Source organism: Rosa rugosa, chromosome 5 (genome assembly GCF_958449725.1).
Source record: "Rosa rugosa chromosome 5, drRosRugo1.1, whole genome shotgun sequence".
In the NCBI taxonomy this organism is placed as follows: domain Eukaryota; kingdom Viridiplantae; phylum Streptophyta; class Magnoliopsida; order Rosales; family Rosaceae; genus Rosa; species Rosa rugosa.
The window spans coordinates 41,673,602-41,745,339 of NC_084824.1; the positions used below are offsets into that span (position 1 = coordinate 41,673,602).

Here is a 71,738-nt window from a genome sequence, read left to right on the forward strand (position 1 = left end):
ATTGCATTTGCTACATAAAAGTAAATAATGCTGCTTCATAGTGCCAGGTTCCAGCATATCAAAATGAAAGCAAACTTTCTAGCTGATGCTATTGCAAACATATGACACAACTCCACTGTTAAAGTTTGGAGGAATTCTCTTCCCCTATTTGCTTTGGATCCAGGTGACGATGGCGATGCGGGAACCTTTGTTGAGGGCAGCATGGATGCTGAGACTTGTTCATGTTTCGGTTTTGGGTTACAGGGCAGTCTTTGTCCTCTGGGTGGTGCTGCTAGATGAAGGTTTTGTTTTCTTGAAGTAGGATGGTGGTGACGTCTCCAATGGGTTGTGGGCGCACATCTGTTAGGCCTTGGGTTGGGTTGTCCTTTAGGGCTCCTATTTGTTAGTTTTTTTACTTTCTTACTATTTCCTATTGTTTTTAGGTAGCTAGGCACTCTTTTGTGCAACTATGAGTTTTACCTTTAAGCTTGCTTATTTACTATGTTATTTCAGTGTGTAGGTTTGCTTAAATAAGTGAGCATGAAACCGTCAAATGAGTAGACCTAATATATGTATCGCTGTACTACGTACTACCACAAACTCTTTATCTATCCAAAGTCGGTAGATGGAGGATTTGTAATGACATATTCTGGCTTGAGTTATTTATGTATCAACATGATATTCATTCAAAAAACATTTACTCTTGGGTATAAAATTTTCTTATAATAATAATAAAAAAATATGATCTCATGTATTTAGTAAGACTATTGAAAATTAATGAGATGTTCGGTAGTTCTCGACAAAATAACCTCTTAGAATTTAGTAAAGGTTTACCGAACAAATCTATAATGACAAGATCATCAAAAGTATCTGGCAAAACCCGCCTAGGGTTTCGTATAGATGAGAGGGGAAGATGTGAGATTAGTTGACCATATTTAAAATAAAAAAAAACAAAAAAACAAAACAAAACCAAAAAAATAAAAAAAAAGAGAAGTGAATAGGAAAGATGCACGTAATTTACTCATGTGTTGCTAATTTTTCTTTGGGTGCGGCTATTGCCACCCTAATAATTTTTTTTTTTGAGAATGACCACCCTAACAATTTCTTTCTTCACCCTATGTATAAAATTTGACCCAATAATTTCCTAATTTAGCCTTTTGAAGGAAAAAAAACAACAAAAGCCTATATAATCTTCAAATTAAACTTTTAAAAGGACAAAAAATGGAAAGCTTCTACAACCTATTTACATTAGCAGCAGCAGATTGCAGATCCCTACCATTAATCCAACCTCAACATGCAATTTTTTACGGTTTTTTTTTTTTGGTGCGGCTATTGCCACCCTACCATTTTCTTAGTTCATCCTACTAATATTTAAATTATTGAAAGACTATATTACCCAAGTACAAAATGATTAATAAGTACACTAATTTTCCAAATTCAAATATGAAGGAAACTAAATACATTAATTAAATACAAAGCTATTTAATTTCTCATTGGATAACATTAATCTTCATATTCTCTACCCAAATAATCTAAATTTAATACTATTTTATTTTGTCTTCTTTAGGGTTTAGGGTTTAGGGTACTCATTGTAAATTCGTTATTCAATTAACTAAAATATTAGTGTTAATTTTATCAAAATCTATGCAATATCTTTTGCAAACATCGTAAGTAAAAGATTAAAACACGAAAAAAAAAATCCCTTTTCATTGCTCACAGTTGTTAGCTTACGAATATTTTAACATGGATTGAACTAGACAAACATTGAAACTAAAAAAAAAAAAAAATTAGAAAAATGGAAGTAAATCAGATTACGAATTTGTTAGAAACTTTGATATATTTTACTTTTTTTATTGGTATAAATTAATTTTAGAGATTTTCATTACAAAAAAAAAATCTTTTTTTATTGGATATGTTATATACGAATATTTCTGGAAAAAGAAATGGATTAGATAAATAAATTTCATATTGAAATCAAAACGTAGGGTGTAATAAGCAAGTAGGATAAACAGAGAAAATGGTAGGGTGGCAATAGCCGCACCCCTTTTTTTACCTTCTTGCAACATTCGAATTACAATAATTGGATCAAAAAATATTCTTGATTACTCATTCAAATCAATACTATTGGACATACACATCTCCATATTAATCAGTTAGTAATTAGACCTTGTTCTTATTAAATTTGTATTGCTTACCATGGGTACCGAGAATTGCAAGAGGAAGACGATGAGAAAGGGATTCAGCGTGAGAGATTCTTAGGTAGGGCAGGCGTGCCACGTGGCAGTACGCACAGCTAATCAGTGGTTATGCAAGGGGGTGCTGTGGGTATTTCATTTTAATTAAACATGAGTAGTTTCCGAATACAATTAAAAAATAGAGAAGTATAATTGGCTGGGCGTACCACGTGACAGGTACGTTTGCCCTATCTAAGTATTTCTCGGAGGTACGATATGGTTGCTGAGTTGTAATTTTTTGTATGGATAAACTTGTTTTCATCTTTCCATCTTTTCAATTTTTGTAATTTATTATTGGATTTATTATTTCATTTAATTCAAGGAGAAAAGTGGAAATACTAGGTCAGAATTCAAATATAGGGTGTAAAAAGAGTTTGGTAGGGTGGCAATAGCTGAATAGCCACACCCTTTTTCTTTTGTTTCCACAAACGAGTCACAGAAGCATTCATCTGGTAATGATACCACAAGAATGATCCATTTATCACAAGAATGATAAAATGGCTCGCATACCACAATGTATAATGGTTGATTGGTCATCATTAGAGAAATGGTTAATTATACATTTATAACATGTTTGAAAGTCTAATCATTCAAAACTGTGCAAATGGTGCTTATCATGCAATCCAAAGCTTGCTACCAATATGGATACTGAGGTCGGAAAAAAAGGAAGGGAGAAAAGTCACACTTTATTGTCAAAATAGGAGCCAATTGGTTTTTACACTGCTGTACACACTTCCATTCCTCAAAGTATCAATACAACCTAATTGCATTTGCAAGCCCCCTAATTGTTCTACTCAAATCAGATTTTGAACCCTCAAAAAAAAAAAACAAAAATCAATTTTGTGAATAAAAAATGAGAAGGAAAGGCAAAACTGCAAGCTCACAACAAACCTGTGACCAAAGAATAATACCAAGCAGCTAACTTACGGAAAAATGCAAACCTAGACATTCAAACCAGCTCAACAAGGCCAAAAAAAGGGGGAAAACTGACGAGAAAAAAATGTGTTTCTGTCCAATCATGAAAATAAGCTTCTTGGGAGCAGAAGCAGCTAAAAATGCACTGATGCTGTCCCTTTCACTCCTCAGAAATTGAGTGTACCGCCACTGCAGGAAGAATAAGTAAAGCACTGTAATTAGAATGCTTCCCCCGTTGCTAGTGTAAGATAATCAAATTGATATTTTCACAAGAGCTGTACAGTTTTGGTGGGCAAGCATTCCAATACATGCAACATAAACTGCAGGAAGCTGAAGAAAATGCGGAGCATGAGAAGATTCAAAACAGTTGAACGGCCATTTTAAGCTTGTTCTGTTTCCACTTGGGCAACTTATAAAAAGCATCCTTTGCCATCCCAAGATGCTCCCTGAACTCCTCTGATGACAAGTAAATCTGCTTGTGCCATATAAGGACGGAATTCAAGATACAAACTTAAAATGTTACAATCATTACAATAAATTTCAATTTATTACCTCTCGCTTCGTCACATCAATTTCTGCAACAGGTTCCGCTGACGTTGTTTTAAGGCGTTCATATGGGTAAATGGGAACACCTTCATCTTCTGCTTCACCCTCTTTCACATCTTCCTCTATCGTGAGGGATTCCATTTTGCTGCTCATAAAAGTGTCCTTGCTATTTGTCTCTGGTTTTGGTTTCGGAGCCCCTGCACTCACTTCATCCATTAAAAATGTGCTTCAAACTACGCATCCTTAAACAACTGAATGCAAGAATTTCTAAATTAACTTCAAGGAGCTTAACCCATTTACCTTTAGGTGATCTTGGTATATTATTTGTTATTTCAAAGCTAGCAGTGAGTGCTGCTATAGCTGATGACTTTGAAGCCAATTTTGATGAATCTGGGGTTACAGATTTTGGATACAGTTGGGATTTTCTGACCATTGGGGGTGGAGTTGAAAGGTTCCTCGCATTAGCACTCTCAAATGTAGCAGCCAGTGCATTGAAAGCTGGAGACCTGCCCCTCACACGCACTCGGTCAGGACTGAAAGACATGCTTCTGGAACGCTGTGATTTTTCTGGCACACTAGACCTCCCACCATAAGATACAGGTGTTCTTCGTTTGGGTTTCTAATCAGGCATTAAATATTTAATCAGAGATTAAATGCTAATCACCAATCTTGCAATAAGATGCAAGAATTGCAAGGGCAGAGTCGAACAAAATAGTTTCAGACTTGCATTCAATACAGAGAGAGTGGGTACAGAACAATTAAAGATACAAAAAATCAATACAGACATGGACTTACTTAAACTGCTCCTAAATCATATACTGGATCCAGAACAATACCACATCTCATCTAGTGTTTAGTTCACAGACAATTTCAGATAAAACTAGATGTTCGAGCCAAAATTTTGGACTCTAGAAAAGAGCATAAAACATAAACCCCTAGATAGATAGACAATATTCTCCCAAAAATATACAACAATGAGGTGTGTATGTGGAACGATCACAAGTCCTTGGAGCTCTAGGAAAACAAAATCTACTACAAACTTTAGGAATGTGCAAAGAACCAGAAACCCATAGATATTCACATCATTTTCCGTATAAAGATCTCACAAAGAAATTATGGATATATTATATGTTAAGAGTGTTTTGGGACAATTATGGGCACATAGACTTTTTGGGACACATGTAGGTATCTTCACAAAATTTTAAACTGGACTGTCATTGAGTTATCAAAATTTGAACCAATATCAGCAACATTATAAAATCAAGTAATTTCAGGTAAGAGTATGTACTTATGATCAGGATATTATGCAATCAAAATTGACAAAAAGAATGCTTACATCAACAGTTGGAGCACGCCCATGTTTCACTATAGTAAGTTTTCGTTGGAATGAATTTCCATGCATCTGAGCCAAAAATAAAAAAAGACCAATCAGAATTTCGGAAAGATCTCATGTTGCGTCAACAATATGATAGTCGCTCACCTTAGATTTTGCCGAGTCCCAAGTGAAGAAGCGTGTGAAGAAAGGTGGCTCACTTCCTTCCATGACAATATATATTGGAGCTTGACGAGATAAGTTTTCCATAAGAAAATCACGCTCAAGAAATTTCTGTCAGAACAAAAATTTGCCAAGAAACAGTGATATTAGGAAAAGTAAGAGATAGGACCAGTTCAGAACCAATATTACAAACTGAGGTCAGATTAAGTTTCTGTAGAAAGTTGAAAAATTGCTAAGAAAGAGATAATTATAAAAGAGTAAACAAATCTTGCAAGCAGATAAAGGAAAAATATATACATAACTAAAAAAATTTACTATTTCCAAGTGGTGCACATTAAAATGAAAGCCATATAATGTTTTGGTACTAAAATACTAGCCAATGAACCAAAGTACAGACATTGCTTATAGTTCAATACTCATACCTCCCCAATAGTTAAAGCATGCATTTTATCCTTGGAGTTGACTTCTTGGCCAACCCAAACAAAGATATCAGTGTGACAATCCAAGATGAACATATCTTCAGTCATCAAATCATCCTGGGTGAAATTGTATATCTCCACTACCTGCACCAATAACTTCCATTAAAACTGCATGCAAAAATACATCTGAAGTATGATCGCATAGGTTAATGCAAGAAAGCCTCAATATCCCATGTAACTTTTAAGCTGAATGGACATGCAGACATGGATACAGCAGTCAACTACCATATGTAGACATAGACAAAGATAACATACACGTCAAGTCTCAGAAAGAAAGATATTAGGACTAACCAACATGTATGTATATTTTTCAAAGATTGGAATACCTAACATATGAAGTTTGCCAACTTTGAAGGAATGCTAGTATGAAGCATCAAGTTGAAAAGGAAAAAGGAAGATGATGGCTTTTATAAGTAAATGACACTAAATAATCTGAAGAATCCAAATTAGTGTCCAAAATAGGTGCACATACTTTCATGTTCTCAGGTGTTAGAAAAACTGCTTTTTGTAGAAGAATCATAAATCATAATGTTTATGGGGCATGACACAAGATAATCCAACACAAGAAACAATAGTAGAAAAAGACTTCACATAATGCCTGCCTGCATTATTATTTTTTAAAGTACAAAACTGAAAAATAATTTCTTTTTTCAAAGCCTGACATTCATATCAAGGATTAGAAATGATAGAACAAATAATGTACCTTTAAATTCTCTGAAGATCGACGTGCAATGTTGTCATATCAAAACAACAGAAAGAAGAAAAGTTAAAACACCTCATGGTGTAAACTAGATTGAATAAATAAAATTAGAAGATATGAAAACTTCACCACCCAGAAAATTTCATACCATTTGAGAAGATGCAAGAAAATAGGCGAGGATCACTTTCTGCATCTCTTACAATTTTTTGGCTGGGATACTCGGCCTTTCCTCCTAGCAAATCCCAAAACTGTTCAGATTCGGTATTTTCCTTTTGTGGTTTCGACTGAAGATTTGGCTGTAGACAATTGGCAATGACAAATTATGCAGATTAATAAGGAGATTGCATTGTGAAAAGTTAATAAGGACATCTTCATACAGAGAAAATGAACAAAAGAACTGAAAGTACCCTCCACTACGACATATGTACATTTGTGGAAATGCAGGAGCGCACAATGATGCATAATGAAAATCTTACTAGCCTTTTTCCCATTACAGATATGTACAAGCAAATAACTACCATAAAAGGCGGCAATCTATAGCTTGTTTTATTAACTAAGAGAAAACATTGAACTTGTCACACCTTTATTAGATCCAGCTGCCTCTCAACAAGTTCCTGATCATCTGTGGTTGCAAGGCTTCCAGACCATGTAAAGACAGTTGAGCCACTGTGTAATATATGACAGTACGAGGAATTCAAAGATGATGCAACCTAGTGGAAGGGGATAAAGGAATTAGATCAGAATAAATAGGGATGAATAACTTTATATACAGGACAGGTATTTGCAGTTATGCACACACTCAGACACACACGCACTGTAGTCTACAGGTATCATATGCCAACTAGACCAGGAAAATAAAAAATAGAAGACTTACTGCTTCAACTTGAATTGCTTGCATATTATCAGGTCCAGATCCCTGGACACGAAATAAAGCAACACCATCTTCTTGATATGTCTCATCTGGAACTTCCTTCTCCGCAACATACTTTTTATACCCATCACTTAGACCACCCTGAGAGATTTCACATAGATCCGCTCTAGAGGTTAATTAAAAAGAGGAAAATGTGTATAAATGTTGAATATGAAAATTAATTTCTTTAATGATCTTTCAATATTATCCTAGACAGTATGATATAACTCACAAACCTTCAGAACAATTAAGCTTTGGAAGATTGAATAGAACTGAATTGGTTCATTTCCTTCATAGATACGTGCCTAAAAATTAGTACAAAAAATACCATCAGTAAGTGAGAAAAGAAATAAGGACGATTATTACTACACAAAAGCAACAGCATTAACAGTTCAAGAACTACCTGGGCTGGCAGAAACTTCAATGACTCAACCATCTTGCTTGCAAGTGAAATAGCTGATGCTCTTTCTTCCTATTTTCAGTTGTAATTCATATTTAGTAACCCGTCAACCAGACATGCAATCTAGAGTGCATTTGCATAAATAAACATACATCTTTCTAACTCTTGTACACACAAATGCATCTTGAAAAAAAGAGAAGGTGAACTTTCTAAAAAGTTGTTATTTTGTTGAGTTGATGTCCTATAAAGCTATAAGCAAGCTGTGCATCATAATGATTTAAATAATTTACAATTACATTATAAGCCCATGACCGTAGACAATCACATTGCCAGCATGCTAAGATTTGAAGTACTCTGATTCAGCATGAAAAACTATGATCTTTGTTTCAGAAATTCTTAATTTCCACCATTTGCAAGAAGGTAAACAAGGAGATGAATAAATATAATTACTAAACAAACAGTTCCGGGGTTAATATCCTTTCACTCAGGACAGAGCTTAACAGCAATAAAGGATTCCTGTAGATATACTTTTGTAGTTAAATTATAGTTTTTGTTGGATCTGTGAGTTGAATATAGTATACCAAAGAAAGCTATGCACTTACACAGCTTTAAAAACTTGGATTTTACTTTTTTGGTCAGCCTCTTTTGAGTTGTATGAGGGACTCCGCTATACATACTGTATTTATGCATATCTACGATTATTTTTTTAAAACTTATTAAAACTGTTTCCTACTTCAAATGTCCATAATGCTAAAGGTACTAATTGAGAGAAAGAAAAACACAATAATATGATCATGATGCCAAAAAGATAACATTCTTGGCAAATTATTACCTCAATACTCTGCTTTCCAAACCATGTTCCTATAAGGTGTTCTTCTTTATCTTCTCCTGGATATGAGTACTGGAAGATATAGCAATCTCCACTATAAATTTTTGACTGATCAGAAGCAGGAAGAAGAATCTTTTCCTGGCCATTCACTCGCCAAACCTGCCAAAAGAAAGACCAACCTTTCATTAGCAAATATAACCAGCGAGTTGTCTTGAGGTTATATTCATAATTCTAGCACAAAAATGTGTATTAGTTCGAGTGAAATCTTTCCAGAAAGAGTTTAAATTGAATAACAAGTACTTACTATGCTAAGTAAGAAAGGTTACAAAGGGGATTATATAATTAAAAAGTCAACTATTGGTCAATTCAGGCTCCTAAGTAAACAAGTCAATCATCAGATTATCATAGAAATAGATATACAGTACCAGCAGATTTCCTGTGCAATCGATGTATGGTTGAGGTTCTTCTTTTACAGGATCAGCTTTCAACAGACCCTTCACATTAACCCCTTGACGCTTTAGAAGTGCTATAAAAACAACCAAAACAGAAATAAGATTTTGCTTTTGTTTTTGATGTTTCATAGCAAATTAGCAATATATCATTGAAAAAAAAAATCAGAAGTAAAACAATCCACTGACTGACCTGCAACCTTGCCCCTACCATCCTCTGACACAGCTACTTCAACTGTTTGAGGCCATGAATCGAATTTGGACTTGAACATTACCGTCTCGAATCCCTCAATAACACGAATCATATGGGATTTAGACCGATCAGGACCACGTAGCAACTCCTATATAATGAGATCAAGGTAATATGAGGTCTCTTGAGAATTCAAATCATTATGCAATACAAATATTGGATAAAATAAAATAAAAAATAACAAAGTAGAAAACGGCAAGGATTTGTACTTCTGCAGCTCCACTTGCACTCCTCCTTTCATCAAGCGATGTGTTTCTCCCCATCCAAACAAACAACTCCAGCCCACAATCTAGAAGATAGCACTTATTTGTTTCTAGTAATTCCCTTGTCAAAGAATCAGCCTCAACTGGTTCTGCCTTCTCTTTCTCAACGCTTAAAAGGCAAATATCATTCTGTTAGTACTACAATATAATTGGATTTTAAAATTCAACTGGTTCTTCCAACTTCACTAAATTAACTGAAGTACTCATTACATTATCTCAATTCCTTTGGGCAAACCAAAAAAAAAAAAAGAACAGATTCCTTGTAATGGATCAAAAAGTTGGAACAAAATAACAGAGGCATACAAACATATGTACATTTGTAAATACTCTGAAGTGACATACTGATCTTTTTAAAAAGAATGATAAGGGACTTCAAATGAAAAAGGAAATTACTTATCAGGGCAGGGATGAGGTTATTTTGAGAATATACCTAATTAAAAAGGATAAGTTGAGATGGAAAATTACCGAAGTAGCTTAGTACTATGAGAATCAAAAATTTTGTCCTCATCATTCGCTGTTTTCTTCGGAAGTGGAGCAAAACCACCAAATAAAGCCCAGAATTCTCCAGTATCAGCATCAGCCATCAACTTTCCATCCTCTAAATGAAAGCCAAGTAGACTGACTCAGAGAGAGAAAAATGAAAGTCGATGATCATCATCTAACTTCCCACCAACTCATTTGACTTACCAATGGAAGCTATGTCACATTTCCCGTCGTGATACATGTCTTTAATGTACTGGACAACTTCTAAAGCCTTTGCCCTTTCTTGAATGGATGAGTTGGAACCATTAAACTGAAAAATTTTAGACTTGGTATCCAGAACAAAAATGTCGTCGTGGTTGAGTGAAGATCGAGCAAAAGAAACCTGTAATGGAAACAAAACAAACTTACTTCAAAGGAAAAGAAAACTAAATGGTGTATGCCTGCTTTATGGCATATGCATACTTGCACACATATTATGCACATAATTGTATCTACATGTGTTATATACAAAAATACACACACATACATATACAATATCTGAATATGTACGTAATATTATACACACAGATGTGTATAATATATGAACATTTGCATAATCATTCATATATTATACAGATCAATGAGATTTATCCATCCTGAGCAGAGAATTTATTGACATAAGCTTGCCTCTTTGACATGGACGACATGTTTTCCTTTGCAAACAAACAACCGCGTTGTATGTTCTTCAGCCTCAGCATGTTTAAACCCAGAAGCAATTCCACCTTCTTGAGGTATGATACACGGTTTGAAATAAGATAGAAATTTAGCAGTTTCATGACCCTGTACTTCACGATACTGAACAGCACGTCCTCCAAGAGCTGCATCTAATTCAACTGTCTTAATGGCTGCAGTGCCTGCTTCATCCTGTTTCAAATGATTACTAAATCAGAAAGATATGCGAGGAATTTCTTTTTGATAGCAATATCCCAGAAACTAAAAATCAGAGGATAACTTGAACAAGGAAAACAGTACAGTTTACCTGAGAAGTATCTTTACCAAGCCAATAATGGATATCATGTCGCAAGGCACCACTTTTTGAGGCTGTTGTCTGGGTAGAAAAGGTAAGCGATTCAAATTAATGAAATTTCAAAATACCAACTGCTTAAATACAAGCAAAATATATGAGAAATATTATTCAAAAGAACAAAGAAAAACATTGACATTGACTTATATTCCATACATAACCTTGCTGTTGTGTGATGCGTATCACAACAAAAGCAAGCCAAGCAGCAGAAATGAGTTAGATCAGATATATTTGCTTACTTTCAAGATCACATAAGAGTCCCCCATAAAAAACTTTCCATGAGAGGATTGTGGGACAATAACAGGACGAAAGTTTTCAATGCGCCATATTTCGAGTCCGCTATTCATTGTCAAGGTGAAACATAACACAAACATTCCTAAGAAGAAGATTAAAACTAAAGTCCATATAAATCCAAATGAAAAAGAACAGAAATGGAAGCAAAATGGACATCAGCAGCAGCACTATGGTAATAGTTGCTGTATTTATGTTCAGTTACCCTAATAAACTGCAAAATGCATTGATCAGAAAGAAATCCAAACTACAATGGTAAGAACTGCAACGGTTCTGAACATTTCATAAGATAAAGGATACGCCTTTTGTCCAGCTCCGTGGAAAGCTGGATCCAAATCTCTCATGGAAACAGCCATTTTGTTTCTGCAGCTTTATCTATTGAGTTATCCACAATTTTGGCTAGATGTTTGGAGTCAAATGAGCCTGAAACAATGTGCAAACTACAATGTGAGTGTTATAACCATAACATAGAGTCAATTAGAACCTCACAGAAGAGCAAAAAAGTCCCATTTTATGTTTCTTGCATGAAATATACGATATGAAGCTTACTTCACCATAACAATCGAACCTCATAAACCCTATGCAACTCACTAATAGAGCTACCTCTTAAGCTTTAGACCTTTTGCTCAACATGCATTACATAATGTCGAGAAAATTCAGTATTTTTATTTCAAAAGTTGAAACAAAGGCCACTGATTCACAGGACAATGCATTTACCACAGATACACTTGGCCATTGATGAAGCACTAAACAGGACAATGGCAGTAGGAAAGATAATTAAAACACAAAACCATGCCCGGAACTCAGGAAACCATTTCAGAAATGGCAAACACAGATGAGTAGTGGCAAGCAGAGAGAGTCAAAGATGTAATTCCCAGCTAACAATTTAACACATGTGGAGCGCACATGGAGTATCACACAAGCACATCAGTCCTAATAATCAAATGGTTCACGAGTTAACAACAATTAAAGTTTAAATAACCTCAGAAACCCAAAATTCTAATAACCATGGCACATAAATCACGAGTTCCAAGTTTCGAAATTCGGGACCACACAATTATAAATTCAAGCACTAAAATTCATGGAAGAAAAAAAAATCATAGTCAAACAAAAGCAAACATCAAATGCTCAGCTGAAATCAAGCAACAAAACACGGCCACGTCTCTTAGATCAGTGAACACACCAATCCGATCAAACCCACATCATCAAGAACAGAGCAAAACACACAAAGACCAAAACTTTACAGCTACCGATCACTAACAAGCCTGTAAAAAATGGGTTCATCGCATTGAATTCAGCAAAATGAAACCTCAAACTCACAAACCCAATGACTGAAAAATTAACAAAAAAAAAAAATTGGAAGAAACCCAGTAAGGAAAGTTTGAATCTTTAGCAAACCTGGTAGTCGATGGCGCAGAAAATCGCAATCAGAGTCCAAAATGAGCAGAACCCAGATCCAATCTAACGCAGAGGAATTACAGAGATGAATAATTCAATGCATTTTTTCTCAGGAAAAAAAAAATATAGATAAAGTGAATGTGGGGATAAAGCTGAAAAGAAAACAGAGTAAAAGTGGGGGCTATTGAGAAAGAAGAATAGGAGAAGAAGAAGAAGAAATGGGGTTAGAGAGAGAGAGAGAGAGGGAGGGAGGGAAGGTTGGAGGGAATGATGAGTTGCCAGGCGTGCTTATCACTAACGGCAACAAAAGAGAACACACTCTCTCCCCACAAGCACAGATGAACTGTAAATTCCTCTTATTCAATTACATAATTATTCAACATTATTATATTTAATTATTGTGCTTTTGCCTTTCTTTTTTTTTTCCTTTCTTTTTTTTTTGTTGGTTTGTTTTCTCCAAGTTAAACTTGTTTGGAGGGAAAGGTGACACTTTGGGTGAAAATCAGCTGGAGTAAAAAGGAGAAAGGTGAAAGCTTTACTGCAAAAGTCAGGCACTTGATCATTGGTTAATGGTTGGTGGCATTTATATCTGATGGGAATTAAAATCTACCAATTGGGATTGAATGTTTGTTTGATGGCAGATGTAAATGTAAGAACAGCAGAATACATGGTAATTAATAAGAAAGAATTGACTGAGATAAAAGGAAATGAAAAGCAAGTACCTTTGAATATGAAGAACTCAGGCTATAATAATAAAACAGGTAGGATTTGCTGCTTCTTCTTCTTCTATTACCATGTGCTGTGTGTTTTTTGTTTGTATGGTGTGTGACAAAAGTATCTTAGTTTTGATCAATCCTTTTCTGGGTTTGATTGAGATGTTTGTTTTTCTTTTTGTTTATTTTGTTATGGAAAAAATCAAAAATTATGGGAAAAAATGAAAATTGTTTTTATGAAAAAGATAAAAAAGGGGAGAAAGAATGTTAAGGGTGGTCCGAGAAAGACTTGATGGTTATTGGTGATGGAGAGAGCTGACTTCCGCTTTGTGAGGATTGGATTGGAAAAAAATGGAGAGAGAGAAAGAGAAAAGGTCGGTCACCGGCCATCATTCATGCTTTGCCCGTAATGCCTATAAGGTGGGGCTTCATGTTAGGGACAGCCTCTTATTTTCTGCTCTCCTTATTCATCACCCTATGAGGTCTTTCTTTTTCATATCTTCTTTTATCTCATTTATCTATTAGATCGTAGATACAAAAAAATTAAATCCATACATGTAACCAAAAAAAAAATACATCCATACAAGATTTATTGTTAGACAGTAAATTTATTGCATGAGTGAAGTCTAATAAGATGAAGTATGGCGATCTTGATTATGACTTGTTTTGATGAAAGCTTTTTTCTTTTTCAGCATTTGATTTTGGGCATGTTTGGAATTGATTCCGCTAGAAGTGTTTTTGAATTGGTAAAACAGTTAAGTATAAATATATAAAAAGGGAAGACTCACCCATTTAGCCTAGAATTTATCTTTCTATCCTGCACACAATTAACAAATTACAGAATGTCATTGTCCCTTTCTCTCTCCATCACGCTCAAACTGCTGTGAGCTTCTATCCGGCATCGGAGCTCAAGCTCTGGCTTCCCAGCTCTAGTCGCCATTACCGACCTCCTCTGCTCCAGTCACCACACCAGTTTGAACTCTGGCTTATCTCACTCCCACTCTCACCAGCCTCACCGTCGGCGACCTCAACGACGTGATCTCTCTCTCTCTCTCTCTCTGTGCACCCTGCAAAGTCGCCGAAATCCAAAACGAAGGCCTCGGCGAGCACTGCCTCCGCGACCTCAACGACGTGATCTCTCTCTCTCTCTCTTCTCCCTCTCTCTCCACCCTGCAAAGTCGCCGAGATCCAAAACGAAAGGAGAAGCTCGAGGTTGTGGCGGAGGAGAAGATGAGGGTGGCGGTCTAGCTCTTAACGTGGGTGGAGCATTTTTTGGGTGCCCAAATCATTTTTTTTTTTTAGGTAAAATATGGGCAGAAGGCCTAAAATGAAAGAAAAAAAATGTTTTTATTAGGGGGCAATAGATGTTTTGAATTGATGTAATCTCCTCGTTTTTTTTCCTTAATCAAAGTTTTATTTGTCTAAATTTTGGGAGATTAGTTCTCATTCCGAAGACTGAAATTCTATTGGGGGGCAATAGACGTTTTGAATTGATGTAATCTCCTCGTTTTTTTTTCTTTAATCAAAGTTTATTTGTCTAAATTTAGGGAGATTAGTTTTCATTTCGACGACCGAAAGTTCTATTGGGGATAATAGATGTCTATTGGGGGGCAATAGATGTTTATTGGCCCTCTATTGAAAGGCAATACATGTCTATTTGGGGGCAATAAACCTTTCCAGCAACCTATGGGACCTCCAGTGAGGTTTTCAAAGAAGTCCGGATTCCGGCGGCCAGTGATGGGAATCCGGCAAAACTTGGCTGGAATCCATCGACCGGTTACTGGATTCCGGCAGTCGGTGACCGGACTCCCGCGAAGTCTCTTATGGCCTCTCTCTCTCTCTCTCTCTCTCTCTCTCTCTCTCTCTCTCTCTCTCTCTCTCTCTCTCTCTCTCTCTCTCTCTCTCTCTCTCTCTCTCTCTCTCTCTCTCTCTCTCTCTCTCTCTCTCTCTCTCTCTCTCTCTATGTAACAAAGGGGTGAGGATAAAATCATCTTTAAAAAAAAACTTAATGGGGTATTAGGGAAGACCATCTTAGAGTGTTTTGGGTAAGGGGGAATTAAAAAAACATAATGGGGTAAGTGTGAAAAAAAATCCCTAGAAATGGGGTAAATGGACAAAAACCCATATAAAAAATTATAAAAATTGTAAAAATTAAAATGTGTCTTGGGTGAGTTTTAGAAGTACTAAACAAGTGCTTCCTCGTGCAAAAGTGTTTTTTCTAAATTTGATAAATATGTTTAAGCCTTTCAGAAGAAATCTCAAATAAAAAAGTTTAAAATGCTCTTCCTGAATGAATTGAAGCACTCAATTCAATAGCTTTCAAAGAAAATATGATGTGCTTTTTAAAATAAGTAAGTATGAGGATCTGAACTCCATATTGGCTTCAAATCCCAATTTGCAGATTACTCACACTAGAAGAGATGCCAACAAGGTTGCACACCTAATGGCTGCGCATGCTAGTTCTCTAGTACATGAATGTTTTTATTTTTCTCCTCCTTCCTTCTTATTAGCTGCTATTGCAGCTGAACGTTATCATATGTAATTTTCCAAATTCTCAATAAAGGCTGACCTCTTTTACCTAAAAAAAAAAAAAAAAAAAAGTAAGTACAAATTGGACGCAACTTTTTGCTTCTACAAAAAATACTTTACATTTTTTTTTGTGTTGCTAATAAAATCACTTTTGATAAAAGTACTAACTGCTATTGAATGGGGGCAACACACACACACACACATTTTAGTAAAACTTGTGTTTATATATTCATTCACGAAATTTTAATTCAAGTATTTGTATACACTTCCCAAATACTCTATGTCATACACTTCTATTTATTTTGTTTTAATTAGTTAATGACCGTAATATCCCTCATTTATTAAAGTTTATTTTCAAATAACCTATGATGGAAGGGTATAATGTTTGCTTTCACACCTACTTTAGTTGACAAAATAAGTTCTCTTCAATATGGTATAGAAGATTGGACATAACAATATTATTCTGTTTGTAAACTATTTTGTAATATCTGAAAGAAATTTAGTTTATGGAAAGTTTTGCCATGCATTATTGTATCAACATACTAAAATGTGAAAGACAATCTGAACCGTGCATTTGTACAAGGGGTTCTAATGGTTGTAAAGAAACTTAGGAATGTAATACACGACGAGACTAGCTACCTGTTGTGTAGGTAGAGTACCGTCAAGACTATAACAGACTCACGTCACGGTCATATTTCAAATCTTCTCCTCTTTCATTAGAACCGCCACAATCCTTATTCCACTTCTTTCAAATCCGAACTAAGCATATTAGGTCACAATCCTTATTCCACCTCTTCAATTTCTTACTATCCGCTTCCATATCTTTGCAATCTTTTCGGTAAGGTCAGCTTTTTACTCTCATCTTCATATCATTGCAATCTCACTGTCCTATATTTCTTCCACTTTCATACTCTCAATCATCTCCTTCTCTCAATCTCAAAAAGATGAATGGTGATGGTTTCAAGTGAGTCATCCGAAGAAGTGCATGAAAGGCAAGTCAATGAACCACCAAGTTTTGTAGAGTAAAGTTCGGACTGCAAAAATATAAATTCATCAGATAAAGAAGGAGAAGGCACAATTGCGATGGCGGTATAGCTTATGGTCATGTCGATGATGATATAAACTACAAAGATCTGATCACCGACCATTTTATGGATATAAAATTCAAATCTATTGATGAAGCAGAGATATTTTATTCAAATTACTTGCTTGCACTGGGCTTTGCCTATAGACTGGATAGTTTTGAGACTTGACCAAGGTGATCGCTTCATAAGGAGGCAGTTTTTATGCTCAAAGGAATAGGTGAGAGCAAAGAAGTGGTTTCGAATGAAGGATAAAATCCATAGTCCAAAAAGAATCACTCTGGAGCATTGCAAGGCCAGATTCCGAATGAACTATTAAAAAAAGTATGAGCTTAAGTTGTAAAAGCATTCGTAAAAGAACACACACTCACTCACATCTACAAAGGAGTCCCCATTTCTGCGATCACATTGAGAAGTGAAGGAAGCAGATGTCGCTTGTGTCAAGTTCATACGTCAAGTGTGAATCAGGATATGTCATGCTTACATATACATGGTAGATTAGGTAGGTGGATATGTAAATGTAGGACTCACAGTGAAAGATCTCTACAATAAGCTGGACAAGAAACGACGAAGCATTGTGTTTGAGAGTGATTATGAATGCTAGAAAAGCATAGGACCCAAAGTTCTTCTCTAGGTTCAATGTGGATGAGGAAAATAGGTTAGCAAACTTATTGTGAATGGGTACACATTCTCTCATTGTTTATATGCGCTTTGGCAATGTCCTGATAATTTACTCTACTTACAAAACAAACGTCTATGGGAAGCCCCTGGTGTTGTTCATTTGATGCAACAATCACAGAGGAAGTACTGTATTTGCAACTGGGTTTATGGATTTGGGGATGGTTTGCTCTTCCATTCGATTTGGATGTTTGAAATTTGCTAATTAAAAATATATGGGTGTCTTCAAATTGATTTGGGCGTTTAAAATTTATTATTGAGTTTATAACCATTAATTAAATCTTTGTTTGTACAGTGAAATAAGATGATAATGGTTTGTTTTAAATGAATTTAACACCTTTTTTTTTCTTTTTTTTGCTGTTGTTGGTCCTATGTAGTGAAAGTTTGGAATTAGGCTCATTAGGCAAGCATTGGAAATAGGTGATTGGCTTAGCTGTGACTTAAGCAAATTGAGGTAAGCACTAATAATCATCATAGAGTTAGTTTTTCTATAATTTTTGTGAATTTTTTTTTTCTGGAAGCATGTGAATTATTGAAATTTTTTGTTATGGTTTACCATGTTCCATTGTATTATAAAATTGAATGTTTTTCATGGAGTTAAGCTCATGAGCTATTGAAATTTTCTGTTATATTTATGTTTGTCATGGAGTAGCCACATTAGGCTGTTAAATTAACCAAGTGTATGTTGATTTATTAATGTTGCTTATATGTTTTTGTGTATATCTATTAATCTATATATGGTGAACTAGTTAGATAAGGCTATGTACATATATAGTTCAAGCTTTCTGATCCTGGGTGATAATATAGTTCCTAATTGTTTTATGTGTGTGTGTGTGTGTGTATATAAGATGGGTAAATCATGGATGCTCGCCAATAGAAGATCATTGAAGTTTGAGATAGGACTTCAAGATTTCTTAAGTTCGCTTTGGTAAATGCAAGTGACAAATCAAAAATATGTTGTCCTTATTTGAAGTGTTGTAACAACGATGAATTTTCTAGTAGAGTGATCAAGGATCATATATACTTTAGTGGTATTGATGTTAGATATAAGCAATGAAAATGGCATGGAGAACCTTCTGCCATGAATGCCGATAGATTAAGTGAATCAAAAACAGTAGATATGGTTGCTGATTTAGGAATAGAGGATGAGGATGAGGATGAGGAGATTTCAAGTGACTCGAATGATTTTTTGAGGTTTGTGGATGATGGAGATACGCCTTTGTATCCTAGTTGTACAAAGACTATAAAGTTGAACGGTATGATACAAACGTTCCACATGCTAAGCATGATTGGCATGGTGTTGCCTAATGGGAATGGGGTACGTGAGGCTAAAAAAACACTTGCTACATCGGGGATAGAGTGTGAAAGGATTCATGTTTGTCCAAATGATTGCATCTTATATAGAAGGCAGTATGCAAAAGTAATAAGTTGTCCAAACTGTGGTGAATCATGGTGGAAACTGGGAAGGAATAAAATTGAGAAGGAAGGTGTGCCTAGAAAGACGGCAAGACAAGAATGGTTACTTTAAAGCGTGCACCTGAGGTGAAGAAGACAACAGAGAAAATTGTAAGTCTTTTTGGTATGTACTTATTTTCCTGATTTGGGGGGGGTGTGTGTGTATTTGTCTTACATTTTGAATTATTAAATAAGTGAGTTTATATACATATATTTGTATCAACAAAAGTTAAAGAAAAAGAAGTTTGACAGAGAGATTACCACATAAGGTTCAAATGATGCTCACCTTGGCATTGGGGGACCCCGAGCATCCTGACAGGTTACGAGGTGTTGGTGGTTTCGCCAAACCAGCTTCGTACTTTAACCTGCCAAAACGCAGAATGAAAAGTATTAAAGAGATTGGGAGGAAGAGTGTGAAGATGATACTGGAGGAGGAGGAGAAGAAAAGTAAGCTTGTTAAGAAAAGAGTTGCATGGGAACATGAGATAAATAGTCGGTCGAAGTGGTTCACAGAGGTTAGAATAAACATGAGACTCACTTGAACACCATAGCCAGTCATATGCTAGTTATATGCATGCAGTATCAACCATGCATATTGGGCCTAAAGGCTAGGTAGCAAGGTTATTATAGCCTGAACACACACAATACGGTGAATAGTTTTTGAATTTGTCATTTAATGGGAAACCCACCAAAATTTCACTTGATGTCTAGTGATTTTTCAAGAAAGGTAAGGTCAAACCCTAGATTTTAAGAGCTTGAGACAAATTGAAAACGGGTCTCTCCATATTATAGTAAAAATAATAATAATAATAATAATAATAATAACTTCAGAGGGAATAAGATGACATCCCCCAAGAAGTTGCTAAGATATTCCATAGTGTGGACCACACACAAGGGCATTTATACCCCAGACTCTGGCATACGTCACCAGCATTATTGGTGACACTATGTACAAAAGACTCTCACGTGTTCATCCAAGATAGCTGCTCAATCGACGCCTTGCCATCCCAACAAAGCTTTGCTTTCTTGACATCTTGAACTTGTGTTTTGTAGCCTCTATTGAGGGAGATTTTCGAGCTAAGTTTTGTCAGGTTGGTGGTGCTAGTATTATCAAAAGGAATTTCTCGATCCATCTTATGTTTCTCGATTCATCTCTATCTTACACCATGCCACCACCCTTGACACCATCACACGTACCTATTGCTTCCTTTATCCCAAAGACCACTTCATTGCCCTTGTTGTCACCGCAATAAGGTCTGCATCTCTTTTTCTTTGGCTACAAACACCACAGATACCTAGCATTCACCAAAGCTTTTGAGATCCATGTAAGCCCTAGGGTTTTAGGACTAAACTCGAGACAACCTCAATAGCAAGGGCGTGACAAAGCTATAATGGAGACTCCTATTATTATTTAGGACGCTTTCTCAGCGCTTATTGTAATATGAAGTTTATGCACCATGTCACTAAATGTATTGTACAGTTTCATTAATTAATCTTGAAGGTAGCAACACTGACCCTTATTTAAAGAGAAAAAAACAATCAACTTTTGAAATTAGCGCAAGTGGTGATGTGGTCAAAAAATGGGTCATGATTAAGCAAGGTTGGGATTCGGTTCTCCCCCAATATAAACTATTTAACATTTCAAAAAAAAAAAAACTATTTAAAGGCTCTCATCTAAAGCGAGATCGTATAGAATTAAATTAATTCCACGAAATATACTTGTAGTCTTGACCTAGCGCTCTGCTAGGGTTTCGGAATCCTCTTCCCAAGGGCGGCGGTTTCTCGTATGCTCGTTGTTGCTCGTCAATGGCGGTTATGGCAGACTTGGGTCTGCTTATTCTCTTCTTCATTGCGCTGGGTGGCGCTGAGACGGTGTTGATTTCATGGGGTGGGGGCGCTGTTGTTTCCGCGTCCAAACTAGTTGGTGAAGTGAAAGATGCGGCCTCTTTTGCAGGGATGGCATCTAGGTGGCGGATGAGCGGTGATCTGATCTTGGGTTGGGATGTCGGTGACCTTGCTGTGGTGGATGACGATGATCTGCTGGTTTGCTTGACCTCGGGGTCTGCTATCTCTAATGGAGATCTGAGGCTGCCGGAGATGAGTCCGACTCTGTTTCCCTCGGGCTCGGACTCTCTGTTGGTGGGGCGGATGACTTCTTTCTACTCATCAGAAGTAGCTGCTTTTGCTGGTGGTAACCCGGTGGCCGGGATGTTGGCTGCGAGCTCTAACATCGGTGTATGCGCAGATTGTGACGAAGCTCGATGGCAGGAAAGGGATGAGATCGGGTCTTTGGCGTTTTGCTCGTCGTCTGAACTGGTTCGCCTGGAATCGGGCCCCACCAATGAAGGTGGCAGAACGGGCGCCGTCCTCCGGCGGGTGGTGGTCGGTAGTGGGGGCAGGGCTGTCTTCTCACTTCGAGTTTGCCCTAGGTGGATTGACTGGGCTTGGCATTGGAATTGGGCTGAGAGAGTTTTGCTTTGGGCTTGGACAGCTGTACTGTTTCCCATTTTCATTTTCAGTTTGGGCCTTCATCTTTTTGTTCTGAAAGATGATTGGCCTGATTATTTCTTGCTTTGAGTGGGAAAGATCGCAAAGAAAAGAGAGACCCTGTTGAGCCTCGTTTTTCGGGGTGTTATTTTTAATTCCTCAGGGCTCTTTTTTTCTTTGTTTGGGCTTAATACTAGAAGGTGGGTGTGCTAGGAGATTACTAGTTTTGTTTGCTCTGTTTAGGGGTGGCTTTGTAGTAGTTTCTACGGAACAGTTCTTTCTGTCGCCCCCATAGGGGGGGATCGTTTTTGTACTGCTTGCTGAGCTGCATAATGGATGACCTTTACCCGCAAAAAAAAAAAAATTAATTCCACGAAAAAAGAGTTGAGCATAAATGAGTTCAAATTTTTAGTCCATCGTTCTAAAGACTCTAAGCTTGATTACCATAAAACAAATTTTTTAAAAATGATGGTAAAATTTCAACATTGGTTTAGACGGGTTACATGCAGGTGGAAGAAATTTTATAGGAAGCTTGGTCATGATTTAGGTAATACTATTCATAGATTTGCTCACCTAAGAGACAGTTTTAAGGAGTTGTGAGGGGTACAAATGCATCTCAACCACATGTATTAAATATAAAAGCAGAAATTATAACAACTTTAAACGCACAGTTTTTTTTCAGCCGTCAGATTCACTTGTCCCTCGCAGTCCCTTAAAAACTGTTTATTAGGTGAGCAGACTTTATACTATTCTTTTTTTTTTTTTTTTGAAAGGGACTTTATACTATTCATATATAAGGAAACAACTGGTATTTTGTTAATTTTTCTTGGACGAAAATAAAAAACAAATCATCTTAATAATAACTTTCCAAAATCGTGATCAATCCTTATCCTATAAAGCCCAATCAAAACCACATTAGCTTGAGTACTTTTTGAATATTAGAAAGAGGTAGCGATCGCCGATCGAGATTCGAGAAGCTGTCAAATAGACTAAGGTACATGTTTTTTGTTTTTGATTTGTTTTAGTGTGAATGATGTATGCCTATTCTGGATTGAATATACTTGCGTTCTAATTTGGTTGTCGCTGTATTTTGATTTTCAATTGTAGTAGATTAGGGTTTGTTAGTAGAGAAACAATTTTTTCACAGTACAAATCTTTACCCAGCAGTAATTTGTGACCTATCTTACTCTAATTTCCTTGATTTTCTGTAATATATTTGACAATTTGAACAGATACGACTTTTAGAAGTATGGATCCTCAAAGAAACATACAACAGCTATCGTCTAGTAAGAGTGATCGTAAAAAGGTCCGGGATCGAAAGAAGAATTTAATCAAGAAAGCCGAGGAGCTTTCGAAACTTTGTGGTGTTGATGTATGCTTGATCCTCTACCAACGTCAAAGCACTATAGTAGAGACTTGGCCCCAAGATCCTGCGGAAGTCAAACGCATTATCGATGGGTACAAGGCAAACCCGGGAATCAGAGATGCAAGCATTCCTTCATCGGAGACAAAGGGTTTGGAAGAAACCAAGGCTGGAAAGTCCCATGGTGGTCGTGAGACTGTTGTTAATTCCGACGAGGAGAGGGAGATGTTGTACCCGACATGGGATGATCGATTAGGTTACTGTTCTGAGGACGAATTGATTAGACTGGTGGCTTCCTTGGATTCAAAGCTAGAAGCTTCAACAAATTGATTCACTATCGATGAAAAGCAGTAGCGGTTTCGTCACCCCAAAAAACAAAAACAGCAAAACTGGTGCACTTGATCATCATCACATGGTGAATTCGAACTTTAACTTGTTCCAAGATCATCCAGAAACTACAGTAGTATTCCAACCATGCAATTCAGGAGGTCGATCCTTATGTTCAATATCCGATGAAGCCGATTGGATTTCAGGTTGAGACTCAGTGGTCAAAGAAATTTAGGGCATGGGTTTAACCCTTGGGATACTACTTCATGCATGTTTAATATGTTCTCCATCATTTACCTTCTACTTACAATTTATACTGTGATATATTTTGTTCAGAGTAATTAGGGTTTGTTTCCCCAACACTATCATTTCAAAACTGTTTTTCTTTTTCTTGAGATTTATTGATCGTTTTATGACATATGATAATAATTGATTCAAGTACTTTCGCCTGAGATTAGAGAATCCGTGTCCAAGTAGAAATAGCTAGGTAACTAGAAATTCGTGTTCAAGCAGGAACAAGCTAGCCAGCAGAAAAGTTTTAAGAGATTTTTTCCTAGCACAGACCAAATGGTACTCCTGCTTCAGTATAGCTTTTTCCCCCTCTCTATATATGCCCAAGGCAGCTGGTAGCTTGACTCATATAAGTATTAATTGCAGCAGGTTCAGTACATTGGGGAATTGCCTTTAAATGTATCCTCATTACGTAGCGAGCGTTTCAGTCTTGAGGTCAATCAATTGCTCGCGAATATGTTCAGGTGTTCCAAAAGCATGTCTGGTAAGTGCATCGCTTGGTGGAATCTCGGCACAGCTGAACGGTACATGACTTTTCCATCTCGAGGTGTGAAAATGATGACATAATGGAAGCTCCAACTTAATAATGCGGATACTACTAGAGGTGTGCATTTTTACTCAATGCGCATGATTATTGAGCTTCTTGACGCCATGATTCTTCTACATGAGAAACCAATACATGAAGCGATTGTGGCAAAACTACTTGATATAGTTCGACACTCCGCTGGCATCGAGGAGGCAGTGAATTGCTGTTTCGTTTTAAAGAAAAAAAAGAACAAGAGTAAAAAGTAAAAAGTAAAAAGTATAAAGAGTAATAATATTTGTCTTTATAGTTGAAATAATCTGTAATGACATCATAAGCATATCAACTAGAGGTAGAGGTTTGGGAGATGGTTCTGGTTCTGGATTGAGCATTACTCTTGATGATTTCTATTTGTCTGCATGCACTCAGCAATTTCTTGTGATATCAATTCATGTGGTGGGTGGTACATAATTCAAATTTGTGTTCAATCACTCCAACCTGCTGATGATAAGTTAAATGCTACATTCATTTGTTAAGGATGAATGGAGTTTGTTCCCCTGTTTTGTGCGCTTCTATCTGTCCACCACCTGAAGATGTGTTTTCTCCCAGCTGCTTGACTTCGATTTTTTTAGTTTTGTGTGTGAAGATGCTTCCGCTTGTTTTGGACTCAAAAGAACCTATACTATAAAGTACAGCTACTACGTTGATTCTTCACTGCTAGTCTATGACTCCGTCCTAGGTGGTAATTCAGGACTTGTGGCTCTGTTAAATGCTCTAACTTTTGTATGCTCCCATAGGAGTCACTCACTACTAGAATAATGTCACCAGATATCACCTCAATTAATTAAATCGGTTGGGCCGTTGGGATGACACGCAATGTAAAAATATGTGCTCACAGTGATTTCAGAAATAACCGATTTGTATTGTTATAATTAACTTTGGTTCTTAAATTGACCGGCGTATAAACTTTTATTAAAATTTTACAGGTAGAGATTGAGAGCTAGCTAGCTAGCAATAATGGACGGACATATTAACCCTTTGGCAGTGACTCATCTGCTTCAACACACACTGAGAAGCTTGTGCAGTCAAGAAAATTCACGTGGAATTATGCCGTCTTTTGAAGGATCCTCCCGAGAAACTACCTAGTACCTTACCACCCTAGTAATTAATTTTACTTCTTCTTCTTCTTCTTCCTCCAGTACAGGCACACACAGCTACGACACAGTGTAATTTGAAAACTAATTAACTATTGTTTTATTTGTAACAGATTGGAAGGTCATGGAGCTCATGACAGGTCAAGAGGGAACAGAAGGAATTGGTATGTTTTTATTAATTGTTACGAGTTTGATTTCATACTAGACTATAAGTAGTACGTTAAGTAGTTAAGTACTATATATGATTATACAGAAATTGATCATATCCATAAAACATGGCAGGATATTGGTTTTGGAAGATGGTTTCTGCAACTTTGGAGCCTCAGCCTCACCAGCTTATGATCAGATCAACTCATCCACTGCTGACTGTCCAGGTGGCCCTTCTTCAGTTTATGGTGGTGATTTCGACATCAGCAGTACTACCATGGACTGCAACCTGAGCTTTCTTCAAGATATCTACAACTATGGAGAAGGTTAAGCCATCTATATGAGATGAAGTTGATGATGAAGAAGTAGTAGTTAATATTTTTATTTTTTTTCTGGGTTTTTGAATATATAGAAACTGAGCTTGATTTATTTTGGTGGTTGGGATAAGCAGATTGATAGGGAAAGTGGCAGCCGATCATAGTCGTAAGTGGGATATACAAAGAACCAAATTATCAGCATCAAGAAATCAACAATTCTATCGGCATGGCACAACGTTCTATACATTTATTATATGAAACTATACAGTAATCTATTAGTTAAGTTTGTGATTTTATGCTACATGTATATGCTCATAGGTTAAATTACTTTACTGGTTTTAGAATTTCATATATGTCTTGTTAGGTTTTTAATTAATTTTTACTTCTTTTGCTTCAGCACCCTAGGACAGTAGGACATGGGAAGCCCAGTTTCACAAAATTAAATTCAGAAAAAGAAAATTTAAACTTATTTCTTTGATTTAATTAGTTAATTCAGACATATTCTATCATTGCAGACCATAACTCTGATAGCAATTAGAGAAGGTGTAGTTCAGTTGGGAGCAATTAACAAGGTGGTTGAAGACCTGAGCTATGTTGTTGTGCTCAGAAAGAAGCTAAGCTACATTAAGAACATCCCTGGAGTTGTTCCGCCTCACCCATCATCTCCATCATTGCCCAGCTTCAAGCTTGACCCTCATGTCTATACATGGAACAATTTCCAAGGCATGGGTACTAATGCTACAAATTTTCTTGTCCCACCGCATCCAAGTACCACTCATGAGTCATGACCAATATTATGAGCAGCATTTCAACATGAACCATCATCAAGTGCCAGTGTTGAAAAACGTAACACCCTCCATGAGTGGCCTTGAAGCTTTCCTCTCCAAGCTTCCCTCTGTGGTGTCGTCACCACCTAATACTACTCATGATCATCACCAGTTTCCAGAATTGTCTCATCATCATCATGGAGGACTGTGGAGCAGAAAGTTGTGGCCAAGGAGGAAACTGATGTACAAGAAGAAAGAGGAATATGGGGCGCCGGATCAAATTAAAGAAGGTTTGGGTTAACGTGGGGGAGAGCAGCACCTCTTTACCCAACGTTTGTTAGTCTGATTTGTCGACCATGATATGTTTCAATCAGACAGTGAAAAATTGTAGTGACTTTTAAAATGTTCGGTGCTACTACAATATAACCCCTTCATGCTGATCTTTTGGTACCAACTAATCTTGTTGGGTTTCCTGCACTAAATGGTACAATGATCTTCGGGTATTATGTTTCCGATAAATGAAACCCTACAATAACTGTACAGCTTAATACTGTGATTGACACTAGTCTTACAGGGAAATTCTGTCTAGTGAATGCTGTTCCATACTATAATTTTCAATGCAGTTGGAACATATCCTTCCAAGAGAAAAAGATCATATCAGTAGCTTGCCGAACTCTAAGCCATCAGACCAAAGCTAGAATACTCAAAATACATTTTGATTACGACAAAAAATTAATGATCACACAAGCGTAGTACACAAGTCACAAGATGGCAAAAGCTATAACTACATTTGAATCTGCAAAACGTAAATTACACTATAATCCATTTTAGTACTAGGATATCAGAGGGGAATTAATATAGTTTCAGTGAGATCACAAAAGCCCTCATGTGTTTGTTCATCTGATAGAAGTCTACAATTACTTTGAGCAGTCTTCAAAAGAAATTCTAATGAAAAGCTTCAACTTCCTCCTTAAAGTGTTTGAGTAGGCTATCCATGCTCATTACGTTGGAATCTGCCTTATCTCTAACCCGTACGCTCACCTGAAACAATCAAGGAGTAACTTCTCACTTTTAACAGTAATTCATCATAACACAAGAAAGGACCATGAACGTAATGGTTTCATGTCCATTATTATTTTCTTATTTCATCATACCAAAGAAAAATCACACCAAACCATGCCCCACATACAAAGCTTATTCCCGATAAGTAAAAGACATTATTGTTGAAGGACAACTAAAATAACAAAATGACATAATGTTTGTGGCCAGTCTACGGAAATTATGGTGAAATACAACATTAAAGAATTAAAGATGAATAACCTGTCCAGTTTTGACTTCCTCCTCACCAACAACTAGAATGTAGTTGTACTGTGCCATCTGAGCTTCTCGTACCTGCAGGAACAAAAACAACCAACCCAAGGGATGAAAAGATCGGTTAAATAATTAAAGACTTCAGTTCATTAAATAATTTGACACTGGTGAAGCAATACAGAGGATATGACTGGGTTCGTTCATCATATTCATGGAAAGCAGAAAGAATCCAATAGACACCAGCATTAATTGTTAACATTATCTTATTGTCAACATTAATTTGCCTCATAAGCCACACACACAGAGCTTGCATAATGTAACCCATATGCCCAATGGACCTCCAATAAACCAAAAAATTAAAACTACAACTTGAAAAATGGAAAATTTGATGCAATAGGACAAAGTCATGAATGCAAACCTTTTTCTGTATTGTCCTATCACTTGTGTCAACATCAACAAAATAACCAGCCTGAAAGATCTTGTCCCGGACCTACAAAAATAAAACAGTCAATTTAATCCAGGATAGTAAGATTCAAAGAATCCCTAAGTAACTCTAGTGTAAGCATTTTTTATTTAAATAAATTTAAGAAAGAAAAACATACTTCAATTGCAATTACTATCAATCCCAACAACCAGGTTAATTTTCCTATTGATGATACTGGAAATACTAGATTAACCTAGGTTTCACCAAACCAGATCAGTTGTTGGCTCAGCTCTGATTCAGGCAGAACCAAAACTGTTAACCAACTTCCCACAGGAGATAGTAACCTGCTCTCGCTTGGTAAACAATTAGCTCAGCCATGAGAGCCTACTCAACAAATTTAGCGTTTGGCTTGCAAAATGAGAAAGCCAACATAGAAAGGCTCATACAATAGACAGACAATGGATGCAGGAAGAAGAAAACAAAGAATTATTGACTTAATTCAAGACACTCAGAAGTCAGAACAAAAGAACAGATCTCAAAGAGCACCATTATTAAGATTAACTACATTGGGAATAAAGAACATGTCAGCACTCCACAAGCATAAAATGTGCAACATTTAATAGCATTAATGCACATGAAATCTATAATTCCTTGAAAGAGGACCAGCAAAATATTAATGAAACTTTGTAGTAGTCAACCAATAAAGGCCAAAAAAAAAATATTTCAAACTACCTGCTGAGCATAGGGCTGGGATTTGTCCGAGACAGGGCAAACAATTGCCTGACGTGGACTAAGCCAGAACGGCCATTTCCCCTTGTAGTGCTCCAACAGTATTGCAAACATACGCTCAACAGAACCCAAAATGGCTCTGTGTATCATAACAGGTGCCTCCCTTTTGCCTTCTTCACCCTCTGCTGAGTAATACAGCTCAAAGCGAGCAGGTAGCTGAAAATCAAGCTGCAACCACAGTATTTTTCCCCAAGATAGTTACACTTACAAAACGAGAAAACGAAACAAGAGATCGTTGGACAGAAAAAGTGATAACAACATACCTGTAATGTTGCACACTGAAACTTCCTGTTCAATGCATCAGATACACTGATATCTATCTTTGGTCCGTAAAATGCACCATCCCCTTCATTTATCTGTAACATGACTGAAAATGTAAAATTCCGCACACAAACAACCATTCAGAGGCACCTATGAGAGTGCTTTCAAAAATGCATAGATAATGGACCTAAACAACACACCATCAGCCCCAAAATTTTGGCCAGTCTTATGATAAAATTTTTGTCATCCATCAAGCTAAACTTTCCAGCAAAACTATTACATAAATTTATATGCTATACATCAATCTTATGATCATACTATATTAGGTACCTTTCACCAAAAAATAAACACTAGACGAGGTACCAAGTAAAGCATTTGCTAGATGCCTAGAGGCAACTAGAGCATTATTAGAAGTACCTGCCAGGGTTTGCCAAACTCATTTAATGCTTCTGTAAGATCTGCCTCAGCTTTCTCCCATGTTTCTATCTCTCCAAGGTACTTTTCTGGCCTCTACAACACGAACACCAAAACTATTATTGCACAACACAATTAAGTTGAATTCCCCATCCTTAAAGAGAAAGTTATGGAATTGACAAAAAGGAGGCATTATCAGGGACAGCTTACTGTTGATAGCTTCAGATCAAAAGTGAAGCCAAATATATCGTAGGTATATTGGATGAAGTCTAAGACGCCCTTAACTTCATCTTTTATCTGAAAAATAAAGAGCCACACATGAGTCTTACACTCTAAACAAAACCAAAAATATATTTAAGAGTGATGTGGAAAACAAATTAAGTTTAACTCACTTGTGACTCCCTGCAAAAGATATGAGCATCATCCTGAAGCATATGTCAACAAAACTTGGTCAGATGATCTACAAATTTACCACCGGATGAATAAAAGAAAAGAAAGAAGTAAAAATATAAGTCCTAAATAAGTATTTCCATTAGAAAGTGCTGAGACGTACTCGCCAAATACACAAGAATATACCTGCTGGAATCTCCTGACACGAGTTAATCCAGTGAGTGCACCACTGGCCTCATTCCGGTGCAAAACCCCAAAGTCAGCCAGTCGAAGAGGAAGCTCTTCGTAATTAAAAAAAAAAATCATAAATAAACAATAATAAATGGTTATGACGAACATGAATAAGTAATAATTTCACTATCTGTCAAGAAAAAGGAAAAATCAAAACAAAGAAAGATATCCTACCTCTATAAGAACGAACTCTGTGCTGAAACATTAAACAATGCCCCGGACAATTCATTGGCTTCAATCCAAACTCCTGTTTCTCAACCTGCAGTGGAAACACAATATTATCAATTCTTCAATACAAAATTAAATCAAGTTAAACTCAGTCCGTTCATTTGCATAGAATAACTACTGAATTAAGTGATCAATCATCCCAATTGGATTTCCTACTACAAGTTCCAATATTGCTTATATGTCAAGCAATAAAGACTGTTCCTTCATGCATCAGCCAGCAATACAAAGTTCCCAAGAAAACATATCCATGCACACAAATAAAATTAAAAATCTGTATTTTCATGTAATTCATTTTTTTGTAATCCATTTCCTTGATCCTGCCAGATAGATTACATTTACAAGGTGCTTCAACATAATTATTTAGAAGTTATATGAAATTCACCTCAAAGACAAACATATTCTCCTTGTAATTTGCAGCATGACCAGATGTTTCCCAAAGTTGCATATTGTACATGTTTGGCGATATAACCTACCAAAGAAAAGTAAAACTAAGTACAAATCATTTAAGATCAATAGGACAATGTAACAACTGAAAATTTATCAACCTCTTGGTATCCTCTCTCTCTGTATTGATTTTTTATAAACTCCATGAGCTTGTTATAAATCCGGGTGCCATTGGGCAGGAAGAACCAACTTCCTGGACTGAACTTGATAAAGAATAATAATCAAATAAAAATTATGGACAATCTTGGTCAATTAAAACAATGAAGAAATACAAAACTAAAACATACCTAAGTGGGTGATTAAAGAACAGCTCCTGCTTTGTACCTAATAATCTATGATCATATTTTTTTGCTTCTTCCAGACGCTTGAGATATAACTGCAAAAAGAAAGTCCACATTAGGAAGAATGACATGCTTCAAGTCCAATGACCACAATATTGCATTGGCATAGCTTTTACTGCTTTTCTATCCCAACTGACAACTACAAAATAATTTTTCAACCAACTGTTGCCAGCAGCATTCATTGTTCAATATGGATTATGATTTTGATTACAGTTTAAACTCATGTTAAAAATGACATGATATGTCTTCAACAGCATGTCATCATTTAACTTTAAGCAGCTTCAATGATTTGTTTTATTTGTAGACACACCAGGTTTAAAATGACATGATAGAATCAATAAATTTCAGCCTATCAGGTACCAACTATACTACAGTTTTTGGTTACAACACAAAAGCTTTTTCCTCCACACGTGAAACCTTTTTCAAAAGGAAGAAATACAATCTGTAAGCTATGCTCAATTTAAATTTTATCATGTAGCATTGAACTAGTTCCCCATAATTTTTGTTTTGAGAATGCCATTTGAGAAACTAGTGCAACAATGTGTACAAGGAACTTTATATTTTAAACACTGAGAAACTTAGCTGAAGTAGCTGATAGAAGTAAGAAATGAGATAAGTAAACTAAAGCCAAAGTTACAAGAAGATATAAACTTAATATCACCTGCAAACTTTTCTTATCAGGATAAGATATTCCATAAACTCTCTGTAAGCTTTCACGATCTTTATTTCCTCTCCAGTAGGCAGAAGAAGCCTGGAATTACAAATTCAAATTTCAAATATACACACTAGGTGACCCAATACATACAAATCACAAACTACATCTGAGAAATGACACGTTGACATACCTTCAAACATGCCAATGCTTTGACAAATGATGTGTTTGGTATGTGTGGTCCCCGACACAAGTCAACCAAGGGGCCACATCTGTAGACGGTGATAGTTTTGTCAGCAGGAAGATCATTGATGATTTCAACCTGATTAAAAAACAGTCCAAAAAAAAAAAACATATATCAAGTGAGGAATGCATATACCAAAATGTAGTTAAACTCATTTAATTAGAAAGAAACTAAATTGTCAGCTTCACTTGCCTTGAATCTGTTATCAGAAAAAATCTCAAGTGCCTGATCCCTTGTTACTTCAATGCGCTCAAATGGCTGTTTGGCCTGGAAGAAAAGATACAAATAAAAGGTCAACAGCAAGAAATACCAAAATGTCGAAACACCTAAAGTCATTTGCAATCAGTCAAGGCGGACCAGTTTCATACATAAAGGTAACTTTACATGAACATTTTTACCAGAGAATAAAACAGACCTTAACAGCCTTGTCTGCTCCTGATTCAATTTGCTTGAAGTGATCCTCATTCAACCCCAAATCACCATAAAATGCATCATAATAGAAACCCTGTTATCAAATTCAAACACTCCATAAGCTAATCAAATGAGTAATCACGAAAACCGAAAGCACAACTCTGTCAAACAAAATCAAAACCTCTCCTCTGGTGGTGCAGGGACCGATACACAACTTGCACCCGTACTCCACCTCAAGAGCCTGCAACGAATCGAAATTCCATCAATGCAACGCAATCGAAACACACCGAAAACTTGGAAGAAAAAAAAAAGTCTTCACTACCTGTCCGAGAATGTGCGCGCTAGAATGCCAGAAAGTGTCCCTGCCTTCATCATTGTCAAATGTGAACAGCTTGAGCTCACAGTCACCCTCCAAAGGCCTGCTCATGTCCCACAGTACACCATTGACCTCAGAAATCAAGGCATTCGACGCCAAGCTCTTCGAAATCTCCTTCGCAACGTCGAACGGCGAAGTCACCCACTTCTTCCCCTCCTTCACCTTCCCGTCCGGCAACGTAATCCTAACCAAGTCAACAGAATCAGAATCCACGGACGTAAAGCAACACCGAAGGTCTCGGCTAGGGTTTAGGGTTTGAAGAAGAAGAAGAAGGACTCACTTGATTGGATCGGAAGGGAGGGACTGGCGGTGGGCGAGCTGCTGAGCCTGGATGGCCTCGAAGAGCTGGATTCGCTTGGGGATTACGCTATCGAGGTAAGCGTCGTCTTTGGGGTGGGGCACCATGGCGGCTGCCGGCGGTTGTTGTAGAGAGGAGAAAGAGAAGTCTTTCCGGTACGGCGGCGGAGTCAAAGTGGAGAATGAGGGAGAGTAACGGTTACGGCGGAGGAGAGAATATGAGAAAGCGGCTGCTGTTGATATCCAGGTTTTAGCGCATTGCAGCATGTAGTCAGAGTTTGGGCCTCACCAAGATTTATGACTCCGATTAAGGTTTATGCCAGTTACTAGTTTAAGAGTAAAAGAATTGGGCTTACTTTTTATTGGGCTTAAATGATGGGGGGCATAATTAGTAAAATACGGGATGTGTATAGTATGTGAAAAGTACGTACGTGTATTATTCGAACATTTCATTAAATAGTTGGTTGAATAGTTCGGCAAAATATTTTTAAGAGTGCGGCTATTGCCACCCTGCTAACTACTTTTTTCACCCTACATTATCTTCTCACCCTACATATGTTTTTCTAATTTCAAATTTACTTAGTTCACGCATATACAATATCCAAAATACATTTTTTCAATGTGTGGTTTAACTCAAATTCTTTTTCTATTTAGCTCCCTACGCGTCTCTCTCAGTTGTTTTTGGCTTCCTCCCATATCTCTCAATCAATCTCATGAAGTCTTAGCCAATAATCAATCTCACTAAGTCTTAGCCGATAATCAGTCTCACTAGGTATAACGATGAAAAAAAAGATTAAAAATGAAGTTTAAATACATATTCTATAGTGGTAATAAGAAAAACTAATTGTAATTTTTAATTAGATATTGTCCTTTATTGTAATTTCATATTAGGATATTTTAGTATTTTAATAAATCAGAAATTAGTAGGGTGAACAAAGTAGTTAGTATGGTGGCAATAACCACACTCTATTTTTAATTAATTAATTAATTTTTTAAATTATAAAATATTTATTTATATTCATTTTTCTAAGTTCAAAAGTATTCTTGAAAAAAAACGTAAGTACATGTTTTATTCGCCTTAATACGAAAAATTACTAACTATGGATGAAGGTGGAAATAAACTAGAAAAGGTTTTTGTCTTGCTGCACCAAAATGTGTCTTGATAATGTTGTGGGCAATACACATATCAGTTGTAGGTCTAGGTGAATGGAGTGATGTTAAGTCATCATTGTCTTCTTTTGAGTCACTGCATATGTGATGGGAATGATTGTGATCTTTCCATCCTATGTTAGGATTTGCTTGACATTGTTAGGAGTCTATGTTGTTGCAATCTTTCGTAGCGATTGATATCATTTATCGACATTATTGAACTAGCATTTCCTTGTTGCTTTGCTGCAATGGGTGCTACATTAATTGTTCACAATAATAAGAGCATACAATGCTAGTCTATCTACTAATGCTTTTATGTATAATATTAGTCACCTAGCTGAAATGTGATTAGGTAGTTTCTTTATAAAGAGAATAAAATCCAAGCTAGTTGCTAATTGTGGGACATATTCAAAACTAGAATAATGAACATGTAGATTGTAACTACCAAGTGATTCTGCATGGGTAATCTTTGATAATATTTTTTAGGTGATATGCGTTTGAAAACTTCTCCATTTATTATTATTATTATTTTGATATAAAGAGTTCATAGCATTAATATGACCCTGAATCATGGGTTATAATAGTACAAAGGACTACTCTGTATACACATTGATAGCGCAAAGTAGTCTATGCTAGCAAAAACACCTCGCCTCGTAGGTAATCTATTCTACCTGACTCCAAACGCCGAGCACGCAATTGTGGTACGTTGAAACCAAGTACTTCTACAGAGGCTCCTAAAGGAGCTTCAACGAGCATAGACAAGACAAACCAGATCGAGCTAAAAATGATCGAGATTTGTCACCTAACTAACGACTCAAGAAGTAAAAAGCCTAGACCGGGCCGAAGCCCACTAAAACAATCCCCTATAGAACAAGGGGTTTATTGACAAATAAAAAACAAGCAAAACTAATTAAGAGCAGCAGCCCAAAAGCCCAAGAGAGGCCCAGCCCAGACGCAAACCAAAATCTGGCCCAGCCCAACCCTGCTTCGCTACGCAGCATCATCAGACCGGCGACCTTCGCCGCCATCTCACAGATTGGATCACCATCAGAGCCAGATGAACCTTGACACCATCTCCAGAGGGCTTGACGCAACAATCCTCCCAAAAACCGCATCCCGATCCACCGCCTCCGTGGTACCAAACACAGCCGCCGCCATCTGGTAACCACCCTACTCTAACACACAGCCGCTGCCGTCTGGTGAGACCATCCCACGCCGCCTAGCGCCGACCCATGAAACCGATCATGACCATACCGCCTCAAGCGTTGCAATGAGACTAGACCACAGACTGATCACCACCATTGATCCGCCTCCAAGCAAAGCCATCTCAAGCCCGAAGACAAGCCAAAACACCACCCGTCCGGCAGCAGCTCTATAGCATCAACGCAACCAAGGTCGACACCGACACTGAGCCGCCGCCGGACGAGCGACACTAGAAAAAGAGGAGGAGACCTGGACGGCTATGGGAGAGAGAGAAAGCTAGGGTTTTTTTCCTTCTATTATAATTCTCAGTTGTTTAAAACTTCTTCATTTATTGTTTCACCATATATAATATTTATTGTTTCACCATAATACATTATAAGTAATTTTTCTATATATTTCGATATGGATCGTGGCCTTTTTTTTTTTTAACAATGAGGAAATCATGGGACGTTTACTAATTTTTAATACTTTTAAATCTCATTATACACATTTAGAAAAGAAAAAAAATCACAGTGAAGCCATGAAAGTGATCTACAGAGATTAGAATAAACACGATGAGTACCGCTTGAACACCATAGCTAGCCATATGCATGCAGTACCAACCATGCATATTTTTTGTTTTTGTTTTTGTTTTGAGAAGATGAAAATTCCATTAATACCAAACATATTACATAGCATTGGATCCATAGTTACGGGATCGTCAACATGAGTGACTTCCATGAGCCAAAAAGGCCCAACCCCTAATCAAATTTTACGCTCATACCCGCGAGCTACAATGAGTAAGAACCAAACCTATACCGGTACAACCCAACCACCAACATTAAGATGAACTGTTTTCACCCGTTCGGACACCGCTTCCCAAAACAGCCAAACCACATGTAAGGGTGATTCACCATCACGTTGATAACCAGAAAGCTCCGACAAAAGACTAGACCATGACACAGCAGAATGACCATGACACCATAACGATGGCATGACACTACACAGAAACACCCAAACCCTCGCTCACAAGAGGAGGGACTTATTTTCAACTAAACAACAACGATGAGTACTGCTTGAACACCATAGCTAGCCATATGCATGCAGTACCAACCATGCACATTTTTTTTTTTTTTAGAAGATGAAAATTCCATTAATACCAAACAGATTACATAGCATTGGATCCATAGTTACGGGACCGTCAACATGAGTGACTTCCATGAGCCAAAAAGGCCCAACCCCTAACCAAATTTTACGCTCATACCCGCGAGCTACAATGAGTAAGAACCAAACATGTACCGGTACAACCCAGCCACCAACATTAAGATGAACTGTTTTCACCCGTTCGGACACCGCGTCCCAAAACAGCCAAACCACGTGTAAGGGTGATTCACCATCACGTTGATAACCAGAAAGCACCGACAAAAGACTAGACTATGACACAACAGAATGACCATGACACCATAACAATGGCATCGACACTACACAGAAACACCCAAACCCTCACTCACAAGAGGAGGGACTTATTTTCAACTAAACAACAACCGGACAGAAACACCAAAACCTAAAGAAACTGAAAACAACACAACACCAGTGAGGCCTAAGAGAAGAAGCCCTGCCTAAACACCCCTTTCCCCAACAGAGAGCAAGCGCCCCAGACAATCCTTCCCGACTCCCGCGAGCTCCAATGTCACCACGCCAAGCCGCCCAACCTTACGCCACCGCGCCACCTGGCCACGTTGCAAACAGATCCGATAACCTGTATACGACCGCAACCAGATCCAAACCCGAGACTGATCCTGGCCACGATTCGATCTCATCCGCCACAGCACAGATCGCTTGAATGGTAGCGCCAGATCTTACCACCAGAAAGGGCCATTGAGTTGCTGCTCCACAACCGCCTTCGTCTCCGATCCAAGAGGGACAGAACGGGATCTGTCTGTCCAACCCGAGGTCAAAAACCCATCCTTCTTTCCCAGACCGCGCCTCTGCTCAGACAACCCACCGCTACTCATCATCAGCATCCCCTCCCGGGCCGGATTTTTCCTTTTTCTCCGCGTGTGGGGCGCGTTCTCCTAGAGGCCAGTTTTTTCATTTGAGGGCAATTTGTTCAAACCAACCATGCACATTGGACTTAAAAGCTACGTAACAAGATAATTATGGCTTTGAATCTATTATTTAATGGGAAACCACCAAAATTTCACTTGATGTATGGTGACTTTTCTAGAAAGGTAAGGTTGGATCCGAGATTTTGAGAGCTTGAGGCGAATTATGAAAATGGGTCTTCTTTTTTTTTTTTTTTAAGAATGAAAGAAACATTTTATTCCATAAAACAACAATTACATAATATGGGACTGACCAGTGGTGGACATAAGATCCCTACTCTCCTCTCTAATAACCACCATTTTTACAAGTCCGTCATCAATAATGACATTCATGAGTCAAATAAGCCCAACCCCTGACCAACCTAATTGCACATTTTCTTGGCTACATATCAGTACCAATCCCAAGAGTCACGGCAAATTTTTATCTCCAATACTAAGAACAACCAAGTTATCCTCATCTGCACTGTGTCCCAAACAGCCAGACTAGGTCCAAGGATAATTCGCCGTCATATTGACAACAAGAAGCCATCGATAATATCACATGTAGTCCACATGAATAACGCCAAATCAATAGCACATCAATCCCTTTGACCCAGGGGTCACAATACATCCTCACAGCCAACCTCAAGAAGAAAACTACCCCATTCAACACCGTGATCCAAAACAGCTAGACCACATGCAAGAGCTCTTCCCCAATACTTTGACCATAAGAACATACTAAGAATAAGTATAATAGTCCCCAGGAATGATACCCTAACAATGGCACAAAAACAGTACAAAGACCCACAAACCCTAAATCAAAAGAGTAGGGACCTTTACCTAGCCAACAACCAAAGAACAATGGAAAAATCAAAGTAGATTCAGCAAACAACTTTTCTCTTCCGCATCAAAGCTTCCAACTCTGGCCACTTGAAAACCACCTCAATGAAATTGAAGATCCCAGTTCCCTTAATCACCCATCCCATACATCCATGCTGATCAAGGACAAGGATTGGACCACCATTTCTATTCTTGAGTGAATTCATTTAGCCCAACCCCTCCATTGACAAAATAGCAACCAAGAGGCACCAAAACAACTTCACCCAATTGCAGGCCCTGACACCGAAAACCGGCCAGCCACCAAGCCCTCCCCTGTAAGCCCAAAAGTCCCAACTCCTCTGTAGCCTAGATCCCAAAGATAATTTGCGACTCAACTGTTGCCATCGCCTGAGAAGAAAAGAGAAGCAATCGTTGCATCATGCAGAGCAATCTAGACCTGTAATAGCCAAAAGAAGAAGAAACTTTCAAAGCCTGTCCGGCTGCACCCGACACACTTCGACAAGGCATAATGCTATAGTTATCGCAGGGCGCCGCCGGACAAGCTGCCACACACACCCTGCTTTTTCCAAACCTAGTTTTCCCTCGCAAAAGAGATAAATATAAAAGAGTTATAGAGGTTTAGGACTAAACTCGAGACAACCTCAATAGTAAGGGTTTGAGACACACGTGTCTAGCGTAACTCATCATATACCTCCAGTTCTCTCTCGATCTGAACACTAGACAAAGCTATAACAAGACAATAACGTTGGCATTTGTCGACCTCTTCTCCGCTGATCTCAAACCATAACATGTATGTTCTTAGATGGAAAGATATCAGAAAACAAGATACAAGAAATGTATAAAAGGATAGGGCAACTGAGACATTGACACGAAAGGCATAATCTGGTGGAGCCACTGCAACGTCATTGATGAATACACACAAAATGATGCCAAGAGTGAGACCATTGACATAAAGGGGATGAAAAATTCTCATGTGATTTGACGAGGAACACTCAAAGAACCTGCTAGCCAACCATTGATTAATTAAGGAGATGGTGCCTGATCCATCTCAGTCGCATAATCACGTTGATCAAGATCCAAAACATTGCCCAGTGACATTCCAATACATGTATTATGTAAATCGTCACTATTGTAAGAAATAAAACCGAATGAATACATGTTATGAGAACCCAAAGAGGTATATGGTGCAAGGGAATATCATCAATGGGTGAGATCCCATTGTATTCCTTAACCACCACCATGACCTACTCAAATTTCCAAGATGCAGCAACTTTGATCCAGGCTATTGCCACCTCGCCATGGAAGTTGAGAGAAATATCTCTATTCTCTTAGATCTAAACACAACCTTATAGCCTTCATCACCCTATTAGTTAGGTAGCATATAATGAAAAAGTGATAAAGGACCTATAAGAGCAACTCCAACAGCTTCTCTAAAATTTTTGGGGAGTGAAATTTGCACTCCTACTTTTAATTTCACTCCCACTTTTACAATCTACACTCCCTTGGTATTCATTTTACAAAACTGCCCTTATATTTTACCTACTCTCTCTCTCTCTCTCATCATCATCTTCCTATCAATTGAATTTCTACTTCTTCCTTATCTCATCTAAATTGATATGCCCAATCATACTTGGGGCTTATATAATATGCAATTATCAATACTTCCATCACTCAAAAGCAGGACATATTTTCAAGCAACTCACCTCTAATGCTTGGTTGCTTAATTTTCAATTTTGTGCTCTTGATTCATAGCCAGTGTTTTGTACACGATGTATAGCAAGTTATTGCTGTTATAGCAATGCTTGACTTTTGCCAGTTTGAGGAAGATAACTTTGTTTTGGTTAGATGAACCTCAAGGAACCCAAACTAAACGAACTCATTTTGGATTAATTAGCTTCTCGAAAGTGATCAATTAAATAGTCGAGAGTGGCCCTTGTAATCAATGACTTCTTTTTTCATGTCCTATTGAGCTAACTTGTAGATATTCTTATTCTCATAAAAATAAAACAAGAAAAAAAATCACTCAAAACCTATGAGATTGATCTTCAGAGCTCTTCTCTTACCAAAAACCCCAATCTTACCAAACACTCCAACTGGGTCTTCACCTTTTCATATTCCCATTCACCATACTTTGAAGAAAACGTAGAAAGTGAACCCCCAATACCATGTTCCCCTCTCAATTATGAATTGAATTTGCTACAGGAAACAATTTTCCTTTTGCGTGTAGCCATAATAGTTTTGAGTAATTTGGATCAAGTCTTTTATTCTTTTTTATCTAATTAGATGAAATTTGAATAGAAGCCTAATGACAAAGGAGCTAAAAGAAAACAAAGATGAGAGCAAATATAGAAAACAGAGAGGCCAACAAGACACAAGTTTGAGAATCAAATTATCAGAAAGAGAGGAAATTTTTTTTTTTTGGTGTGATGGGAAGAGAGGTAAAGAACTGAAGGTAGTTATGGAAGAGAACTAACATCAATAAACAAAATAATATTAAACAATTCAAAGGGAGTGCAGATTGTAAAAGTGAGAATGCAAATTTCACTCCCCTAATTTTTGTATTATAGGGAAGCAAAAGTTTGGAAAATTTTTCTTCTCCAACTCCAACAGCTTCCCTATTTTACAGCAATCTCTAAAATCTCCATAATTTTTCCTTAAGATTTTAGAGATTGCTGTAAATTTAGGGAATTTTGTTTTCTCTTTTCTTACTATCCCTAAAACGGGGATAGGTATAGGGAATCTGTTGGAGCAAAAATGCTCATTTTTTTTCCTAAAATAGAGAAAAATCAAAGTATGGGTAAACTGTTGGAGTTGCTCTAAAGGCTTTACCTGGTTATATTGCAAGTTTTCGTCATCGATAATATAGGCTCCATCAACCTACACTAGAGACTTTGCCATCCTTGCAGCTAGAGAGAGAGAGAGAGAGATTTCGGCCTGTAGTCCAAAAAATATATATTTTAGGGATACTAACATGATATAATTGAAAACCAAAGAATGTCCTGACGTACTAGCTTGAGCAACCACCAGATGTGCTGCCATATTGCCTTTTCTATTGACATGAGTAATACGTACAGTAGGCAAGTCTGCCAATTGACCATTAAATCATTATAAACATGTCCCAACAAAGAAGAGTTGGAGCCCCCTGCAATGGTAATTGATGTTGGAGAGCCAATGAATTTGTTTCCAAAATCACAGGTTGAACAACTTGCTCCATGATAAACTCCACTGCACATTTACAAGCAAGCAGCTCAGCATGCTCTGCTGACAACAAACCAACAAGTGGTCTACCAATTCCAGTTAACAAGTGTCCAGAAGCATCCCCAAGCACCAATCTGGTTCCCCCTGTTTTGGTCTGCGAGTTGTATGCACCATCCAAATATATTTTAACACATCCACTCAGAGGGCACCTCTATTTTGTCACTGTCTCACTCTGCCTTACACCCTCAATCCTCTTTAGGTTATGAAAAGTATAATCCTTAAGTCCGGAAGTGGCCATTAGCACCACATCACAAGCATGCTTAGACTTTCCTTCCCAAACTCTACAGTTTCTCTTTTTCCACACATTCCCCATAACAAGAAAATTAAGAGTGAAAAATGAGTAACATCTAATCTTGTAGAGCAAAAGTTAAGCCAAGCCAAAGCATTCATATCATCTATTGCCGTGGTAAAGCAAGTCTACCTCAATATTAAATTGGAACCAACGATTTCCCTTCAGTAAGCTCAATCTCTACACAAATGTAGTATTGTTTCATCATTGTCATCACATAACACACAACTTTGAGAATCAGGCTAAACTTATTTAGATGCTAGTCGGTCCTTTGTAGGAAGTATATTCTGACATATTTTCCAAATGTGCACCTTAGCTGTGTTTGGGATCTTAAATGATAGTGTCACGCCCCAAATTTTGAATAAAGAAAATTCAAATCCGAAACGCAAGAACAAACACAAGAAAACACATATAGAAAATTTTTCATTTAAACTAAGTAACAAACAAACTGAACTCACAATGTCAATACCGACTCGTTCTTTAGAGTCACATATTACATTACAGATAGTTTACAAATCAAACTGAATGACAATTCAATAAGTAAACACACCCACCACAACTCACTACCCAGCGGAAGACTTAAAACTAAGAGCACCCTTCCACGTCCACGCCATCGAACGTACACCTCAGCTTTGATAATGATCACTCGATAATCAAACTTGCACAAAAACCCCTACACCATAGAATAGTGCACCGGGAATGAACAAAACAAACCCGGTAAGCTTTTCAGCCCGTATGAGTAAACTCAATTAAAGTGACTCACGTCACTCATGCTTATAATTCTTCAGCTCGTGAGATAATTAAAGCAACAATATTTAATTCCACAAAACACAACCAAACATCAAGTTCATATCATCACAATGACAAATCACACTCACTTCCCTTCAACATAAAGCATTTGTCAAAACGATGACCTCACAACTCATTTCCCAATCACTACATATCACAACTCACAACTGTACCTGTTAATGTCTAAAAGTTCGGCGGTAGCTGAACCTTTGTTAACGCTGATCCGGTGGGCGGATCGATACTTGTGATGCTCTCGAAGCCTCCGCTACCTGTCAAGTAAAATACAAAGGGCGTCAGAGGGAGACCGCGTTGGGCGGTCTTCAACTCTCCGATGCCTAAGTTAGTCAATGTATTTATGTTGACAAAGTAACAGTAGGTAAGTATTGAATGCGTAATTAATGAGGAGAGAGGGGAGGACCTTTTATAGGTGAGGAAGAGGTTGATCTTCTCTTTGTTTCCGATGTGGGACTGATGTGCCTCAGTTCCCAGTTTCAGAAGCTTCTGATGCCATCTTGGCGCGGCGCGTGGCGGCGCGTCGGCGGCGATCTGGAGGTGGTCCGACGTTGGGGCTGTAGCCCGCCTGGCGGTGCGTCTGCATGTCATTCCTTTGGTTGGAATTAATACCTTTGGCGGTAGAATGAGCGTAGCCCATTAGAGCTAATTATGCTTGCAAATGTACATGTATGTACAAGTCCCCCAAGTCCCCAGTCAAGGAGGGCAATCTTGGTTGGGAAGTTGTTCGGCGGTTTGAAGCGTTTTCTTCCGCTAGACTTGCAAGAGCATAATTAGCGTCAGTGCGTTGTCAATCGTTGGTTTTACTGAGCAAACGCTTTATACCCTTTCGGGTGGGCCCCTGCTAGGCCCCCCAGGGAGTCCCCCACTCCCCGGCTAAGATAGACCTCCGGATGGTCGGCAAATTGTTTGTTGAGGGGGAGCTGCACGGAGCAGAGGGTGTTGGGTAGCGAGCCCAAGCTTTAGAACCCAAATGACGGGGGTCAACGTGCCTGATCAGGGCCGTCGTAGACTGTTGACAAGTCCCCGTGTCCCGTAGGGACGGTCTGACGGTAACGCCGCGTGGCGGTCGTTGTCAGAGTGAGGCGTGGCCCCGGGATTCGCCGTTTGGCGGATATCCCCCCGCTAAATGCAGTAGGAAGCAGCGTCCGGTAGACGTGCCTGGCGGTATTTTGTTGAGCGATAGTACTGAACAACATACGTAGCTAGCAAGCTGAAAAGGAGGTTCCGCTAGAGGTGCGTAGCGGAAGATGCCCAGCTTGCAGGGTGGCAAGGAAAAAGTTCCGCTGGCGGGGTTTCGCTCAGTGGAGACTTCGTCACTTGGCAGATGACAAGGGAGAAGTTCCGCTGGCGGGGTTTCGCTCAGTGGAGACTTCGTCACTTGGAAGATGACAAGGGAGAAGTTCCGCTGGCGGGGTTTCGCTCAGCGGAGACTTCGTCACTTGGCAGATGACAAGGGAGAAGTTCCGCTAGCGGGGTTTCGTTCAGCGGAGACTTCGTCACTTGGCGGATGACAAGGGAAAAGTTCCGCTGGCGGGGTTTCGCTCAGCGGAGACTTCGGACGATTGGTGAACTCTTCCCAGGTGGTTGCTTCCACCAAACGCTTCGTCTGGTGGTGGTTGACACGTGTTGAACCCGTAGAGGGTTAGCGTGCGGAGGCTTGTCTCCTAAGCGTAGCTGTCTTCTCGCCATTAATGATAGTAATTATGGATTTCGTAACCGAGGCGACGCCTCGGTTAATCCGGAGAGTAAGTGAAGAGTTGTGACATGTGTACGGCTGGTATGTGATGTCGTTTTTTGGCGGACGGCCTAGAACGCGTTGATGTTGACATAAAAGGGGGGGAACCTTAGCGAGATTTGACACTTTGTGAAAACTTCAAACCCGAGTCGTCGTCTTCAAGCTCTCTGCGATTTGCGAATAGAGTTCTGCGGGGCGAAAGCTGTGGAGTTATCGGATCTTGGGGACGAGGTTTCTATTGGTGAGGACAAGCGCTTGCAATCACAGCAAAGGTTTCATCAGTAAGGTTGGTGCTCGGAATCTTATCCCTGTTCCATTGAATTTCTATGTACTTGCTGTTGTCAGTTTTCTGGGTTTTGTGAATTTGGGGTGTTCTGAGTGTGTGAAGTGGGCTTTTGGGGATGGGTTTTGGTGTTTTTGACAGTTGGGATTTCTGGATTTGTTAGATGGTCGAATCTGGGTTTAGTGTTTGTAGGTTATTTGTTCTTGTTTTTGTGTTTTCTGGGTAAACTGTGGCTGATGTTCTTGTCGATAACTGATGTAAGAATAGGCTAGATCTGTGTTTGTGCTAACTGGTGTGGGTTTTAGGGTTTGGGATGGCTAACGTCATAGAGATATCGAGCAGTGAGGATTCCGGGTCTGACGTGTCGTTCAGCGCGGCGGATAGGATATTTATTGACTCGTTGCGTCCGTCTGCCCATGCAGGAACCTCACTGCCAGAACCGCTAGAGGTTGAGCCGCTACAGACCATACCTTGGGCAGTAGCGATGGGTCGTACGTCACGTCCGGAGAGCTCTAAGGCGGGTGATGTGGCCGCGGCCAAAGCTAGGCGCGACGAGCGCTTGGCGAGCAACAGCGCCGCCAGCGGATCCGCTGGGGATGAGGAAACAGCGGGGGAGGACGCTGAGTCCGCGTGGTTCCTCCGGGATGGCACCCCCGTCGACGAGGCAGGAGGACGGATGTCTCTCGCCGCTGTTACCAAGATGAAGCGGACGTTCCGGTTGCCGGGCTCTGTGAAGCTGCGCCCGCCGACAGCGGATGAGATGGCGTCGATTCTTCCAGTGGGATTTGCGGCCGTTCACGAAGCCATACTCCGCCAAGGAGTAACACTACCGCTGGTGCCGAATCTGCAAATCCTGGTGTGTGAATTCGGCCTTGCGTTCGGTCAGGTTTGTCCCAACATGTGGCGCCTGCTGCTGGCGATGAACTCATTGTGGCGGTTGTTCGGGTGTGAGGGGCCTACCGTGGCGGAAGTGCTTCACTTCTACGAGCTGGTGTACGTGAAGCGCCAAGGTTGCAGAGGGCAAGTGAACCTGAGCCGCCGCCAGGGAGCGCCCAAGCTGATCGAGAATCTAAGGGATTCAATGTCCTATTGGCGGGGGACCTTCTGTGTCGCCACGGAGGGATGGGAGTACCAGGCTGGAGCGAACGAAGAATGGCCGACGTTTAGGATTAAGTCGGAGTTCCAACCTATCCGAGGTTGGTGACCAATTTCCGTTGGAGGTAGCCGGCGGGGTTTCTATCTTGAAGATTTGGTATTCTTACTAATTCACTTGTTTGTGCAGCGGGACTGCGGTACAACCTAACGCGGGAGGAGGAGTGTCGCATTGCTCGGATCAGAGGCTGTTGGCGGAACCGCAACCTGCTGGACTTTAGACTTCTGACTGGTTGGGAGTTGCTAGTCGACTAGAAACTTACTCGCTCCGTTGGTAAGAATTTTCCGTCAGACTGATGTCTCCTTTGTAATAAGTAGCTGAGACTGACTGGTTTATGTATATTTTCCTAGAAACTCCGCCAGGTAATAAATCGAGTCGCGACGCTTTCGAAAAAGCAATGGACCGCGCCGAGGTGGACAACTTTCTGGAGACCATGTACGCCGAGGGGCTGGCGGCCCAACAGACGCTGGTGAACCCCGAGACGCTGGCGCTGAGCCAGTCCGAGGTTCCGGTGGTGCTGCCAATGCCGCACCACTCCCATCTTGGTGAGGATGGTCTACCGGTAGTGCAGGCGGGGTCCAAGTGGCTGGCGGGAAGAAGGGAGGCGCTGCGGCTGGGCAGCAGAAAGAGCGGATGCCCGCCAACAGGCGTGGCCCCCAAAAGGAAAGGGTGGTGTCGCCGGTGGAGACCGTCATTGCGCAAAGGGAGGAACCGCCGGTGAGGGTGACGAAGACCGCCGCCGGGAACCAAAGGGTGATGGAGAGAAAACGTCGGCAGGCTGACTCTCCTGACGAGGAAGAGGGGGAGGACGTGGAGGTGATCGGGTCCCGCCGACAGAAGAGGGCCCGAGAAGCTCCGCCGAAGACTGTTGTTGTGGAGGGAGAAGAGCCCGCCGCTAGCGAGCTGGACTCATTTGCCGAGTACGCGGCGTTCATGACAGATGGGGAGCGGGAATTCCTCTTCCACCTCTGCGAACGGCTAGGGTTTGGCGGCCTAGCGGGTATCTCACGCCCGACAGCAATTGACCAATCGCCCTTCAACTTGGCGTTTGGGCAAATATCGGCGGGACTGCACGACATGTTCGTGGCGGCGTCGAAGCAGCCCATGGTCGAGGGGGAGCTGAGGGAGGAAATTCAAGGTCTCCAGAAGGAGTTGGCGGAGGAGAAGGAGAAGCTGGCGGAGGCAGAGCGGCGCCTGGCGAAGGCGGAGTGTGACCTTGCCGACGCCCGCGGTAAGCTTTGCGTGGCCATCGAGCGCGATTTGGAGAGGAACGACCGCGTCTCCAAGTTGGAGCAGGACGTTGCGTTGCTGCAGGAGCGGATTGCCGCCAAGGATAAAAAACTTATTATCGTACAGCGGGAGTCCGCCGCCAAAGCGACGGAGTTGAAGCGGTTAGAAGGTGAGGTTGCTCGTGTGAGAGCTGAAGGGGATACCGCCGCGGCAGCCGCTGTTGAAGCATTCAAGCGGTCTGCGGAGTTTAAGAAGGCGATGACCGAGTCGGCGAAGGCCGGGGCTTTAGCAAACATAGATATGCTGAAGCGGAAGGGCGCCATCGACTTCGCCAAAGCGTCGCAGCCTGATGCGCCGCCAGCCAAGAGTACCCCTTCGGAGAGAGACGCCGTGGCCACTCCAGCGGGAGGTGCCCGGTCAGGGAGCGGGGAAAGTGGTGCACATCCGGCGGAAGGGTCCCAGCAGACTCCGAACCCCACCCCGTCGGAGGTGTCGCGCGCTGGTTTCCTGGCGGCGCACACCCGTGCTGATGGTACCATAGAGACCCCAAGTCCGACAGCGCGAGGGTCTGTTCAGACAAGTTGAGCGGTCGTGCCGCCGCCTGCCGAAGCAGAAGATGTCGAAGGTCGCCCCTGAGGCCAGTGCGGACCGCTCCCGATTTTTCAACTTCCCTGTTTCTTTTGTAGCCGTTGAGGCATACCATTTTGTAATGTGTTTGCTGAATAATATGAAATTTTGAGTTTTGGTGTTTGCTGGGATGTGTTTGTACCGTTAGTACTTTGAGTTACATTTTGCTTTTGCCAATCAATGACACATTAAAGGAATTAAAATTGGTCCAAGTGCACCTCGTAGCGGACGAGGTCCGCTGACGATTGCTGGCGTTGCCAGTTGCCCTCAGTGCTAGACTTGGTAACAATGGTTTGAATAATTCCTCGTTTCATTGATAGCTGATTGATCAGCGTACAAAAGTGGGGTAGTACCCGTCGGGTAGCTTCCCTTAGCTAAATATTAAACAAAAATTTAGCGAAGTCAAGATGCTCCTGGGTAGCGGTCTGACTATTTGTAATAATACCGAAGGTGTTCAGTATTCCAAGGGTGGGCTGATTTGGCGCCATCCTTGTCCATTAAGTAGAAGGTGCCTGGGCTCACGACTTCCACAATGTTGTATGGGCCTTCCCAAGTTGGGCGGAGCTTTGTTGGTGGCGGAATGACTTCCTTCATTACCCAGTCCCCCAGTTGGAGGTTCCGGGCTTTGACTCTGGCGTTGTAGAAACGCGATACCAGCCTTTTGTTTTGCAAATTGCGCAAATGGGCCTTGTGTCTTTTTTCTTCTAGGAGGTCCCTGTCCAGGTTGATGCCGTCGCTGTTGGTGTTTGGGCAGTAGCCCTCGACCCTAGCGGTAGGCTGAGTTACTTCAATAGGTAGGACCGCCTCTGTGCCGAACATCATGCAGAAAGGAGTTTCGCCGGTGGCGGTAGTTGGAGTTGTCTGGATGGCCCATAGGACTTCTGGAAGCTTCTCCGCCCATAAACCCTTTGCGCTGTCGAGCTTCTTTTTTAACAGCTTCTTGATTATCTTGTTTGCTGCTTCGACCTGGCCGTTGGTTTGGGGATGGGCGACAGATGCAAAACTTAACTTGGTGCCCAAGTTGGAGGTGAACGATATGAGTTCCTTGTTGTTGAACTGTGTACCGTTGTCCGTAATGATTGTGTGTGGGACACCATAGCGGCAGTAGATGTTCTTCCAGAGGAAGCGAATGACCTTGGCTGTAGTAATTGCCGTTAGTGGCTCCGCCTCTATCCATTTGCTGTTGTAGTCGATGGCTACAATGATGTACTTGAACTGGCCCTTGGCGGTTTGGAATTTTCCCATCAAATCGAGGCCCCACGTGGAGTGAACCCAATGGCCGATGATGACTGACAGAGGTTCTGCCGGTGCATGTGGGAGATCTGCAAACTGCTGGCATTTGTGGCAGGACCTCGAAATTTGCCGGGCGTCATCACCCAGTGTGGGCCAGAAGTAGCCCTGTCGCAATGTGCGGTTGGTCAATGATCTAGCTCCTGAGTGGTTTCCACATTCTCCGCCGTGGATTTCCGCCAGGACGACCTTTCCCTCCTTTGGGGTTAGACAGCGGAGGTTGGGATAGGTGAACCCCTGGCGGTACAGCTTGCCATTCTGAATGTTGTAGCGGGTTGCTCTCCGCTTGAGCTGTCGTGCCTGGACCTTATCCTCTGGCAATGTGCCGCTGCGTTTATATGCAATGATCTCGTCCATCCAGCTGGGGTTGACTTCAATGTTGAAGATCTCCGCCAGGGTTTTTGTGATGCTTGGCTTGTCAAGGTATTCTACCCTTGTGTCCGCTGGGCTCTGATGTGGCTGGGCGGTTGCCAGTCTCGCCAGTGAATCAGCCTTGGCGTTCTTTTCCCTGGGGATTTGTGTGATGGTGTGAAATTTGAACTTTTTTAGCAACATTTTGACGTACCCCAAATATGCCGCTAACTGCTGGTCCTTGGCTTGGAAGCTGTCGTTGACCTGGTTAACGACTAATTGGGAGTCGCTGAATACGTTGACGCTGTCAGCCCCCGAGTCAATGGCGAGGAGTAGACCGGCGATGAGTGCCTCGTATTCCGCCATGTTGTTTGAAGCTTTGAAGTTGAATTTTAACGCGTACTCCGCGTTCAGTCCCCCGGGTCCTGTTAAGATGATTCCGGCGCCGCTGGCCTTGGCGCTGGCGGAGCCGTCCACATGCAGGTTCCAATCTGACCGTGGGGGAGCTACCTCCTCAACGGTTACCATTTCTGTTCCGGGCCTTGTCTCAACACCGGGTTCTGGTTGTCGCTCGGTTAGCTGAGCGATGAAGTCCGCCACTGCCTGGCCTTTCATGGCGGTTCTTGGCTTGTAATCTATGTCGAACTCGCTGAGCTCAATGGCCCACTTGCTGAGGCGCCCCGAGTGTTCAGGGTTCTGCATCACTTGCCTCAGCGGCTGATTGGTTAACACATGGATCGTGTGAGCCTGGAAGTATTGCCGGAGGCGTCTGGCGGCAACGATAAGTGCGAGGGCCAGTTGCTCCAAGGGAGGATATCTTGTTTCTGCTCCGTTCATGCCTCTGCCGGCGTAAAACACTGGAAGCTCATCTTGGCCTTCCCGCCGGACAATGGCGCAACTTACTGCTGATGCCGAGACCGCCAGGTAGATGAATAGTGTTTCTCCTTGCACAGGAACAGAAAGGAGAGGGACTGCCGCCAGATATTCCTTTAGGCCCTGGAACGCCGCCTGGCACTCTGGGTTCCAGTCGATGACCTTCTTGTGCGTTGTTTTGAGGAGTTTGAAGAATGGGGCACACCTATCAATGAGTCGAGAGATGAATCGAGAAAGGGCGGTTAACTTGCCCTGGAGGCACTGGACGTGTACCTTATACTCAGGGTCCGCCAGGTCAAGGATGGCCTGAACCTTATCTGGGTTAGCCTTGATGCCTCGCTCGCTGACGATGTATCCCAGGAATTTGCTAGCGGTGACAGCAAAGAAACACTTTTCTGGGTTGAGGCGCATACCGTAGGCCAAGAGAATGGTTACTATGACCTTGAGGTTTGCCACATGTCCGCTGGCCTTTATGCTCTTGACTAGCATGTCGTCCACGTAGACCTCGATGATTTTTCCCAGATGCTCAGCGAACATGGCGTTCATCAACCGCTGGTAAGTTGCACCGGCGTTCTTTAGACCGAAAGGCATGACATTGTAGCAGTAGAGGCCTTTGTCGGTGGTGAAGGTGGTGCATTCCTGGTCGCTGGGGTGCATCTTGATCTGATTGTATCCGGAGAAAGCGTCCATCATGCTGAGGAGCTCATGTCCGGCAGTTGCATCGACTAACTGATCGATACGAGGTAGCGGGAAACTATCCTTTGGGCATGCCTTATTGAGATTTTTGAAGTCGACACACATCCGCCACTTGCCGCTAGCCTTTTTGACCATTACCAGGTTTGAGATCCACTGGGGATAGATGACTTGGCGGATGAACCCAATGTCTTGGAGTTTGGCGACCTCCTCTCTGATTGCCCGGTATTTTTCCTCATCAAAGGCCCTTCGCTTCTGCTTGATGGGATAAAAGGAGGGTTTGATGGTCAGTTTATGAGTGATAATTTCAGGAGAGATACCTGGCATGTCTGCGTATGACCATGCAAAGACGGCGGCGTTATCACGTAGGAACTGAGTGAGTTCTGCCTCCACCTCTGGGTTTAGCTGGGCGCCTATGCGGACTGTCCGCTCAGGGTGCTCGTCTGAGAGGCAGACAACCTTTAACGACGTGTCAGGGTCGACTGGTTCCTTCCTTACATACTTCTCCTCCTCATCCCTAGGATCCTCAAAGATGTTTGGTGGCGGTGCCTCACTACCTACTGTCAGAATTTCATGGCGGCGCGTCGACCGCGCTATAGTCGTTGAGTAACATTCTCGTGCCAGCTGCTGGCTTCCCCTGACGCAGCCCGTGCCGTTGGGCGTGGGGAACTTCATAAGAAGCATGTACTCGGCAATGATGCACTTGAGCTTGTTAAGCGCTGGTCGACCAATGATGGCGTTGTACGAACTGAAGCAGTCGACAATAATGAATTCTGTATGTACCTCCGCCATGCAGGGGCTAGTGCCAATAACCAGCCGCATGTAATCTGACCCTAGCGGTTGTGTGACGTCACCGGAGAAGCTGAGCAGTGGCTCGTGATCCTGGAGTAGTTTTTTGTTCCGCTTGAGATGGTCGTAGCAGCCACTGAAGATGACGTTGACAGCGGACCCGCTATCTACCAAGATTCTCCCCACCGAGAATTTGCCAAGAATGGCATCGACCAAAAATGGGTCGTCATGGGGTAAATGCACTCCGCGCTCTTCCTCCTCCGAAAAGGTAATAGGTTCCCAACCTGATCTTGGGAGTTTGGCGGATCTTTCGTAGCGGATGTTGCAGACTTCCTTTGGGTGATTAGCGCGTGCATAGCGCTTTCTTGCCCTGTGAGACATGCTGGTGATTGGAGCACCGCCATCGATGGTGTTGATGCGGCCCAAGGTCTCAACGTTGGCAATTACTGGTGGTGGTTGACGCACCTTGAACTGCTCCAACTTGCCGTCACGGTACAAGGTCTCAATGGCCGTTTTGAGAGCATTGCAGCTGTTGGTATTGTGGCCGCTGTCCTCGTGGTATTTGCACCACTTGCCGGTGTTCCTGGGTTTGCCTGTTTTTGGGTATTTTGGAGGGGGTGGTGGCGGGATCTGATCCTTGCACTGATTGTAGATGTCTTCATACGAGGCAGTCAGGACCGTGAAAACTGCATACCTCTGCGAGGACTCCGCCTGCTTGTTGCGGTTATCCCCATGAGTTGGGCGGTTGCCCTTATGGTAATGCTGGTCCTTCTGCCGTTTGTTCTGGTGGTGGCCCTATTGCCACTCCCTTTTCTTGTCAGTTGATGGTACTGAGGGGGTCTTGTTAGCGGTTTCCTGATGACTGGAGGATGGCTGTGTTGAGTTTGGTGTTGGCGGTGGTGGTGGGGTTTCTCCATATGTGATGAATTCCGCCTGGGCGTGAATGACCGCCTCACTCATGACATGGTCATACGTCGCATTGGGATGATTGTAGTTGAGGTGATAGAGGAACGGTCCCTTGAGCAGCCCCTTCCTGAAGGCCGCTGATGCCATCGTTTTGTCTAGGTCACGGCACTGAGATGCTGCCGCCCGCCACCTTGTGACGAAGGCCTTCAGTGACTCGTCCTCCCCCTGCTTGACGCTGAACAGCTGACTTGTGTTGTGGTGACCGGCGGATAATAAGATGAACCGGGAGAGGAAAGCATTGAATGAACTGACAGACCCCGGCGGACACTCAAAGAACCAGTTCATTGCCTCGCCATCCAATGTTTCGCTGAACAAGTGGCACAAGGTGGCGTCGTCGAACCCCTTGTTGTTGGTGACCTTCTTGAAGGTGTCCATGTGGACGAAGGGATCAGACATTCCGCCATAATGCGCCATCTTTGGGGTTTTTGCATATGTCGGTCTGACAGCTTGCAGAATTGCAGCGGTGAAGGGCCCGGGTCTGGAAGCGAAGAGCGGATTCTGAGTTGGCGCTGGGACGCCCGACTCCGCCCGGATCAACCTCTGCTCCAGTTGGTGCATCCTTTCCAATATCTGGGCGGTTGCATCGTTGGTGGAATCAGCCTGAACGACCCGCTGGGACAGCCTGCGCCTCGGCACAGGCGGATTATTCTCGGTCCGTGCCCTAGCCTCCGAGCAGTTGGTGTGCGGGAGGGATTCCGCCTCTTGTTCTAACATTGGTTGGGGTATGGGCGGTGGTCCCATTCCCAATAACTCGGGTGGGTTCAGCGGTACCTGCATCTGTATGACCGGCCCTGGTCCCAACGTTCCGGTGCCGGGTCGGCTACGCCTGGTGCTATGTGACTGCTCGCTCTGTGCTGGGCGGGCGGTGGCCTCCAGCGTCTTCTTTAATTCCTCGAAACGTGTCATGAGTGTAGCCACCTGCCGCTGGGCTTCAGCCTTTTCCTTGCGCTCCGCCTCACGTTCTTTGTTTGCCTTGTGAAGATCCGCCAGCGCTAGCTCGTACATAGTAACGAGATCTTGGCCCGGTGGGCGGCTGCTGCTTGGATTTGCCTCATCGCCGGGGTTGGCCGGGGTTGTGAATAACGCGCGGTTAACGCCTACTGCTGGGTCGGGAGGTTGGGGGACGGCGGGATGGTCTGCCTGCTCTTCAGCGTTTCCCCCGCTACCGTTAGTCATGGTAATTGTGGTGGGATGACCTTTTGTTCAAGGATTCCCACAGACGGCGCCAATGTTAATGTCTAAAAGTTCGGCGGTAGCTGAACCTTTGTTAACGTTGATCCGGTGGGCGGATCGATACTTGTGATGCTCTCGAAGCCTCCGCTACCTGTCAAGTAAAATACAAAGGGCGTCAGAGGGAGACCGCGTTGGGCGGTCTTCAACTCTCCGATGCCTAAGTTAGTCAATGTATTTATGTTGACAAAGTAACAGTAGGTAAGTATTGAATGCGTAATTAATGAGGAGAGAGGGGAGGACCTTTTATAGGTGAGGAAGAGGTTGATCTTCTCTTTGTTTTCGATGTGGGACTGATGTGCCTCAGTTCCCAGTTTCAGAAGCTTCTGATGCCATCTTGGCGCGGCGCGTGGCGGCGCGTCGGCGGCGATCTGGAGGTGGTCCGACGTTGGGGCTGTAGCCCGCCTGGCGGTGCGTCTGCATGTCATTCCTTTGGTTGGAATTAATACCTTTGGTGGTAGAATGAGCGTAGCCCATTAGAGCTAATTATGCTTGCAAATGTACATGTATGTACAGTACCCACAATAAGAATTAAGCAAAATCAGTAATCCCTGCATAGAAACTTAGTTCAGGAGATCACATGAAAATAAACAAAAGAAATCATATAAATCCCTGCATAGAGTTTAGTTCAGGAATTTACATTAAAACAAACAATACAAAAAGAGGTAATCCCTGCATATAACTTAGTTCAGGAGATTACATTAAAACAACAATTCAGAAGACAGTAATCCCTGCATATAACTTAGTTCAGGAGATTACATAAAAACAAACAATTCAAAAGGTAGTAATCCCAACATATAACTTAGTTCTGGAGATTACATTTAAAGAAAACAATAGAATTCATAGAAATCCCAATCTCACGTAAACACAAACGAAAAACCCTAAAAACCATCTCTGAACTACGACAGACTCGAGCTCAACTGAATCGTAACCTGTCACCTCTGCCGAGTTTCAACCTTACGACCAAACTTCAGACCCTTCGGTCCTCAGAATAGAAATCCAGGTTACCACTGTAACCTTCAAACTTCAGACCCATCGGTCCTCAGAATAGAAATCCAGGTTACCACTGTAACCTTCAAACTTCAGACCCATCGGTCCTCAGAATAGAAATCCAGGTTACCACTGTAACCTTCAAACTTCAGACCCTTCGGTCCTCAGAATAGAAACCCAGGTTACCACTGTAACCTTCAAACTTCAGACCTTTCGGTCCTCAGAATAAAACTTTTTTAAGGAAATCCCACACGACTCACAATGTCACATCACATTTTCAATTCACTCTTTCAACAATATAACCATCAAACATATACATATCACAACGCCACTCCATCCATATATATATTCCACGTAAATATATATATACGTAGTCATTCTCACAGGAATGACCACTAATACCAACTATAGTTTTATAAATTAACTACTCGAAAATCATTTTATATCAAAACATTGTTTTAACTTACCCATGAACCGTTGTCGATCAAGTTCATATATTTTAAAACAAATAATTTATTTTGATAAATACGATTTTTCATGCTAACAATTAAATATACTAAATTAAAACATAACTACTTTATCAATCGAAACACCGTGAGATTTACTCACCTCCAAATCCTGCTGCGTCTTCTCTAACAGCCAAGATACGATTCACAATCGTCCGCCAACTCAAACCATCAATCACCTAACCAAATCAAGGCCACACTCAATACAACACAAAGCACACAATTCACAAAACACAATTATACGACGATCCAACAGTCGGATCCTCATCCGAGACCATCCAACGTCTTCGGAACACTTCTACGATCAACAAATCAAAACTACAAGTCGATCGGACGGCCAAATCCTCACGGATCGAAAACCGAAACGAATCGAAAACCCTAAAACCCTAACATGCATCAACTTTCTCCAAAATAACCTTATAATATATCAAAACGACCGTATCGATGCGTACATGCATAAACTGAAAACAGAACACAAAAATATGGTCTGACGCGCCACCACAAGCGACGGGTCAGCTGGCGGTCAACGCCGGGTCAACCACCTCCAATGGCAAAGTGACCAACTACAAACTTATTCAAAATGAAGAGATGGGCCACCTTCATACCTGGAGCTAAGTGAGATTCGGTCTAGATCGTCCTAGATCAAGCTTGGAAGTTGGATCACTCTCGTGCGTCTGATCAGATCCTAGATCGAATCAGGGACGTCAAAAACTTCAAACCTTGATCTACCACTCTACACTCAAAATCGTGGTACAAGGAGGATATGAGGATGATCAGGAGGAGGAGGACAACCCAAAACCGAGAGGATCGGCCCGTGCAACGCCGGCACGGCGAGATCCGATCGGGTCGGTTACTCCGCCTGGGTCGCTTCGATCCAGGCCTGGGGGCAGCGGCTCGGCAAAGCGACGACAGGAGGCGGCTGGGCGTGGAGCGACGAGCACGGCGAGGGCCTGGTCGTGGCCGGAGGATGCCGGAGGAGAGAGAATTTGTCGGGTCGGGTCGGTCGGGACCCGAGGGTTCTGAAGAGAGAGAACGGAGAGAACGGGGGAGGAAAATAAGAATTTCGGAACTTTTGGGATTTATGAAAAAATCCGGAATTTTCGCATATTTATAGAAATTTCCCCAAATTTCAATCGATCATAACTTTCTCATACGAACTCCGATTCTCGCGTTCCACATGTCCACGAACTCGTATCGACGCGTTCTACAACTTTCATGAAGGAAATTCTCACAGAATCTAAACGTATAAAAAGTCAAACTTCGTAACCTCCTAAAACGTGCACTTCGAATAATTATTCGTCCGAAAACAATTCCACTCCACCCTCGAACCACGAAATCGTACAAACGAACACTTTATTAATCCCAGTAAACATTTAGGAATTAATAACAAATTTCCGAGGTTTTACAGATAGAATAACTTAGCAAAATATGGGAAGATAAACATTAAAAACGTCGCATTATATGCTCCTATCAATAACATGTAGATCGAGCTTGAAGATGGCTGCCGTCGTAGCCGTATTTCAATGAGTGGACATTTGTTCTTAAATTATTATGCATGCAGTATTGATTTTTGAGTATTAATTTATCGTATTGATTTATATGGATAATAAATGAAGTATCACATTCGAGTATTTGATTTATGGTTGAATTATTGGGATTTCATGAATTATGTTTTTGATGAGTTATTTATGATTTATTGAGATTTCTTGATATTATGTTTTTCGATGACATGGTGATAATTTTGAGTTCGGTTTAAGTTTGATATTTGATTATACGATTTATTGATTTTCATAAATTGACAATTTACTGGATTCCTTAAGTTACATTTTTGATGACACGGTGATGATGATATTGAGTTTCTTTTTCGAAAGCTTTTTATTAACTATTGAGTTATTTGAATTGATTGAGATTTTCTTTCAGAAAAATGATGTATAAGTTGAAACTTATTAGAATTAATGAGATTGGATTTATGAATGAGAAGAGGTAAATTATGTTATCGCACAATACCCTCCAGACAATATTATGGTCGACAATACTCTCCAGAATATATATTTGGTCGACAATACCCTTCAATGCGTCATCTGGTCGGCTGTACCCTCCAGATGGCATGAAATGGTTAGTCGGCAGTACCCGGAGCCATCGCCTCATAATATTCGGTCAGTAGTAACCTCTGATGCATCATTTGGTCAATAGTACCCTCCAGACGACATGAGATGGTTAGTCAGCAGTATCCTCTAGTCATCACCTTCTCGTATTTCGGTCGGCGATACCCTCTAATGCTTCACCTGGTTGGTAGTACTCTCTACATGACATGAGATGCCTAATCGGCAGTACTCTCTAGTCATTGCCTATTTCATCATGTGAGGTTTTGAAACGGTTTTTGAGATGCCCGTATTTTAAATGAAATGATTTATAACATATTTTGAGATATCAATATCAGAGAGTTTACATCATGTTTTGAGATATCAGTACCAGAGGTTGGTTAAAGATATTTTCATAAGAGACCTTACTGCATGCTTTGGTTTTTATTTGAAAATAAAATTAAGAAAGTATTGTATTATATTTTATTTCCTTGAAATCATATATTTTCGTGCACTCATTGTAACAGATATATTTTTTCTAAATACTTTTCCCTGAACCTTTTGTTTATGTTGCCCAGACTGCAGATTAGATGAGGTTGAGCATGCGTAGGAGTTTAGGCATAATGTCCACCACTTCTGACTTTTTTGTAGGTTATATGTGTAACCTACTTTTACTTTATTCCAGTTATTGAGCTAGTTTACTTTGATTGCCAAATTTCATTTGTATTGATAATTGAGATTCGAGATTGTTGTTTAAGATTTTCTTGTTACTAACTTGGTGGGAGTTAAATTGTTAAGAAGAGCGTGTAGGCTCAATGGAGTTAGTGTTCTGGTTGGAAATATTAGAAGCTAGTGTTCATTTGTGTTGTTCAGGTAGTACACTTTTAGGGTAGACTCTGCCAAATTTTTTGCAGAGTTTCCCCTAAGGTAACTTGTCATCGCCACCGTGTTCTTCTCGATCGTAACCATGATGTAGCGTACCACAATTGGGGAAACACAACGAAGCCACGCCACTGGACTGAAACCCAGAAACCAAATGACCTATCCTTCCTAGATCTACTGTCTCATCGAAAACCAAAGTCATATCTCCGCCAATAGTCTTGGCATGGCCAATGAAAAGTTGGCTGAAGCCAAACAATATCTCTATTAACAAGGAGAATGTGCAGGAGACACCGACTCTGAGGGGGACGTCGCTCTCAAACCCTAGCAGAGCACTAGGTTTTTTCATTGTGAACGTACAACATACCTATAACAATATAAAGATGTTGTTAATTTTGATTGCATTGGGACAATTCTTAGGTTCACCCTAAGGTGAACTAGCATATTCACCCCCATTGTCGATTAATATACTTTTATTTTATACATTTATAATCCAACGGTCCATATCTTAAATTAGCCTTTAAAGATCATCTCTGTAAAAAAATCAATCGAATCGGAAATCGTTTAATTATCTAATTGAATCAAACAAATGGATGGTTCTAACAACACTCACTACTATTATGATGAACCGTCCATGTATTTCATAGAAATGAATAACTAAAAGATCTTCAATTTGATTGATTTTTTACAGAGCTAATATTTGTATTACGTTATACAACATGAATGGTTGGATTATAAATTTATTAAGTAAAAGTATGCTAATCAACAATGGGGGTGAATATGCTAGTTTACCCTAGGGGTGAACCTAAGAATTATCCTTTTGATTAGAGTCATTTATATTTAACATCAACAATATAGTCCCAATTAAAAACAAACCTTTTTTGTTAGCACATCTCATGGAAACTATATATTTTCTAAAGAATTAAATTGAAAATTAAGATGTACTAACACAAAAAATTAGTTTCAAGGCTAGTTGCTTTTGCAAAAAGTATCAATATCAGTTTTTTTTTTTTTTGCAATATCAGTATTAAATAAGGGTCTTTACAACACTTTTTTTTTTGTCACCCTTCTACCACACATTTTTTGATTTTGTCGGTGAGCTGTGACCTGTTGGTCAGTTATAATTCTAACATTGTAAAAGTCATGGGTTCAATTCTCACCGACATATGTAAGGGTGGGGTGGGCTAAGGTTTTTCTTGTTTTTAAAAAATAAAAATAAATAAGGGTCTCTACTACAAAAGAAGTAATCCTTCAATGCCAATTAGGGTTAACATGTGTGATAAGGCTACTATATCTATAATACTACACTCCAAACACACCCTTTTACGTGGGAAGTTATTATGTGGATAATTACGTGGGAAGTTATTCCTAAGAATGTGGAGAAAATTGCTGCACATATTTTGTTTTTGATTTTTGATTTTTTGGGTTAAATTTCTTTTGTTTTTCTTTTATTTGTGAATTGACCATTTTGTCTTTCTCAAATATTTCAGTTTAAATGTTTTTTAATATTTGAGGGATATTTTAGTAAAATGTTTCTATTTTGGCTGACAAACTCTCTTCTCTTAATAATAGTATAGATGTAAAGGTCATGAGTTCAATTCTCACCGATATATGTAAGGGTGGGGTGGGCTAAGGTTTTTTTTCTTTAAAAAAATAAATAATAAATAAGGGTCTCTACTACAAAAGAAGTTAATCCTTCAATGCCAATTAGGGTTAACATGTGTGATAAGGCTACTATATCTATAATACTAGACTCCAAACACACCCTATGGGTATGGATAATTACGTGGGAAGTTTTGTTTTTTGAATAGGATTTGATATTATTAGTCATCAAAGCCATAAAAAACAGGTCAGAGTCTAACATGCACTTACACAGGAAATCCGGTAAAAAACCAGATAAACCTATCTAAGCCAATACTAAACTCATTAAAGTCTAAAGGGACGCTCGCTGGAAAGCAAGCCTAAACCAAGCAAGAACAACCTCGCAATTCTAAAGAAAAATCATTCGATTCATCTAGTCTAATCTGCCAGCACGCAATTGTGGTACAAATAACAACTAGAAACATCTTAGAATAACCCATAGAGATTACTCCAACTTTAAAAATCTTGTAACCAGATGTCTAATAGCAGAGAGACTTAAGAAAATGCTAGCTCTTTCCCCTTAGGGTTGGAGCCAGCACCGTCCTCAGCCTCTTCAGGAGCCAACAACCTCGGCAACAGGTTGGTCTTGCTTTTCTTGTCCACTGCAGCATATGCAACCAGCCCAAGTTTGAACTCCAATCCAAGCCCAAAAGCCCAAGCACCCCTTATTCCAGGTTTAAGCCCAGGCTCAAAATCCCAAGCCCAAACTCGAGCAGCCAAGACAGCTGCCCTAGCCCCTAGTAGCCAAACCGCCGTTGCCGCCGTCCATCCCTCCGGCAGCCAACCGCGACCGAGCCTGGCCATGGTGACCTCAAGCCGCAAACCAAGCAAGCCTCCGAGCAACCTTAACCAGCAGCTAAAGCCACCTCCAAACCACCTCTGCCACTACCGCCACACCAGCAGATCGCAGCTGTATCCTAAGCGACGATCTTCGGCGCTAAAACTAACTCAAAGTCTTGCGATCTCGAGACAAAACTGCCGCTCCTATTCACCCAATCCTCCTCTGCAGCCCAGATGAGAAAACTGCGAGGGCAGCCCTCTTCACTCACCGCCTGGACCGAAATCCACCATCACGATTGGAGAGAAATCCCTCGCCGCACCCACGATCGCCGCAAAGATCCCTCCCTACGTCGCCACCGTCCATAATTGCCGCCTTACCCGAAGGAAGAACGTTGCCGCCAGTCGAAACCTAGGTTTCAAAAACCAAGGTTGCACCGAGAATCTCGGATCTCCTTCTTGTGATATTACGTGGGAAGTTATTCCTAAGAATGTGGAGAAAATTGCTGCACATATTTTGTTTTTGATTTTTGATTTTTTGGTTAAATTTCTTTTCTTTTTCTTTTATTTGTGAATTGACCATTTTGTCTTTCTCAAATATTTCAGTTCAAATGTTTTTTAATATTTGAGGGATATTTTGATAAAATTTTTCTGGTTTGGCTGACAAACTCTCTTCTTTTAATAATAGTATAGATGAGTCATTTTGTTTTACGAGACATTGACAAAAATTCATCAATCATATTAAAAACCATTTAGCCCATTCATAATAGTAGAACTATGCAGACAATGTTTTGGAAAAAGAATAAAAAATGTCGTTATTTTTGAGATAAAAAAAAAAAAAAACTTAAAATGATGATGATGTTAAATTTGCTTTTTTATAAGAATAATTTTTGAAGAATGACCAAAAGACGATCGTAATCTTTAGGCATTTTTAAAATGATGGTGTTTACATTTTCTTTACCTACATTTTCTTTTACATTCCTCTCGTCACGTCTCCCTCTTATGGGCCTATGGGGTTTGAGCACCACAGCTACATCTAATAACCATGACCGCTAATTGGTGCTTGTTAGAATACAAAGGTTTTGTGGAGAATCCTGATATTATTTTAGGATGTTCTCTTTATGCTTATTGTAATTTGGGGTTCAGGCTCTACGTCCCCCCCTTGTATTCTGCAATTTCATTAATCAAGGCTTGAGGGCAGCCGCACCAGCCCCCTTTCAAAAAAAAAAAAAAAATAACCATGACCACTCACCTCACTACATGGAGTCTTCTTTCACCACATTAGGTTCACCTTGTTGCTCCCTCGTTCGGCTTTATTTTGGAAGGGCTGGGTTTGCATATATATATACTAGCATTTCCTCACACATGCTCTACATGTGCAAGTTATTATTATTTTTTTTTTAGAAAATAAAAAAGAAAATAGTTAGTTATTGCAGAGAAAAGATGATGGGGAGAGAAAACTGGATTGTGGATACTTTTTTTGTTTATTTTTTTAATACAAATATATTTTGTAAATGTCTTAATTATCCTTCTGATTTAATTAATTCTCAAAGTTTATTAATCTTCTAGGGTCATTTCTGTCAGAATTCTAGATTTTGGCTAACAAACCCTCTTCTCTTAATAATAGTATAGATATATATATATATATATATATATATCAGTCCGGCTACACTAAGGATGTCCTTAGTTTTTCTTAGGTACGAATTTCCAATTTTCACCCACTTTCTGATCAAATTTTCACATCTTAACCGTTCAGTTTTTAGGTCCTAATGTATAGATCACCTCTACAAAATTTCAGCCAAATTGGTGATCATTAAGGCATCCAAAACTGCAAATTACAACAATGTAAACGAACGGTTCCGGTTCGACAGATTCGGTTCGTTCGTGTAAATTGCAGTTTTGGACGCCTTAACAATCACCAAATTGGCTGAAATTTTGTAGAGGTGATCCATACATTAGGACCTAAAAACTGAACGGTTAAGATGTGAAAATGTGATCGGAAAGTGAGTGAAAACAGTAAATCCGTTCCATAAGAAAAACTAAGGATATCCTTACCTGAGAAAAATCCTATATATATATATATATATATATATATATATTTTTTTTTTTTTCTTCTTCTTATTATTTTCTATGAAACTTTTCTCACATCCATAGTTACTTCAACTCATACACACATGCAATAGAATAACGTGAGATTATGAATCTAATTGAAATCTGACAAGAACATTGTATCTCAAAAGACAGGGAATTGTGTTAATTTCACAAATAGCCATCAGAAACATGACTCATCGACTAAATAGGCCTGCCAACTTGAAGATTAATGCACAAAGATGAATTAGTGAGAAGTCAAATATTTTTCTTTTGGTTGGAGCTAAAATAGGGACCAATATTTTATCATCTTAGAGGGCCATACACTAGCTAGCTAGAGCTTGGACAATTAATTTTGGCCTAACACATTAAATTTTATGAGGTATTTATAAATAAGAGTCATACGTACCAATGTGCACTATATATATAGCACATTCTTCATCTTTATTTGTACTTTTACTTAGTTGTTGTTAAATTTGGGATCATCAATGGCCGCCACACTTCGTGAAGTAGCTATAAAGGCATTGTGGGTGTACTTTTCTGTTTTGTTGTTGTTCGTTTCATCGAATATGCATTACTTGGTTGATGGGGCATCACAAGTTCCTTGTTACTTCATATTTGGAGACTCGTTATCCGATAGTGGAAATAACAATGGGCTTTTGACACTGGCCAAAGTCAATTATCGTCCCTATGGCATTGACTTTCCACAAGGTCCAACTGGAAGGTTCTCCAACGGACGTAACTTAGTCGATATTATTGGTTAGTATCTTAATTTGTAAAAATTTACATAATTATGTTAGTTTACTATTTATAGCCCTATATATAATTTAGTTATGGGATTGAAGGAAGGTCTTAACTTAAATTTGAAAAGAGTATTCTGGTTCAAATTAAGTTCTTTTGTGCTATTTAGCTAGCAATTAAGAATGTCGCTTATTATATCATCATGCTAACATATCCTCATTACAGCTGAACTACTAGGTTTTGATGATTATATTCCCACTTTCGCGGCTGCAATAGGAGGAGAAATAACAAAAGGTGTAAATTATGCATCTGGTGCAGCTGGTATCCGTGACGAATCTGGACGTAACCAGGTATGAGTACTAACTATTTGATACACGTTCATTTCCTGAAAATATTAGAGGTGTACGTAAGAATAACTCTCCAAAATATGTAACTTGATCATTTTGCTGTATTTTCAGGGAATGAGAATAACCTTGCATAAGCAATTGATAAATCACCAAATCATAGTCAATAAGCTTGTTGCCAATGGTTCACTCACTGCAGATTATCTAAGCAAGTGCATATATTCGATTGGGATAGGCGCTAACGATTACATTAACAACTACTTTATGCCAAAACTCTACCCAACTAGCCGCTTATATACTCCAAAGCAATATGCAGATGTTCTTGTCGAAGAATACTCTCAGCAATTACGGGTTAGTACTCAACTTTAATTCCGATCCATTGTCATTCTTGTTTTACTGTAGAACTTACTAAAGCTTTTCTAATGATGGTAGACTCTGTACAAATCCGGGGCAAGGAAGATGGCCCTTATTGGACTAGGTACGATAGGTTCCACACCCTTCGAAGTGGCAATGTGTGGCACAAACGGCACCGTATGTGTTGATAACATCAACAATGCTGCCCAACTTTTCAATGCAAGGCTTAAATCACTTGTCACTGATCTTAACACAAATCTAACAAATGCTAAGTTCATTTACATAGATTATTATGGAATTGGACTATCCAGTGCTGCTTCATCTCCTCCTGGTAATTAAATCTTCTTTACTTTCTTTTCTTTGCTGCTTTTTGGCTAAATTTAATTATGCATGTGTTTTGAATTAAAAATTCATATTATTTCACAATTCTTTGACTCTCGCTAGATTAAAGAGGCTGGGTTACAATATAATATTTGAGCATATCACCTCTAATTTCAGAGACATTCATGGATATCCATGAAAACTTTAATTTGTGATTAATTAGCATGTTGTCTTTTGAATCTCAGGTTCTGTTAATTACACTGCACCATGCTGTGAAGTTGAAATGAATAGTACGACGGGGCTATGCACCCCGTTCAAGACCCCATGCCAGAATAGAACTCAATATGCATTTTGGGATGCTATCCATCCTACTGAGATTTCAAATGTGGTTATAGCAGCAAGAGCATATAATGCTACGCTACCTACTGATGCTTTTCCATATGATATTAGTCACTTAGCTCAAATGTAATCCATCATATAATATAGAACATACTAAGAGAATGAAACCCCTGCTTGTGGGAACAAAAATTAAATAAGAGAGGTTCATCTTTTCATCAGTACTTCTAAATCAAATTTTTATAATTTTAGAAAGAACACAGAGATGTTAAAGTAAAAGAAGCTAGCCATATATGCATCAAGTCATCAACCATAAATGTCTAGCTGTTTTTTCTTTTCTTTTTCTTCTCCTTCTCTCGTAAGATATAGTGGGGGCCAGAGGTCCAGAAACAAAACAAAGAAAGTAAACTATATTAGCAAGCAATAGCCTTGCAGAAGAAACACCAGAAAGATCGTCCAGGAGAGTTCCAGTAAAAATAGGAGGGGGAGAATCCATTAAACATCGCCATAGTCCAAGTTTAGGCTATGTTTAGCTAACATGTCAATAGTTTTATTTGCTTCTCTGTAAATATAAATCACTTCCACTCTTAGATACGTAGAAAGCAAGCAGTTGTATCCTCGAAGAAGTGTGACAAGAGGATGTAACCCCTGGTCCAGGTCCTTAATCAAATGGATTAGAATTTTAGAGTCTGGTTCCACACTAATGCTTTCAAACCTTAATTCACAAGCCAATTTCATACACATGTATAAGCCCCAAGTTTTTCAGCTTCAAAAATTTGGCTAATACCCAGGTTGCAAAAACCTTTTAACCAAGCAGCACGCATTATGGTCCCTTAGAACACCATCAGTTCCCTACCTTACTGTTAGCAGAATTTCTTGTGCCATCAACACTGATTGTAATCCATCCCAAATTAGGTTAATCCAAGAAATATTCTTCACAATCCTGGCATAGCTTAGGCTTCTTAGGCATGAACCCATTACATTACTAGGGAAATGGAAATTAGACTCGAATATAGCTTTATTTCTCAATTTCCAAAGAAACCAACATCTAAAGAGAAAGAAGGTTTGCCATGTTGTGGTTTGCAGTGAATATTAGTAGAAAACCAACTCTTCCAATCTAAATTCGTGGTGAGATTCAAGTTATCAGGGGCTTGAATTGAAAGCCAAAAATGGCTTGCTACCACTTTAACCTCTTACGGTCTTACCCTAAGTTTCTTCTTTGGTGAGTTGAGACTCGGTGGCAACTACCTCCACCCTTTATGGGCGCTTTTGGCTCGATTTCGACCCAGATATGAAGCTTCTTGCTTCGTTTTTCCCTTTCAATTGTTTTTCTCTTCATTTGGTATGTGTTTCTGTGCAATCCTCTCGACTTCAGACTTCCTTTCTCTAGATCGATCATTCTTTTCTTTCTCATATCCTGTTTCAATCATTGGACATCGCTATTTATAGCGATATATCTTTACCTTGTGCCTTCTGCGGTTTTCCCACCGTTGAAAATGTGCACCTTGAGAACTTGCCTGGATTGGGCCTTTGTTGGGTCGTGTAGTTTTGAGTTTTGCATATTTTCTTGTTAATCTTATACTATTCGGCTCTCTGATTGGTTCTTTGCTTTTTTGTACATTTTTTGAAGAAGGGAGGAAATTTTATTACTAGATACGAATAGAATCGTACATGAGGGCATCCGAGATGAACTCTGGAGCATTAACAAACCAATCAACATGGACATTGGTCTCATAACTAAAACTAGCGAGTCTATGTGCGACAATATTTGTAATACCCCGAAAATTCGTAATTAATTCCTAAATGCTTCGGGAATTATTTAAGAGTTCGTTGATACGATTTCGTGGTTCGTGGATGGAGCGGAAGTATTTCGGACGATTATTTATTCGAAAAGTATGGTTTTAGGGGGGGTGCGAAGGTTGACTTTTTATATGTTTGAATTTTGTGAAAACTTCCTTCACGAAAGTCGTAAAGCACGTCGATACGAGTTCGTGGATATATGGAACGCTTGAATCGGAGTTCGTATGAGAAAGTTATGAGCGATTGAAAATTGGGAAAATTCTATAAATATGAGAAAATTTGGGAAATTGCAAAGAAGGCTGTAATTTCAGAAAACCGAAACCGAGCCATTTTCTCTCCCGAGCCCAGATTTCGCCCTCACCAGTTTTTCGGCCATATCTTCCTCATCCGGCCACCGATTGAAGTGAAACAAAGTGGGCTTTTCTCGTCTCGACCCCCTTTACGAGTTTGTAGAAGAAATCGAAGTGAAATACGAGCTGTAGGAGGTGCTACAAGGCCGAGAAGAGAACCTCGTCGGGGATGAAATCGCCTCCATCGGTTCTTCTTTTTCCGGCCACCATAGCCGGTGGTTCTTGAGAGCTTTTGAAGCCCATAGGACGTTGATGCTTCTCCCAAAGCGGCTTCGGACGATTTCACTTGTGGAGGACGAATCGAAGCTTTGAAATTCTAGGATTCATCGAATTTCTGATATTGCGAGGTAAATTCCGGCTACATGGCTATGATTTAGACTTTGTGTTAGTTATGAAATTTGCAATTTGAGTTGAGATGAAGAACTTTCATGTTGGGAGTTTTGCCGAATTCCGACTTTGGTCCGGCTGCGGCGCTTCCACTGTGGTGGTGGTTTCCAGCCACTTCCGGCCACCTCAAGAACAGTTTCTTTCCATTTTTGTGTTCTACGTGTCGATACGATCATTTGCATATATAATTCATAATTTTTAGAAGTTGTATGATCAAGTTATAAATTTTCAAAGTTTTAGGGTTTTCGGTTCGATCGATGTTCGATCCGTGAAAATTCGGCCGTCCGATTGACTTGTCGTTTTGTTATGTTGATCGTATTAGTATTCCGGAGACCTCGGGTGGTCTCAGATGAAGTTTCGCTTCGATTGGGGTTACTTTCGGATTGTTAGATTGATTTGGGAGTTCGGAAATTAATTGTTTTTAGTGTTTCGGGTACTAAATCGAGGTCGTATTTTATTAGGTGTTTGACGATGTTGTTTAGACGGATTGTTATGCTTGTGTATCTCGTATGGCGTATGAAGACGCAACAAGATATGGAGGTGAGTAAATCTCACATGGTTCATTTACGAACCGAATTATTTAATTGTTGGAATTGTTGTGATAATTGTAAATCGTTTTCAAATTTAATGCTTTGTTTGAAATAATATGAACTCGATCGACTACGGTTCATAGGGCTACGGCTCCTAGGTAAAAAAATGAATTTAAGTATAAAATGAATTTCTTGGTTTTAAAGTGTGTGAACTATAGTTGGTATTAGTGGTCATTCCTGTGTGGATGATTACGTATATATATATATCTGGATGGTGTGGCATTGTGATATGTAGACTTTTGGTGTTTTCATTCACATTATTGAATTGAACTTCCACTTATGCCGAAATTATATTTGAGGACTTATATTGTTGAATGAGTTATAGAAATTATGATGTGACAATTGAGAGTCGGGTGGGATTTCTTTAAATGGCTGAATTATGAAGGTTACTGTGGTTAACCTGGGTGCAATGTCATCGTAAGGCTGAACCTCGATGGAGGCAACAGGTTACGGTATGGTTAGAGCTCTAGTCATGTTGCATGCACAGTTTCATGATGGTAACTGGGTTATTGCATCATGGGTGTGTAGTCTGTGTATGCACAGTTTCATGATGGTAACTGGGTTATTGCATCATGGGTGTGTAGTCTGTGTTTGCATAGTTTCATGATGGTAACTGGGTTATTGCATCATGGGTGTGTAGTCTGTGTTTACGTACCGTCATGGTGGTAACGATGTTACTGCATCATGAGTACGTAGTTTTCAGAGAATGTTCTGGTGTTCTTTCCTTAATTCACATGTGAGAATTGGAATGCTATGAATTCTATTGTTGATTTAATTGTAATCTCCTGAACTAAACTTTCGATGCAGGGATTACTATAATTGAATTAGGTGACTTTAGTGATCTCCTGAACTAAACTTTCGATGCAGGGATTACTAATTGTTACCTAGTGTGATTATATGTTTGGTTGTGTTTGTGGAGTTAAATGTTGTTGCTTTAATTTATCTCACGAGTTGAGAAATTATAAGCATGAGTGACGTGAGTCATTTTAATTGAGTTTACTCATACGGGCTTAAAAAGCTTACCGGGTTTGTTTTGTTCATTCCCGGTGCACTATTCTATGGTGTAGGGGTTATTGTGCAGGTTAGAATATCGATTAATCGTCATCAAAGCTGAGGTGTACGTTCGGTAGCGTGGACGCGGAAGGGTACTCTTAGTTTTAAGTCTTCCGCTGTGTAGTGAGTTGCGGTGGGTGTGTTTACTTATTGAATTGTCATTTAGTTTAATTTGTAAACTATCTGTAATGTAATATGTGACTCTAAAGAACGAGTCGGTATTGACATTGTGAGCTCAGTTTGTTTAGTTGCTTAATTTATATGAAAAATTTTCTAAGTGTCTTCTTGTGATTGTTAGTTCTCGCGTTTCGGATTTTGAATTCATTTATTCAAAATTCGGGGCGTGACAATATTAGCCTGTCTAGGGACAAAACATAGCTTAAACTCCGTACTAGCAGCTAGCAGAGACTTGAGGTTTGTGATCAAGGCACTCAAAGGAGAGAGGTCCACAACTATTGAGCTTATAGCCTGCATTGCAAACAAACAGTCACTCTCCACGACAGCTCGTGTGATCTGCATAGCCTGTAGCAACTCCAATCCATTCTTCAAGGCAAGTAACTCGACGTGGAGCGGGGAGCTAACAAACTCCATTCTACATGAGAAGACAGTAATAAACTGACCATGAGAGTTTCTAATTACACCCCCCGTACCACCATACTGAACCGAAGGCAGGAAAGAGCCATCCACATTCAATTTGACAAAACCATCCTCTGGAGGACTCCACTGCTTTTTAGGTTTCAAACGGTCGTGTTGGGAAGTGACAGCAGACTGGTTAGCTTGCAGATACTCATCATGCCATGCCATAGCAGTGGCACTAGATTGGCACTAGTTCTATTATGCTCTCTCCATAATACGATGTTCCTGTGCTTCCACATACTCCAGAGGAGGATCAAGAGTTGATCAAAAGATGTAGGTGCCAAATAAGTTACCCGAGCTAGTATCCATTCTTTCCAACATAGAGTAGACGTAGGAATAGAGAACGGAGGAGCTCCAACAATCTCTCTCGCAAAGCTGCACTCACAAAATAGATGTTCTAAGGTTTCCACACCTCTAGAGCAAACCACACACTACAGTGGACCGGAATATCCTTTGGAGGTTAAAGCAGCTCGAGTTGGGAGGAGATTGTGAACAGCTCTCCACCCAAAGATCGCCACTTTACTAGGGACTTTAGCCCTCCATAAGGCTTTCCAAATTGGACCATATGGGTCCCCAGTAGATGTAGAAGCATAGATATTGCCAATAGAGAAATCACAAGCAACCCTATAAGCGGACTTGACAGAGAAGTGCCCTCTTTTCTCAAGCTTCCATGACAGTCGATCATTGCCAAAACGATGACTCAATGGAATAGAAAGAACTTGGTCTACCACCTGAGGCTCAAAGCAAGCATGAACAGCTGCATGGTCCCAAGTCAAGAAATCACCATTAATCAAATCAGAAACTCTATCAAAACACAGTCTTCCGGTCGAGATAAAGAATGATGAGAGACATGTGGGATCCACTCATCCTCCCAAATGTTAACTAGCTGCCCTCACCAACCCTCCATGACAACCCTGCTTGTAAAACCAGTCGAGCCTCCATTAAACTCCTCCATGAATATGAAGGGCGCTCACCCATATCTGTTGTGAGAAAGGATCCAAATGGATAGTAAACTACTTTAAACACTCTGGCCACAAGTGACTCAGGTTTAGAGAGCATCCTCCAACCCTGTTTTGAAAGCATGGCCAAGTTAGGAGCATGTAGATGTTTGAATCCCATGCCTCCCTGAGTTTTAGGAAGGCACATTCTTTCCCATGATCTCCAATGTATTCTTTTTTTTCTCCTCTGTACTACCCCAAAAGAATTGGCAACATAGCTGTTGTAGCTCATCGCACATAGACTTAGGCAAAGCATAACAGTTCATGACATAATTAGGTAAAGTTTGAGCAACCGCCTTAATCAACAATTCCTTACCTCCAGAACTCAGAATCTTGGATCGCCAACTAATGAGCTTCTTTGACAGTCTCTCTTTTAGATAAGCAAAAATAGCTTTCTTGTTGTGCCCAACATGAATAGGCAAGCCAAGGTATAAACCATGTTCTTTAACACACTGCACCCCAAGAATAGCTGCAAGATTATTCCTGTTTTGCAAACTAACATTACCATTAAACACCACACTAGATTTCTGCAAATTAATATGTTGCCCAATGCCCAGAGGCTCGAGCATACACTGAGAGTATCTGTTTAAAAGCTTGACATTCCCGGACTGAGGCTTCTCCAAAGAGAAAACTATCATCTGCAAAAAGTAGATGGTGAATGGTGGGAGCACTAGGGGCCATGGTTAAGCCTCTGATAGTGCCATTCTGAA

General features: G+C 40.2%; 3 protein-coding genes and 1 pseudogene across 8 annotated transcripts; 2 read left to right on the top strand and 2 right to left on the bottom strand.

The window, feature by feature from the left end:
* Positions 1-2,883: 2,883 nt before the first annotated feature.
* On the bottom strand, positions 2,884-13,552 carry LOC133708927 (villin-4). Of its 6 annotated transcripts, none has more exons than XR_009846117.1 (24): positions 12,685-13,017; positions 11,587-11,709; positions 11,235-11,334; positions 10,951-11,019; positions 10,599-10,835; positions 10,137-10,314; positions 9,915-10,047; positions 9,396-9,558; positions 9,130-9,277; positions 8,913-9,013; positions 8,491-8,646; positions 7,662-7,730; positions 7,495-7,563; positions 7,223-7,360; positions 6,930-7,058; positions 6,497-6,644; positions 6,352-6,362; positions 5,592-5,732; positions 5,155-5,280; positions 5,011-5,076; positions 3,975-4,293; positions 3,681-3,880; positions 3,410-3,600; positions 2,884-3,317 (listed from the first exon to the last, which is right to left on the bottom strand). XR_009846117.1 is itself a non-coding variant. In XM_062134512.1 (24 exons), the coding sequence occupies exons 3-24, from the start codon at positions 11,640-11,642 to the stop codon at positions 3,487-3,489; spliced, it is 2,871 nt and encodes a 956-aa protein (XP_061990496.1). In that variant the 5' UTR covers positions 11,643-11,709; positions 12,685-12,747; positions 13,407-13,552; the 3' UTR covers positions 2,884-3,486. The 6 variants fall into 6 exon arrangements, 5 of the variants coding, with proteins under 5 accessions (XP_061990496.1, XP_061990498.1, XP_061990495.1 ...); XM_062134512.1 differs by adding an exon at positions 13,407-13,552 and having other exon boundaries at positions 2,884-3,600; positions 12,685-12,747; XM_062134514.1 differs by adding an exon at positions 13,407-13,552 and having other exon boundaries at positions 2,884-3,600; positions 11,587-11,726; positions 12,685-12,747.
* Positions 13,553-25,156: 11,604 nt separating this feature from the next.
* Positions 25,157-27,080, top strand: LOC133709738 (uncharacterized; annotated as a pseudogene).
* A 204-nt stretch (positions 27,081-27,284) lies between these two features.
* LOC133709736 (threonine--tRNA ligase, mitochondrial 1-like) lies at positions 27,285-33,634 on the bottom strand. Its single transcript, XM_062135580.1, has 20 exons — positions 33,314-33,634; positions 32,980-33,217; positions 32,839-32,898; positions 32,662-32,751; positions 32,439-32,513; positions 32,196-32,324; positions 32,012-32,101; positions 31,297-31,385; positions 31,111-31,207; positions 30,948-31,034; positions 30,512-30,596; positions 30,293-30,387; positions 30,109-30,141; positions 29,927-30,013; positions 29,720-29,812; positions 29,305-29,397; positions 28,985-29,209; positions 28,247-28,318; positions 27,838-27,909; positions 27,285-27,558 (listed from the first exon to the last, which is right to left on the bottom strand). The coding sequence occupies exons 1-20, from the start codon at positions 33,595-33,597 to the stop codon at positions 27,463-27,465; spliced, it is 2,190 nt and encodes a 729-aa protein (XP_061991564.1). The 5' UTR covers positions 33,598-33,634; the 3' UTR covers positions 27,285-27,462.
* A 29,959-nt stretch (positions 33,635-63,593) lies between these two features.
* On the top strand, positions 63,594-65,467 carry LOC133712723 (GDSL esterase/lipase At1g29670-like). Its single transcript, XM_062138825.1, has 5 exons — positions 63,594-63,877; positions 64,085-64,209; positions 64,318-64,554; positions 64,636-64,888; positions 65,124-65,467. Exons 1-5 carry the CDS (start codon positions 63,607-63,609, stop codon positions 65,345-65,347), a joined length of 1,110 nt encoding a protein of 369 aa, XP_061994809.1. The 5' UTR covers positions 63,594-63,606; the 3' UTR covers positions 65,348-65,467.
* The last annotated feature ends 6,271 nt before the right edge of the window (positions 65,468-71,738 follow it).

Bases quoted from the DNA above. Each gene is read 5' to 3' on its own strand.
- LOC133709736 (XM_062135580.1), bottom strand. From the start codon at position 33,597: ATGCTGCAATGCGCTAAAACCTGGATATCAACAGCAGCCGCTTTCTCA. The intron at 29,813-29,926 runs GTAAGCTGTCCC...TTCGTGTTGTAG, and splicing joins TTGATCTGAAGCTATCAACA to AGGCCAGAAAAGTACCTTGG. The intron at 27,910-28,246 runs GTTTGCATTCAT...TTGTTCCTGCAG, and splicing joins ATAGGACAATACAGAAAAAG to GTACGAGAAGCTCAGATGGC.
- LOC133712723 (XM_062138825.1), top strand. From the start codon at position 63,607: ATGGCCGCCACACTTCGTGAAGTAGCTATAAAGGCATTGTGGGTGTAC. The intron at 63,878-64,084 runs GTTAGTATCTTA...TCCTCATTACAG, and splicing joins TAACTTAGTCGATATTATTG to CTGAACTACTAGGTTTTGAT. The intron at 64,555-64,635 runs GTTAGTACTCAA...TAATGATGGTAG, and splicing joins AATACTCTCAGCAATTACGG to ACTCTGTACAAATCCGGGGC.
- LOC133708927 (XM_062134512.1), bottom strand. From the start codon at position 11,642: ATGGCTGTTTCCATGAGAGATTTGGATCCAGCTTTCCACGGAGCTGGA. The intron at 9,278-9,395 runs GTACAAATCCTT...CTCATTATATAG, and splicing joins GTGCAAGTGGAGCTGCAGAA to GAGTTGCTACGTGGTCCTGA. The intron at 5,077-5,154 runs GTGAGCGACTAT...TTTTTGGCTCAG, and splicing joins GGGACTCGGCAAAATCTAAG to ATGCATGGAAATTCATTCCA.